This window comes from Mustela nigripes, chromosome 15 (genome assembly GCF_022355385.1).
Source record: "Mustela nigripes isolate SB6536 chromosome 15, MUSNIG.SB6536, whole genome shotgun sequence".
Lineage (NCBI taxonomy): Eukaryota > Metazoa > Chordata > Mammalia > Carnivora > Mustelidae > Mustela > Mustela nigripes.
The window spans coordinates 62,760,358-62,832,446 of NC_081571.1; positions in this window are offsets into that span (position 1 = coordinate 62,760,358).

The following is a 72,089-nucleotide window of genomic DNA, read 5'->3' on the forward strand; positions in this document are numbered from 1 at the left end:
ATTTGTGAAACACAGAATATGAGTCCAGTTTTCAGAGTTGGCAGGCTCCAGTGAGATTAGTATGGCACAATAAGCACAAAATCAGGCACTTAGAACTCAAAGCATGCAAATTAAAGATGAGAATTAACATAAACTAATTAACAAATTATTGAGCCAAAAAGTTGTTTTTACATGTCAATAACTAGACATTATAGTTAGATTGTGTGTGTATAGTGAATACCCTATCTTGGAAAAGTGAAATAATTCACTGTCAAAAGTACAAATGGAAAATTATTGCATTTAAATTTTATATAATCAATACATGTAAACCCAAAACACTATTACACATTATGACATGCTGCATGTTGTGACTTTTATGATTTATTTAGCTGATAAATTTTTATTAGAATCAGAAGTAGTTTCACAAATCTTTCATTTTTCTATTTCTTGGCTGGTTGAAGAGTACATTTATTTATTTTGGTGTACTTGAGAGCATGCATGATTACTTTGCCCTTAATAAATATTTCACTACAGTAACTAAATTGGCACCTTTTTTGTTCTGCTCTTAAAATTTTCTAGACTATTGACCCTTCTAGGTTGATTGTCCTTTTCTGACAACCTATCAATATCAAACAAATACTGTTTCATGCTCTTTGTGGAATGGTCAAGATGTATTGATTAGAAACACAAGTATATCTATAAACTTCACATGACCTTAACTTGTACCAATAATATGCCATATAGTTTATGAAGAAATGTGTTTATGGATTACATAGAGTTATTCATATGATATTGGATGACATTAAACTTTTAAATAAATGCCTCCAAAATTTCACCAATGCTGTATGAAGACATGAAAGCAAGCTCATTTTTCCATAGCTGTATTTTTACTAGAGTGAGCATGTAGGTTTGCCCTTTGGTACTTAGTCCCTTATCTTGTTCTGTTTGCTGATTATTTTAGAAATTAGATATTGCTTAATAACCCAAGATAATTTTGTTCTTATGCCTGGAAACCAGGTGATTTATTTTTCTCTAGCAGTAATACTTTACCAAAATATGAGCAAATACTAGGGTTCATCAAACTGAAATGATTTTATGGATGGTAAAAGGTGACATTTTGGCAGCCAAATAATTTTTCCTATGTGTTGATGTAATATGTAAAACTTCAATTCTTTTCTGTTTGCAAGTAATCATCTTCTTACTGTGTCCTCATATGGCAGAGAGAAAACAAGCTCTGATCTTTCTTCCTCTCTTATTATACACCAGTCCCATCATGAAAGCTCTAACTTCATGACCTTATCTACAACCTAATTACCTCCCAAGGCCTCACTTCTAAATGCCATCACATTGCAGGATAGTGCTTCAACATATGAATTGTGGGAATGCTGTTCCAACCTTCAGTCCAAAAAAAAAAAAAAAAAAAAAAAACAAGTTATTGTGGCATCCCAGAAAAAAGGAATACTTTCAGACAAGTATTAATATATCAGATAAATGTTTTGGAATTAGAAAGAGGTTTATGGGCATACCCAGAATGGCTAGATAATCCACACAGAATAAAATGAACTAATAGAAAAGACATGACACTGTATGGGCTGTTCAAGGAATAAGGATAATTTGGTATGTCATGAGCTATTTATGCATGGGTAAGAGCACTGGCAGGTTTTGTGAAAGGGACCCCTCACTGTGCTAGAACTTTCATAACTCTTATATATTAGTTTATTTTCCGAATTTCCTTAGTTCTCTACTTAGGAAATCCTGGTTTTTCCTTGAAGGAATTTGGGTAAAAAGAAAATCTTTCCACACTCTTTCAAAAATGAAATTCAAATAATTTATTTGTGTTATCAATTTCCATGTACAATTAGGTTATAATATAGATTTTCTCTACTCTGGTAGTAGGCAGTGGAGGAATGCTCCAGTCCTGGTTAAATACATAGGGATAATTTCAACCTCTTTAGGTTTTCAATGCACTTCTTATCTTAGGCAGAATTATAAGATGACCCCTCAAGATCCTTTTTTTCTCGTGTACATACAGTTTTTCTCTACATTATTAAATCAAACAGCAGATTCGGTGCTGATATGAAGGGGTTTGAGGACATCTTTCAAGTCACAAATCAGTTATTGATAAAGTATAATATTATCCTTAACAGGTCTAACCTAATTAGATGATCACTTAAAAGAAACTTAGCTCCTCCTAATGAAAAAGATGTAGGGGTGCCTGGGTGGCTCAGTTGACTGAGCATCTAACTCTTGGTTTCAGCTTAGGTCATGATCTCAAGATCATGAGGTTGAGCCTAGGGTCAGGCTTTGAACTCAGTGCAGAGTGCACTCTGCTTCAGATTCTTTCTCCCTCCCACTCACTCTTCTCTCTCAAATAAATAAATAAAATCTGGAAGGAAGGAAGGGAGGAATATTGGGAGGGAGGGAGGGAAGGAAAGAAAAATGCGAAGCATGAGAAGGAATGAGTAAGAGTAAGAGTCTCCATTTCTGGCTTTTAATGTCACATAACATTAAAGGGGTCACATGACAAGGAAGTCCCATTACTGCTAGAGACTGGATTTTGACAACTTGAATGACCTTAAAGTGATTTTTCTTATTGCCTAAAAAAACATGGACTGGTCTTCACCCTGATTTCAGCCCGCAGATCTTTGAGCATAGAGTCTAGTTATCTTGCGACCAGATTCTTGACCAACAGAAATTATGAAATAATAAATGGGTGTTGTTTAAGCCTCTAAAGTATTATTTCTTTGTCATACAGCAATAGAAACCTAAGCTGTTTGTCTACGTTATTCACAATGCACAGTGTTAGGAATGATTTTTTTTTTGTAGTGCCTGGAAAATAAAATGTCTTATTTTATATACTTAATATATGGAAACTAGTGGTAACAAGTTCACTAGTGACTAAGTTTAAACCACAAATATTAAAGATATACTAGGGATGGCTCATAATGAATGGAATTTTGATGGCATGCATTATGCTATTTGTTTCTGTTTATCCTAAAGACCAACATAATTAATTACTTAACTCTTGGGAGCCTCATTACTATTGGCTATGCTCATCACTATTTATGTATTAAAGAACTGCATTAGTGAGTCGCCTGGGTGGCTCAGTTTTTTAAGCATCTGACTCTAGATCTCAGCTCAGGTCTTGATCTCAGGTCCTGAGTTCAAGACTCGTCTTAGGCTCCATGCTGAGTGTGGTGTCTACTTAAAGAAAAAAAAGAAAAAAAGAATTGCATTAGCACTAATCACAATCAACTGATGGTAACCCCTTTGGCAATTAGCTGACAAAGTAAAATCATGACTACATAATCAATTTGTATTTAATTACCAAAAATATCAGCTATCAAAATATCACTTCAAGATATATAATGAATGAAATTACCTTGACTTCAAAAAAGAACTCTGCTACTATTTTGTTGAAGACATAGATAGTATAACTCAAGGAAATGGTTGTAAAATGGTTGTAATGTTTGTAACTGTAGCTAAATATTTATATGTCTAGATATGCTCCCTTTTTCTTTCTCCATTCATATGTAGTTTTTTTGACAGTCTTACCAATGTGAGATGCTATTGTTTAATGACATGTATTTAGCACTAAAAAGAGATTAGCTTTGTTTCAGAACTTAGAAACTAATCAGGATCCTACATTGAGTTTGGAGAGGGGTGAGGAGAGGAGAAGAATCAGTACCACAGTAAATTTTCAAGTCAACCTTTCTATTAGTCCTGCTTAGACAATGTAAATAAGCTGAACTTATTACTTACTGACCTGGACTATATATTGCCATCTTGTATAAATAGGTAGATTCCTACCTCTTCTCTCTATAAATTCATGCTTGTTTGCATGTCTGTTTCTCTGATTCCCCAGAAAATGATTTCACTTTTGCTCTACTCATATCTTCCTTGATAATACCACCTCTTCTAATATTTGTAAGGTTTTTACAGGTATTCTACTTTCAGATTTACATACAGTTTCAAATGTTAATTGTTTATTGGTCCTGTTATTGTTACGTAATGCTCATTTTCATTTCAAAATGTTATTTATGTACATGTTTATTCCCTGAATTATATACTGGGTGAAAAACAACTTGAGTGCTCCTTACATTTTGCTCCACTCACTGATAATTAATGTCACTGCCTATTTTCCTCTGGTCATGGTCTTCAAATAAATATTTCCTCTGACCTCTAAGTAATAAAAGGAAATATCTTTCTTTCTGTCTTCTTCTTCCCTTTTTTTTTTCCCCTGGTAGAAATAACACATTTCAAGAAAAGGAGAAGTTAGAATGATAAACTTTTTTTTTAAGATACAGTCTTTGAACTTACTACTTTTTCAAAAATTCTAACTCCCATTCCAAGCAATAAGATAAAGGGGCAACTCAACTGTATTTAATGAGTTGAAACAAACACACATTCTCATTTTAGTTAAATGAGATACAAAGTTAATTATCATACTTCTAGTCCTCTCTGATATTCTGGGAGTTATATTTACACAATGCAAACAGAAACAAAGCAAGTTGAAAATTTTGGTCCATCAGTCTTCAAGATGATTTCAAAAATTGTTTCGGAAAAATAAAGGGAATCAAATGCACTCTCCAAAGCCACCTATAGTTTTTATATTCTTGTAGACTGGTAAAATTGGTTTAAATAAAATTAAGTCTTATAAATTAAAATTTGGCCAGTACCAAATACCAATTTTAATTATTTTATTTCAATTACTTCAACAAAAAGTTATAAATTTATTCTAAATCAAAAGAGTTACGAAATGTGGCTTAATGTTTAACTAAAATGCTTAATTGTTTAGAGTTGATATTTGGTCCCTTCATATGTATATTTCATATATATATTTATATTTCAAATTATATATATACACATACACAATATGTTTTTTCATATATATAATATTTGAATATCTTTTGACATTTTTGAAATGTAAAACACTTAAATAACATTTGTTTGTTTTTTTCAGTCTTGTATGTCTAGTACAGTATATAGGACCTAGTGCATTTCAGCAGATATGATCTTTTATTTAAAAAGTATTACTGCATCTCTTAATATGTTTTTTAAAATGTGTATTTGTGATGCAGATTGGCAGTTTGACTCAGAATATTTGTAAAAATAGGGAAATACTAGTGATTTTTTTTTTACCCTCCAAGTCTTTAACATGTTTCTCACAAAATCTAAAATAATCTCAGTAGTACACCTACTGATATGATTCTTTTTTTTTTTTTTTAAAGATTTTATTTATTTATTTGACAGAGAGAAATCACAAGTAGATGGAGAGGCAGGCAGAGAGAGAGAGAGAGGGAAGCAGGCTCTCTGCTCAGCAGAGAGCCCCATGCGGGACTCAATCCCAGGACTCTGAGATCATGACCCAAGCCGAAGGCAGCGGCTTAACCCACTGAGCCACCCAGGAGCCCCCCTACTGATATGATTCTTAAAATAGAAACAGGTTACCTCAGAAATTTTCAGTATATTTCTTCCAACAGATGTATTACATCAAATAATTAAAATAAATGTCAATTAAGTGCAAGGAGCAGACAAGTATTTTCCATATATATGTATAATTAGTATGTTAATCCCCAATCAATCTTTTAGTTTATGTCATGCTCTTTTTACCCCTCCAAAAGGACTAAACATCCCTATTATCCCTATTTCACAAGTTTCATTTTCAGCTGAAAATTCATTATGTTACCATGTCCTTATGACTTCTGATTTTCATTAGAGATCATTATACTATGGGGAAATAACCATATCTCAGAGACAATATAAGCATGGTCTTCTTAGCTTTGATTACTTAGCATTGTGTTTTTAAATTAATGTCTAAACACTGAGATCAATTAACATTTTCAAGGAAAATATTTTCTGCACAACAAATTGCATTTAAATTGTCTTGTGGGAAGTTCATTGTCATAATGTGTAATTTAAGAAAATTCCTATCACTGCTTGGTTATGATAAAATGGAAAGTCTGATAAACATTAACTCCTATAAACAGATAAGAAAGTAGGAAATGAAAGTTCTCTTTAAGGTGTTGAAATGTTTTAGAATCGATTTTCATGTCAGATGATTAATGTAATAACAAAGGCAGAATGCTTAAGGAATAATAAAGAGAAAATAAAATCGAGTGTCTTGCTTCTCTGGAACATATCGTACAGTGGCTAACACAGCTTTTCTTAGGCAGTAATAGTGCTAAGAAAAAATTCAGAACTTTTTTCAGATGGCTTATAACAAGTAGGAACATATATTTAACATATTTGGATCAGAGAATAAAAAATTATTGAGAAAATTAAAAAAAAAGAAAAAACACCCAGAAACTAAAAAACAAAAGAAAACAAAACAAAAAACTAACAAACAAAAAAACCCTCCACATTTTACCTAGCTATATGTGAATTCAATTCTGCAACAACCGTTGGTCCTTAGGCTCCAATGAGCAGATGTTTCAAACATATTTGGGAAACTTAAGTAACTCCGGGAAATGGATACCTCAGCTTTTCACATCCAACCCATCTTCACTTTTGAACCCCAAATTGCAGTTCTGATTATAATTGGGAAAAGTGCTTGTTCCTCCAATGACATGAATAGATACTGAAAACAACACTGAGGATGATGCTGAATGATAGACTGAAAAATAAATCCAAATATCGGCCCCGTGGCTCAGCCTGGTGTTGGCTTCCAGTGCAAACACTTCCAACTTCACCATAAGGAAAAATACCAAAGGTGAAAGTGAGTAAAGCATCCAATAATTAGAAGCAGAGGTAGTATTAAAAACCAAATGCACATGAAACTGCAACATCTTTTCTAGAGCTGACATAGAACACATCATATATCATTGACACCAGACATCAGGCAATGCAGATGTTGTCTGGATCACTGGAAATAATTAAAATGCCTTTTAAGAAATCTACTTATATTTTCATCATATGTTGACTGTTTTTATTCATAAAATATATCTGGATAAGGTGCATCTTTTGTTGGTTACCCCAACAAATACACGATGTTGTTAGCTCGTTATGGCCTGATCTACTACATATTTTAGATATATACTATTCTTTGTTACTGGTATATTGTAACTTCTAAGTTACATACCTAAGTCACAGACCTAGGTATGCGAGTACTGGATTTGACTAAACTGTTAAAGGTAGAACTGGTTAACTGCCAACATATTATTTTTTCTAAATTTTATTTATTTATTTATTTGATTTTTTTTTTAATTTATTTTTTTGACACAGACAGAGAGGTAGTAGAGAGAGAGAGCACAAGCAGGGGGAGTTGCAGACAGGCAGAGGGAGAGAGAGAAGAAGGCTCCCCTCCAAGCAAGGAGCCAGACCTGGGGTTCAATCCCAGGACCCTGGGATCATGACCTGAGCCGAAGGCAGTTGCTTAACAGACTGAGCCACCCAGGTGCCCCTGTGCCAACATATTATTAAATGGGAAATATCGAGCACATATACATTTATAAAGGGTTTGGTCTTAACTCTTTGAATGATAAAGTTTAATATTTCATCAGAAAAATAAAATTTTAGAAAAAAAATCTGTAATTCAGGAGTCAAAGCATATGAAAAATATTTGCTACTAATGTAAAGACAACATCACTGTTTGTAGATAAAAATACTGAAAAAACAGTTACTTTAAGTGCATTAATGTATTTTAGTGACATGAATGCTATAATGAAAAGTTCAGTGGGGACAAAAAGACCTGAGTCAGAATCATAGATCTGTCTGTAACATGCTTGTATAAAACTTTGCAACTTAATTAACTTCTCTATACCCCAGGATTATTATTATTATTTTAAATGGTAATGGGGAATCTCACCTCAAACATTTGTTGTGTGTAAATCATGAATTCATGTAGAAGAAAAGTCCTGGTGGCTGATGAATGTGTAAAAGCATGTGTTTGTTTCCTCTCACAATGATAAAATGCTGCCGTAGAGTCACTTTTTAATTTAAAAAAAAATCATAAATATGGGGCACCTGGGTGGCTCAGTCAATTAAAGCATCTGACTTTAGCTCAGGTCATGATTCCCTCTAAGTCTGCCTGTCCCTCTCCCTCTCCTTGTGTTCTTTCTCCACTTGTGTTCTCTCTCTCTCTCTCTCAAACAAATAAAATCTTACAAAAAATCATATATAGGAAAGGTAAAATTAAATTAAACTGAAGAGATTTAAAATAATCCCATATATGAGTATATAATACAAAATAGATTACTAAAATGCAAGCAAGCACACACAAATAGTTGCTTTATTTTTAAATTCATTTTATATAACTTTTCTCTATTTCATTCTGTATATTGTCATTAGAAATGATTAATGGAATTATGTATTTTTATGTCAGTTTTAAACTATAACACATAAAGTGAATAAAATATTACTTATTACAAAAAAATTAAAGAGACCATAACTTCAAATTTTGAATTCAGGTTTTTAAAAATATTTTTATTAAACATATAATATATTATTAGCCTCAGGGGTACAGGTCTGTGAATTGCCAGGTTTACACACTTCACAGCACTCACCATAGCACATACCCTCCCAATGTCCATAACCCCAACACTCTCTCCTTTCCCCCCTCCCCTCAGCCCCCCTCAGTTTGTTTTGTGACATTAAGAGTCTCTTTTGGTTTGTTTCCCTCCCAATCCCATCTGTTTCATTTATTCTTTTTCTACCTCCTAACCAACCCCCACTGCATCTCCACTTCCTCATATCAAGGAGATCATATGATAGTTGTCTTTCTCCAATTGACTTATTTTGCTAAACATAATACCCTCTAGTTCCATCCATGTCATCGCAAATGGCAAGAGTTCATTTCTTTTGATGGCTGCATAGTATTCCATTGTATATATATATACCACTTCTTCTTTATCCATTCATCTGTTGATGGTCATATAGGTTCTTTCCATAGTTTGGCTATTGCAGACATTGCTGCAATAAACATTGAATTCAGGTTTTTATTTGTAAGGTTTCCCTCTTGAAAGTTGCAATTCAAGTCTGTTGGAATATTGTATTTGTGGAATTTACATTTGACGGGTATAGTTTTATAGATTTGTATCAAATATGGAATGGATTAGAGAACAGTTGGCTCTATCAATAGTGAAACTGTCTTTCTCATAAGTGGTAATATACTGGCTCTATTAGGTACATGGATATGTAAAGAACTAAATTTTCCATGACATTTTAAATGAAAATAAAGTGGGAGCACTCTCCTACCAGAAACCAATAAAAACATGAGGTTGATTTAGACCTCTTGCAGACAAATTCATATCCAGATTAAGTGTTCATTTTATTAAGTACAAAATGTGGCTTCTTGCATAATGGAAAATGGTCCATTATAATCAACATGCCTTCAGGTAGCTGGCCAGTCACCCCAGGAAGTGGTGTCTTACTGGGGGCTCACTGTTAGTTGGTCTTTGCTGCTGACAGATTGATGATGCACTCAGCAGTTAGCCTTGGTGAGTGAAAATCCATGTTGCTGAACCCACGCAAAACTTCCATTCTTGCCACCAGTGCCAGTTTGTTCATCAGCCCAGTGGGTAATAACAGAGGTGCCTGGGAAAAGAGGACAACTTGTATCCATGAAATGGATCATCCTAATCCCTTGATTATTAAAATTATTAAAATTCTTCCTGCTGAGTTCACCTTTTGGTAAGTATTTACAAAAGACACAAACATCTTCATTTTTTTTTTCAAGTCAAAGCCATTCCACAGAACTCTTGCTCAAATTTCTTTGCACATATTCTCCAGTCATTATCCTTCCAAGTCCCTAACTAACCAGTCAAGCTAAATCATAACGTAAATCAATACAGTAATTGTGCATCTGGCTATTTCTCATTTGAAACAAAATGAATAACCAGTAGTCCTGCCTAAAGTTCTGCCCACTGGGAGGACTTCTCTATACATCATCTGCAGCAGGATCTCAGAGGTTGCTATCCACCTTCAGGTGGTGCCGGCAATCCAGTAGAACTGATCTGTAGACCAGGTTGAAGTCTTCGCTTCCTCTGTCAACTGGTTGTAGGGTGCTCTCCATGAAGTGTAGTGTAGGCTGGGAGAGCCAGTGTAGGCTGGGAGAGGGCAGGATTTTTAACAAAAATGAAAAAGATGTTATGGAAGAATTTCATACTAAGGGTATTGCTTGGCAATACACAAGAAGATCAAAAGGCTTTCATAGTGGGCTGAGCAGAGAAGTTTTTTATGGGAAGGAATTAGTTCAAGAATGCTAAGAGCTCAGTGGGATATCAGTAAAAATACTAATAAAGATAGATTATTGTAAAGAGTCGTCTTTGAATTTTGATTGAGGAATCAGATATTTAGGCAGGCATGCATGTGGATAAAAGTAAATTAACCAGTCAGGCTTTCCAATATTTCTCAGATTCTCTGACAGCAGTGTTTAAAAGAAAATGTGTTTTGTAAGAGCTAAAGGAGTTTATATGATGGAGAACTGAGTGGGGATTGGAAGCTAGAAGAAATTCTGAATTAGGTATAGAACTACAGAGATTAGTTTGGACTCTTGTCACAAATAGTCAAGAGGTCCAGAAATAAATGCCATAGCATCAGCATTTGGAGATCTTGGAAAATGAGAAGAATTTTTCAAAGCTATAAATTCAGAGGTGATCCTTGGAGAAGAATTGAAATGATCTCCAGTATCCTCAGTTGGCTTTTATTTGTTTTTTCAGAGGAACTGAACAGAATGCTAACTGCAGTTAAGGTACCAAAAGGAGAAGAGACAAGGGTCTACAAACAAAATAATGGGATAGAGATTTAATTAAATCTTTGCAAATTCTTCCTTGCCGGATGTGGTACTCTGCCGATGGTTCATGGTAGACATTGAGCTGCCAAGCCTTGCGATACTCATCACTCCAATCACGAGTTCATGGGTCTTGTATTGCCAACAAAAATTGTATACTTTCATATGCTATTTAATCTAAATTCTGTTGGCTATAATAGTATTATAATTCTATATTAACTGATTTATATGACATCATGCAATGGATTATTCATAAATTTTAAACAATGAAGTAATTGACAAGTAATTTTACTTACTAAAATTTGAAGGGTAAACTTGTGTCACTGAGACTTAAATTCAACTGTTAAGCTCGCCAATATTCAATTCAATTTTGTGATTTAAGTTACAATTTTCTAGAAAGGATGATTAGTTCATCAAGTATAGATGGAATGGTCCATACTCATTAAAGAACACAAATATTTCCAAGTGACTTATTTGAATTTTAAATTTAACGCTATGTCCCAATATAAGAAGCTAGGTGCTGACATTATTATTATTATTTTTTTTACCTCTTCATTGTTTTATATTATTGCATTCTAAAATACACAGCTCGTAAAGGAATATAGTTTTGCAAAAGATTCAAACAATATGCACATTGGCAGATGAAGTAAACTGTGACCATCCCCTTGGTTCCAAAGCTACGGCCTTCATTCTCATTTCTTTCTAGAGGGATACTGCTGTTAACAGTTTGATGTGTATTCCTTCAGAATTTTGGGAGGTGCTGACATTTTTAAGCTTCAGTTATCTTTATAACTCTTTTCCTAACCTATGAACCATAAACAAAAAGTAATTAACGATATGGTGACTGAAGTTCAAAATTATTTTTTACATGATTTAAAGTTGTAGCCTCAAGCTGAATGTTTATATTTTTATTTAATATGTATCATGTGCCGGGGCACCTGGGTGGCTCAGTGGGTTAAGCCTCTGCCTTCGGCTCAGGTCATGATCCCAGGGTCCTGGGATCAAACCCCACATCGGGCTCTCTGCGCTGCAGGGAGCCTGCTTCCTCCTCTCTCTCTGCCTGCCTCTCTGCCTACTTGTGATCTCTGTCAGATAAATAAAGAAAAAATCTTTAAAAAAAAAATATGTATCATGTGCCCAAAATAAAAATAATAGCTGTATGTTTACTTATATTGTTGAAAAGCAAAGTAGCTATGTGACATTAAGCAAGTTGATTAAAGCCTTTGGGCCTCTGTTTCCAAATATTTAAAATAGGGATAATAAGATACTTCTTTTATAGGGTTATCCTCAGTATTAGAGCAATTAATATTTGTGAAATGCTAAGAAGTGTGTCTAACAAATGTTAAGTACCAAATGCATTAAAACAGATAAACAAATAGGAGCACCTGAATGGTGCGGTCATTTGAACAGCTGACTCTTGATTTTGGCTCAGGTCATCACAGGGTTGTGAATTGCTGAGCAAACAGTCTGCTGGGATTCTCTTTTCCTCTCCCTCTGCCCTTGCTCCCCACCTCAAATGAATACATCTTAAAAAAAAAAGACAGACAAACAAATAAATCACTTGAAGATGCTTTTTGGTTTCAGGTATTTACTTAGCAAACCAATAACACTCAATTTACCAAAATCAAAATAAACCATACTTGGTATTTTCTATGATACTATGGTGTCAATATACTACTATGATATATTTATTATAGTACACAAAATATGAAAATACTTTGCAATGATTTATAAACCAGTTTCTTAACATCCATCTTTTCTAAATGTAACTTATATAACATAATATTAACGGGGAAAAAAAGACATGGTAAAATAAAGTAATTAAGAATGTTTTGTTTAATTAGAAATGTTAACCCCAATTAATTTCCCTTCATGGGGGGAAATTAGAGTTGATAAAAAAACTGTTACTACTCTTTATTAATTTGGGAAGGAGGAAAGGAAACTTTTTGTTTATTATATACTTATTTACATTTTTATCCTTAATAGATAAGACCATATTATTATACATGTTTTAAATGCTATAAAATTTGATCACTGTTCTACACAAAAGATATCTTTTAATACAATAATATAATCCCTCAAATTAATGCAGTAATCTAATACATCCATTAACTATCCCCGACAGAATGTTAGTCTCATTTCTTTTCTACTTAATCAACCAAATTTTGCTCACAGTAAGTATATTTATATATACATAAATGTTTTATGCAGAAGACCTATCTGGCCACATTTCTAGGGATCTATTTGAATGAAGGATCAAAGTGTCTTCAGGGAATAGATGAAGAGAAGGAAAAAACCATGGTTCACAAAGTTTGCTAAGCACAATGGGCCAGTTATAAGAAGGGAGGTTACTTTTAAAAGCTTTTGATGTGCTATAACTTTAAACTTACATCAAAATTGCAAGAATAATACAATACATTTTCATTCACTTTTTACAATCTTATAATTTTTAGTAGTTTGTCTCATTTGTTTTGTAATTCTATTTCTAAATTTACATGCATGTTCATATTTAGTTCTCAGAACCATTTAAGAGCAAGTTGGAAGTATTGTGCCCCTTTATCCCTAAATAATTCAGTTTGCATTTTCAAGAAAAGAGGGAAATCTTTTACATAACTAATTTTTTTAATTGGAAAACTCGACATTCAAATAATACCATGAGACAGTTTAGAGTTCGTATTTAAATATCAATTTTCCAAACAAACTTTATGAATTATAGGTCATGTTTTACTTTCAGGATCCCGTACAGAATCACACAGAATTTAGCTATTTCTGTAGCTTCCTTTAATATAGAACAGTACCATAGCCATTGTTTCTCTTTCTTAACCTTGACATTGTTGAAAAATAAAAATACAAGCAACTTATTTTGCACAGTGTCACTAAACTGACTTTGTCTGATGTTTCCTAATGATTACATTCACATCATGCTCTTCTTTAGACATACCATACCAATGATACTGTGATTTTAGTTTTGGTCACTTGGTTAAGGTGATGCCCACAGGGTTTCTCTTCTTTAAAGTTAACTAATAAGTACATTAACCAACAAGCATGCTGGAGCTGTCTAATTTGAGATTATATCAATACATTGTTCTTCATCAAACTTTAGCTTGAATTTGAGGATTTACATATATATATATATACATATATATGTATATATACACATATATTTAATATGCATGTTATATATCATATGTGTATAATATACTACATATCATAGATTAAAATGTAATGTATATTAGAGAATCCTCAAATAAGATAAATTAAATGTACTAATATATAACATAAGCATTATATATAATACATACCATATAAGCATACTAGAAAATCCTTAAATTAAATATATAAGTGTATATATGTAAAATATTATATTCTGTCAGGAAGATCCTTCTTTTCTTTTTGTTTAATGAGTTATACAATACACTGTGACATTATTTACTTTAATGCTCAATTTGTGAGGAACATTAATTCATAATAAAGTTCTTAATATTAATAGAACTTAGTATTTACCCCCAAATTATTTTCTTCCCCATTTTCCATGGACTATACTTGACTCTAGGTATAAGACTTTGCAAATGATAGCTAAAAGGATTTAATGATACTGGTTTCCCCCCATCAGAAAGTAGAGCATTCCTATGAAACCTTTCATAAGCCTAAATGGCATAAAGTGAAGAGTATCCCTCTTTCAGAAAATTCCCGTCATGGCACTTCACTTTTATGAAATTTGTACCTGTTTTTGCTAGCTGAAAGAAATCCTAAAGATTTTGCTTTTCCAAAAAATCCCCTTACCGTACTAATGAAGGTCTTTCCTAAAAGCAAGCTAGCATAATGTGAAGATTCAGAAAGCAGGGATACCTGTGTTTGAAAGAATAAAGGCAATATATCTTGACCATTTCGCTGAAAGAATATTTCCAAAGGCTGGAGAAAAGAGCTCTGGCTTCCAAAGAGAAAGAGATGTTGAAGAGGAGATGAGGTCATCGCACACCAAAGGACACCGGGCTGATATCTTGGATAGCAATAAGGGTACCATTAGACAAGATACTAGCTCCTTTGACATCAAGCTTTGATTGCCATGAAACAAATATGGAGAAACTTTTATTGTACATACGTCTAGAAATCACCTGAACTCCATTAACAGTGGCACCTCTAGCAATCATTGCCATTACTGCCATTTGTGGGCCTTTGCGGTCACTGCCATTTGACTATGAACTGTGAACATAGTGAACTAAATAAAACAAGAGAGAAGAAAATCAGAGGCAGACAGTAGTGGTATTAACAGTAACTCCAAGGTCTAAAATTCTACATTTATGCAAATAGGATACCAACAAACAAATGAAAAAGGAAACATCAAAATATTTGCAAAAATCAGCAATTTGGTTGTGAAACATATTGTGTAACCATTTTGTGAAAACATACGTTTTTTAATCAAAGAAGCCATTGCCTCAAGCTCCACTTTCTGCAAACTACCTCAGAAAACATGAAAGACTTTACAAATATTTTTAACTAGCTTGGATTTAATCAGCATGAAAAATTTTAGTTCAGATAAGATGTTGAAAATAGGGCATAAGCTACACTGAAGATTTTTTTTTATTCATTGAATTCTTTTTTTCTCCCCTTTTCCTAAGATATTCTTTTGACATAATGAAAAAATGCATGACTAATAAGTGGTCTTTTTAAAGTGCCTTTTGCCTTTAATCAGTATTGTACTAATTATGTTTCTGAGTATATAATTGTCTGCTTTCTTTTAAAAGAAAAAAAATCAGCTTTCATGAGACAAAGATTTTGTCCCCAAATGTGAAAAAAAACCCACAATTTCTTTAAATTCCTCAAATTATAATCATATAGGTTTCTTTGCAAACCATAATTACACAGTGTCCCTATAATTTCTCTCAGTACAGATTTAGCTCAAGTCATGTGTATGATCATTGCAGAGCAGTAATACAATAGTTTCTCCTCACGTGATTCTATTGTGGCTAAGATTCCGTGGCCCACAGTTGCAAAGAAGTCATGGGAAGCCAAGAAGCTGGAAAAACCAAGGACATGGGAGTTATTATTATTTTTTTAATTAACAGTTCTGCAAGCCACACTTACATTTAATACTTGCATCTCTTATAAAAATACCCTCTTAGTGTGCATACTTTTCTGAGTTCTTTTATATACAAATCTTTTATTTTAATACCAAGTTTTTAAAGCAGCTATGGAAAATAAAGACTTTTGGGTATAAAAATACTTGCAGCATTTCTTATTTTCCCTCATTGAATATATTTATATAATGTTTTAAAGAAGTACAGACTCTAAGAAAAGCACACTAACTTTCCTGAAAGAACATGAGCTGCTTTATTAAAATAAGTTAAAACTTAATTATATAAGCCTCCTGCAAAATTCATATTAAAATCTATTTTGTCATCTTTTAGTTCTGTGTCATACCAGCAGGTGGCAGAATTAGGCACAAAATTTCTGAATCTTTGAGAAAGGCAGAAAAAAACACTCCTTTTCAGTGTCTGGGGATGGTAGTTATTTTAATTTCTATTCATTCAGGTGACTCAACTCATCCAGCTCTATGCTTTAGCAGATGCAGCCCCTTGCTTGAACTAGTTGAGGCTATGATCACAGTCACAACTTGATCACAAATCATCACTGTGCTGCAATAATGTTCAGCCTTTACCATAAAGCAGGTCCAAAGCATCTGGGCACATAAATCTAGATCTTTTTAATACTAGGTTACACCAGGCACACTTTCGGGAAAATGATTCTCTTCATAGGATGAGGAATAGACTGAAGTTAGACACTTTCGCCTTTTACAGTCAAAGGTTTTTTTGTTGTTGTTGTTGGCTTTTTTTTTTTTTTAAGTGAGTTGAGCTTTTTGCCTTATTTTTGAACAAATTAGAGCATAAATGAATAGATTACATGACTTTTGGAAAATGATTAAAAGGCTTAGAGTGTTGTTTTTTTCCACTGAAATTCTCTTCCATGTCTCTGCTTTTCTTTTTTCTGTCAACAAATGCACACATGTGTTGGTAGTAGAAACGTTACTGAATGGGTTTTCCTATATTCAATGGGCTACATAATATCTATATTTTCTTTTACATTTATATTCTCTGAGTTCTCTTATTAGGTCACCTTTCTTAAACGGATCCCCATCGCTCTATACCTTCCATGCAATCCTTCTGAAAAGTACATTATCAAATCAGAATACAACATGTTATACTAAACTAATATATAAATTGCTCTGATAAAAGTATATTTAATAATTGATTGCTAATTAAAGGAATTAAGATAAATTACATTTTAGTATTACCAAGTTCTAAAATCTTTGCAAAAATTTGCCTAAGGATTCAAATGAGATGGGGAATTTAAAATGCCTGGCACATAATCAATATGTATGCATTACATTTTAATATCTTTCTCCCATATTAAGTGTATATTCAAAATTCTTGTTTGATTGGAGTTAAAAAATGGTCTTAAAATACCATGGAAAGTAGTTAGCCATATACTTTCTATGTTATAAAATAAAAGGGCAATATCTTGAAAGGATTAACTAGAGGGCTGTTCAGGTGTTCACAATATTTGCAATTGCAATATAAGACAAATGCATATGGTAAGTAAAGAAAAACAGTGTGAAGATTTACCCAGTGGTCATTGTGAGGAGGTTGGGGTAAAAAATGCACAAAGTAATGAGAGACCAGTACACAAGAGAACAGCAAAGCACTAGGATAAGGATATTATAATATAAACTTTAATAGATTTCTTATGAGTCATAGCACAGAAGGTAGAGATATTTTCCTCAATTTAATTAAACAAAAAGTCTGCATCATAAAGTAATATATCAATTATCACCCAATCTACAGAAGGAAGGATGGGTATTGAAACCTTGGTGGATACAAGTAAAAGCTGCTATCGTTTCCTTTCCTTTGCCAGTGTCACCATTCTTGATAATATGTAGCTCTGTATTCATGCATTTACTTTGTATTCTGGTTTTTATCCCTGCAATTTCAGCCAAACACTATTTAAATTTCAGTTTGAACTTATTTCATGTGAATTTTTTCATAATAATGACATTAGCATTATTAAAACTTCCTGTTACTCCCATATTATAATATAGTACAGTTATGATTAGCAAAATAATAATATTATTAGCATGCAAGAGCCATAGTTCTCATTTTAGTTTTAGTTTTATGAACGTTATATAGTTCAATTCTTGCAGCAGCCCTATGGGGTAGCACTGTTGTTATCCCCATTTTACAGTCAAGGCTTGTGAGCGCAGAGAAATGCAGAACCTTGACCAAGGTCACACAGCCAGAACAAAAATATGAGTACAGACTGAGTCTTCTGTTCTGTCAAAGGAAATCTCAGTAGTTCTGATGCTATGTTTGTAGGAATTATTGGCAGGGCATCTTTTGTTGGACCTGATACTCTGAGACTGCTTCCAAAAGAGTCAGGCAGTCATCACAGTAGAATTTGCAGTCAGTGAGGGCAGGAGTAAAGGTGAGATTAGCAGGAAGGAACAGAAAGGAGGTCATGGTTGCCTCATGTGGAAGAAGAGTTATACGACAAAAGCATGAAGCAGATGACTGCCATGACAGTGAACTCCATTTTTAAAAAAAAAATATTTCATTTATTTATTTGTCAGGGAGAGGGAGAGAGAGAGAGAGAGAAGGTACACAAGCCGGCAGAGAGGCTGGCAGAGGCAGAGAGAGAAGCAGGCTCCCTGCCATGGAAGGAGCCCATGTGTAGCCCGATCCCAGGACCCTGGGATCATGACCCAAGCCGAAGGCAGTGGCTTAACCCACTGGGCCACCCAGGCGTCCTGTGAACTCCATTTTTAACACTGTTCTGCCCCCTGGAAAATGGCTGGGGCATTTGATCAGGAAAAGAGAAAAGAATCATTGTCAGTCTTAATCATGTGGTCATCTGACAAGGCAAGCTGTGAAATGTGACTTCTGAACCAGTGTGTAATTGGTTTTATAAATAATAAGAAAAAAACGTTCCGTGGTATAAATTCTATCAGAATAACCATGCTATATTTAGTCCATGTCACATTCTGTTCTAAAGTCACTTTACATATATTATTTCTACTTTGGAGAAGTAGTGTGATTATTGATTTTCTGCATCAGAAGTGTGATGTCTGAAGACAAAAAAAAATTTTTTTAAATTTCCTTTCATCATTTTCCCCTAAATTTTCTTTTTTTAAAATTTCTAATGTCAGACTTAAATAATCCCTCAAAGGAACATAGAAATCAAAGAAAGTCTTGCTGGCATTTGAGAGTATCTAAATGCCACAGGATATAAGAATAATGCCTAAAGTTGGTATTTACGAAACAGTGTATGATTGTTTTTACATTTTTGCTTGAGCTGGCTTGTAGAACTTTTGGGAATTCCGAGTCCCTTTAGGCTCCTAGAGACACTTGATTTTAGTAATTTCAAGCCTAGCAGATTTGACCTTAAATATTTCCAGTTTACTTACATCTAAAATTTTTCTTCAATAAATTAAACCTATCAACATAAAGATTTTCAAGATAAGCATAGGTCAATATAAATACATTTCTTATAATGATTCTTTTTTATCAAGAAGCAGTGTGAACATATAAAAACAATTCGCAAATGAGAGGCACATTCAGATGAAATTCTTATATCCATTAAAGTTCTTGCTCCAAGATTATCAGGGATGCTCCAATCAAGTATTTTCACCAGATTTTTAAACGCATTTCATATATCATAGTAAACTTTCCAGGAGAAAATTAACAATTCATTAGATGGACTAAATCTCTAATCATATATATTGTATGTATATAATTATATAATAGATGTGCTAAATCTGTGTTTTAACCATTCCTTTTCTGTCTGGGCTCTAGTAGAATTATAGAAAATCTGGAAGGAATGAAGGCAAAGACCATAAAAATAAAGTATATAGATATTATTATAATCTTTATAAATACACCTTTAAAGGACAAATACTGATGTGTTCTGATGCTACAGATGTAATTTAAAGAGGATAGGAAAATATACTACCTAGAACAAAATTAAAAGATCAAAAGGATTTTGTTTTCTTTAATGTGACTAAAACTATGTATGAATAGAAAGAACATTTATCACAATATATTGACATCAGATTTCTGTTGCAGGGAACGGATTTATCAAAAGAATTTCTTTCTCTTACCTAAACACAACAATGCCTTGGTTTTGAACAATCCAGGATGGACCATGTAGCTTGATGATGTCATCAACATATCTGTACCTTGTGTCTTTTTATTCTTCCTACATTCATATGGAGGTTATGTCCTCATATTCACAAAATGATCTGGGATCTCTACTTTGTTACCACACTCCAAACAGAAAGAATAAAGAAGGATGAAGAGAGAGAAAATGCTTGCTGACTCTACCTTTCAGTCAGGAGAACAATTAGATTTTCTTGTAACCCAACCAGTAGACTCCACTCATATCTTATTTGTCACAAGTATGTTGCATTTCCATTCATTATTTCATGGAAAACTAGGAAACTGTTGATCTGGGCCCTTTACTTCTCCAAAGAAATTTAGGATTCTAGTAATAAAGAATAAGGAAATGATGGATGTTATGAAGGCATATAACTGGATTTGACTCATAAATAGCTCTCATCTGTAAGATTAAAAATATAAACAGAATGTGAAAACAGCAAACAAATTCATAAATACCTGCATGTAATGAAAAACACAATAGATTTTGTATGTCTTGTTATGTAAGTCAATTTCTCTTTCTTTTTAGTTGTCTCTTATCTTGATTTCATACTTGATTATAATAAGTATTTTCTTCCTACTTTTAAAAATTGTTAGTCCTGACTTAAGTTGTATTTTTGTTTTAGATTCAAAGTAGGTAACAACTATTCCATATAAAATAGTTTTTTCCCCCCTTGGAGTATATCAATTATTTAATATTCTGTACATTCAAAAACATTGTATGTTACATTGGGTCACAATGAAAATATAGCGTCAAACATGTAGCCATTTTAGTTACTTAATTTCCCTGAAACTTAGTTTCCTATAGACAAATTAAATTAAATACTAGATCATATGTTTTCATTTACCTATTTTACTTTTTTGTGGTAAGAATACTTAACTGGACATTATCATCTCAACACATTTTTAAGTGTACAGTGCATTATTTTCTACTTATAGGTACAGAGTGTGCAAGAGATCTCTATAGTTTATTCATCTTAATTTTGAAACTTTATGCCTTTTGATTAGTAATACTCGATTTCTTCCTCCCTCCAGTCTGTAGCAACCATCATTCCATTCTTGGAGCCTATAAATTTGACTAATTTCAATAAATCATATAAATGGAGTCATACAATATTTGCCTTTTTGTGACTTGCTTATTTTCTTGATGTCTTCAAGATTCATCCATGTCATATACTGCAGAATGTCTTTCTTTTTAAAAATTGAGGATTATTCCATTGTTGGTATATATGATTTTTTCTGTGTCCATTCATCTATTGATGAGCATTTAGATTTCTTCCACATCTTGACTATTGTAAATACTGATGCCATGACTATTGTGAACAGAGCTAGTATCTATTTGAGATCCTGATTTCAATTCTTTTGGACACTAGACAGCAATGATTCATGAATTTGACACCAAAAACAAGAATAGCACAAACAAAAATAAACAAGTGAGACCACATCAAACTGAAAAGATTTTGTACAACAGAGGAAATAAATCAACAGGGTGAAAAGACACTAATGGAATGGGAGAACATATTTGTAAACTGTATATCTTGATGAAGTATTAATCTCCAAAATATGTAAGGAACACATGCAACTCACTAGCTAAAAAAAAATAATGACCCAATTTAAAAAATGGCTAAGGACTTGAGAAGTTATTTCTCTGAAAAAGACATACAAATGGCTGAGGATGTGGAGTAATTGGAACCTTTGAAGACTTTGGTGGGAATGAAAATCTGTGCAGCCTCTATGGAAAACAGTATGAAGGTTCATCCCCACCCCCCCCAGAAAAAAAAGAAAAATTAAAAGAGAACTACCTAATGATCCAGCAATCCCACTTCTGGGTATTTATCTAAAAGAATTGAATGTTGATTTATATTGAATGTGCTCAATGTCTCTGAAATCTTATTATTAATTATTTTTGAATAACCAAACTCTTCTATCGTGCTGTCATTCCTCTATATACTTCTCTTGGGAATATTGTGACACCAACCAAGAAAGCACATTAAGAGATTTATCTTCATGTCTTTGAAGAAAAACACAGAGACTTATTGAAGCTAAAATTCTGTACCAATCTTGAATATTATTATATCTCACATTCATCAGAAAATATAAAAATACTATTTTACCTCTTGTTGTAGTCAGACATATAATAAATATTTGAAATGTTGAATATTAAGAAGAAAAAGATAGGGATATGGAGAAAGAGAAGGAAATAGGGGAAAAAAAAGAGTAGGAGAAAATGAGGAAAAAAAAAGTAAATAGTTTTAGGAATTTTTTAAAAAATTTGTGTCCTTGGATGATATTACAAATATTTAATTTCCAAACTCATTATTTATATGAGCACAAAGATCATCTTTTGTTTTAATCCTGAATGGGAGTTCTTAGTCTTGCAAACAAGACACTTCTTTCACTGTGCATTTTGACATGCACCTCTAAGCTTTTGAACACCCAACACTTTTGAAAGAGTATAAGCATTCGTATTTCAGCAAGATTTTTAAAAATTTATGTGAATTTAATGCCTTATGAATTATGCCATACATTTGTATGTTTTGTATAATTTGCTTTTTTGAGGGTCTCCTTTATTTATTTCACATCACTGTTACTGTAACAACTGATTACTGTACTATTTAGTTTTATGGGATTTTTGAGAAAGCTATCTCCAAATTACAGCATGTCTAGAACTTGTTGGATAATAATTTAACTTTCACCGTGAAGAAACAACATATTAGTTCTATCTTGGCAGATTTATATTGGCTTCTTGTTTCAACTAGAATTATCTCCAAGCTATTAATTCTGGAGGAATTTTATTTTTCTTTGGGTGATTAACTGGACTAGAATCCTCATATCTGTCAGGCTGTCCGGAGAAAAATATTATCTCTGCAACCTTACCTTTCTGATGAATGTTTTTGTGAATTATATTTTCAGCTAGAAAATGTGTGTCTCAAAGGCTTTTTGTTGTTGTTGTTGTTGCTGTTATTTTTTTAATTTACTTTGGAACTCTCATCTTCATTAAACACAAAGTAAGAATTATTGGTCATTCAGATTTTAAAAGAAATTTCTACTACTTTGAGTATCACTAGATTTTCATATGCATTATCAAAATGATATTTTATGCTGAATGATTATTTTAGCTTGAGGGGTTTACTTAAACACAATATCATAACCTCAAATTAAATTTTAGTATGAGATATTTTATATGACGTACATATGCAGTCTTAATATACAGAAAAACACTTATTTGAAATCCAGGTTACATGTAAGTGAGGGTAACACCAATTGTCAAGCTCCTGAAACATTTTGTATGTCCAGAAATGTCTACAGGAACCGCACTTAACCAGAGAATTGTGCCTTATTGCCTAGACAGAGTAATGGAGACTTAGGTTTATAGGGATGTTAGCCATATTTTTCTACTTTGTTTGCCTATTTTAGAGTACTCATGACTTTTGTTTCTCTTCCCTTTGAGCTCATTTAAATAAATATTTAGAGATCATGATAGAACAGATATGGCTCTATTATAGAATAATGGTTTAGCCCAAATTACAATTAGTTCTGGGTAAATCCTGTACAATGCAAACCTCATGTGAGCCTTTCTTCCCATTCTACTCTTTTTGGGAAAAAAAAAAAAAAAGATTTCTATATTGAATAATGATAAAGAAGTGTGAGGAATTTGTCTACCTTCCCTTCAGAGATTGCCAAAAGAATATAGACAAGTGAAAGCAAGAAAAGTTGAATTACAAAAGTTATCAAAGGAGGCTTGCTGTACTAGCTTACAAAAATAAATAAATATATTAGGTTAGGTTAGGTCAGGTTTACTGAATTTATTTTTTTTTAAAAGATTTACTTATTTTAGAGAAAGTGAGCGTGTGTGCATAAGACCATGAGAGTGGCAGAGGAAGAGACTCTCAAGCCTACTCTGCTGAGCACAGAGGCTGACCCAGCTCCATCTCAGGACCAGATGATCAGGACCAGAGATCATGACCCAAGCCTGAACCGAAACTTGAACTTTAACCCACTGAGTCACCCAGGCAGCCCAGGTTTACTGAATTTCTCTATTTTGTCTATTCATGGTGCAAAAGAAATGACAATGTTCATCCATGATTATGATACTTGTAAAGGTTGTAACATATCCTTGAACACCAGCACTGCAAAATGGTTGTACTATTTTGTCAGGAAATTTGTTCAAGATTCTAGTCTGTTCTAATTATTTTGGATACAGGAATACACATTTGATCAAGTTTGTTTTTGTTGTTGTTTTGTTTTGTTTTTATTTCTCTGAGCAAACTGCTTCTTTTTCTTGTATCTGGGAGATGTAATATAGATGCTTATTCAAAATGGAGACAGGACTAAGTGTCAGTTTTATATTCTCATATATCATTCTGTTAATTTCTCTCTATTGTTTTGTTCTTTTTACTGCTGTCCCAATTTTGACACGGATAGGTGCTCACTCAGTCTGTAGCTGTTCATCTTCTGGATATTTTGGACAAAGTGCCCTTGATAGAATGCTGATCCGTCTAAATGGATGTCAGCAGAGAAATTAATATTGGGCTGGGTTTATACCCCTTTGTTATTCCTTCCTATTTTTCACATGACACACAAAGGAAGACGAGTCACTTCAGACTTTACTGAAGTTTGAGGAAACATGAAATTATTACTTAGATAGTAAAAAAAGGAATTATATGTTAAATATCATTTATTTTATATTCTAAATAAATTTAATTGTCTAAGTCAAACTATCATTCTCACAAATGCCTCCGCTGCAGACTTTGCACTTTGTCTTCAGGCTTGCCTGAGAGCTCTCTGAAATCTTTTAACCTCAAAAGGTCCCACCTAACATAGAAACCAACCTCTTTTCAACTTAGTTTAAACACTGTAATTTCTTCGTCTCACAGTACATTTCCCTTAATTATTTGTTGCAAAATTTCTCTCAAGACACTCCAAAAAAGATTTTCAAAATGATAACACAGACATGGATATGTATATCCAGGTCACTTTATTCTTCCAATAGGCCAGAAAGTAAATAATAGGAAAGACAGATATACACGAATACACAAAACAACCCCAGTCCCAACTACACACAGATAGACAGACATACACACACATATACACAACAGTCTCAAAGAAAAATATTCTTTAATATAATAAATATAATAGATTTCTCCACATGGAGAACTTAACATCTGATTATAAGACCCCTTATCAAAATAGAATTAGTTCCTAAAATGAACGTTTGTCATGAACAGCTATCTACCCTCTCTTGTAAATCATCCCATATTTTTATAGATTTGAATTTTTATACCTGACTTTCAAATATAGTATCTAATAAATAGTATTTTCCTAAGTCTTTCCTGACCTAAGTTCTACCAGTCAGACCCACTTGCGCTTTGGCTTACATGGGAGTAATTTATGGGTAAAGATTCTGTCAGGGCATTTGTGTACTGAAGTGAGATGCTTTGAGGAGTCTGATATAAAAACCATTAATAGAGATTATAGTAACATTTTATAGGAGTGTTAGCTATATTTTTTCTATTTTGCTTGACTATTTCTGAGTATTCATGACTTTTTTGGGGGGGTATACATGACTTTGCTTTCATCAAAGGCGGTTTGTAGCATTGGCTTGCAAAACTTGAAAGAAAGAAAGAAAGGAAGAAAGAAAGAAAGAAAGGTAGAAAAGAAAAGAAAAGAAAGAGTTGTTAGGTTTACTGAATTTCTTTTTTAAGGCTCTTCCTTTTGAGCCCATTTGGATAAATATTTAGAGATCATGATAGAACCAATATGGCTCTATTATAGAATAACCAAATTATAATTAGTTCTGGGTAAATCCCGTACATTATAAACCTCATGCTGCCCTTTTCTTCCACCCTACTCTTTAAAAAAAAAAATCAATTTCTATATTGAATAATGATAAAGAAATGAAAGGAAGCTGTCTAATTTCCTTTCAGAGATTACTAAAGGAAAATAGGTAAAAGAAAAAACAAATATTTTGTCTCATTATCATATTTCCTGGGAGTTGTAGAGGTTTTATGAAAGTTGCATTATAAGATCACCAGTAGCAAGACAATGTTATCTTTCAAATCAGTTCATGGTGTTAATTTGACGGTCACTTATTGAAGTTTTCAACGGGCCTTGTCTAGCTCAAATGCTTCTGTGAGCAAATACACATTAATCAATTTATTTCTCAATCAGAATGTCTTTAATAGACTGCAAGTCATTCTCCTGACACAAGAATTTATTCATAAAATTATTTTAAGAAACAGAGCAAGGGCACCCAGGTGGCTCCATTGGTTAAGACTCTGACTTCAGCTCAGGTCACAATCTGTGGGTCCTGGGAGCAACCCCTGGGTCGGGATCCTTGCTTCTCCCTTCACCTCTCCTCCCACTTATGCTCTCTCTCCTTTTTCTCTCCCTAATAAATAAAATCTTAAAAAAAAAAAAAAAAGAAAGAGATCATAATGAAAATGGAAACATGGATTGGTAAACTCATCTGGTTAAGTTTAAAAAATAGTTCTTATAAATAGATGTAACCATGGTGGTCCATAGTATATAGTAGCAAAAACATCTACTGAAATAATTTCCCATAGTTATTAAGAGTAAAGACCATTTTGAAACTGAGAACTTAGTTATCCAAATATGTAGCCATTGTCATGAAACACTATAAAGACAAAAAAATAGAAGGTGGAGTGAACTGATTCTTCTGATTATACTGAGAACTTTTTTAAAAAAATGCAAATCACATGCCAGAAATTTAAAATTCTCAGCTCAAGGAAGCTCAGTATTTAAATAAGAGCTCCAGATGAAATCACTCTTGTCTCATTATCATGGAGCTAAAATAGTTAAAGTAAATTTATAATTAGACTTTGTAGGTTATAAAATTATTATATTAATTGAATTTAATACCTTATCAGCTCCCTTACATGAAAGAGAATTTATTAGAAAAAATGAAATGTGAGAATTAATGGTAGAGACTTTTGGGGGAGATTAGGAATTATGGAGATCACCCCAATTCCTAACCTGTGTTGAGACTCCTTTACTAGCTGAAGGATCCCTTCTTGCTTTGATAGAGGCAGATGTCTCTACCTCATTTGTGGACTTTCACTATTGCCCGAGGCAATTGCCTTTGAGGGAAAGATAGCTGCCCTCATTTCTTATCTCTACCAACCTTCTGATTCAGACCTAAGCATTCAGAGGGTCCTCATTTTGATGTAAACCCTAAAGTTAAGGTACAGTACTATGCACTGTATTACTATCTGTTGAAATCAGTAGAGCCTCCAGTGGTTTAATCACAATTTCCCATTGTCACTTGACTCCAACGGATAAGGCGCCTTAGCCAACAGCCCTCTTTATTGAAAAGACAAGACAATCAAAACTTTAAAAAATGTTATTTTTTAATAATATAGAAGGATTATCCTAAATACTTTGACAACTAAAATGATAAAATTATTTACTCACTCCCTAGCTATGGCCCATGAGAGGGACCACAAAATCTTCATTACATCAAAGCACTAAAAAGGATATTTCTGAGAAAAATGTCAGTTTTTTTTTTAAGATTTTATTTATTTATTTGTCAGAGAGAGAGGGAGAGAGAGCGAGTACAGGCGGACAGAATGACAGGCAGAGGCAGAGGGAGAAGCAGGCTCCCTGCCAAGCAAGGAGCCCGATGCGGGACTCGATCCCAGGACGCTGGGATCATGACCTGAGCCGAAGGCAGCTGCTTAACCAACTGAGCCACCCAGGCGTCCCAGAAAAATGTCAGTTTTATTGAAAAACAAACTTTTGGCTGCCCTTCATAGACCAGAGATGATTCTGCCATGGAAATGGATTTTCTAATTTCAGTGGGAAAGATGAGACACAGGTAGCACAATCCAAGTAGCTGGAATTAACCTTCAAAGGTAAAGTAAGAACACTAGCTTAATTGACAGATCGGGAATTAGAATTGTTTTAACTGCAGATATTTTGATGGCAGTTAATTGCTCATGGCATCCCATGACTGAAAAATCAAGGAAATTTGTGAAGGCCTCATGAGACCCGTGAAATCAAATGAATTTGGTTTTGTTAAACAAACATTGCTTAAGCCAATATGATATATGAAAATCATGATGACTTATACAATTTCTAGTTCTGAATCAGTAACAGATCCTTGAAGTAAATGAAGACCACATGCAAGTAAGGAAGAACCTTGCAATAAAATCACAAGGATATATGGTAACTGTCCCTTCTTGTTTTTCTAAGCCATCTAACTCCACACTGAGTAAGGGTAAATGTGCAGAAAATTCAGATGTAATTGAACACTGACCTGGGTTAATGTCAATATCTAGAATGAGAACAGTACTTCAGTTGCTGTTGCTCATAGTTGGAGCTTTGAAGATCACAAAATAAATGCATTTTGGACTTAATTTGTATCCTGGTTGATTTTGTGTTTCTTTGATTTCTTTCCTTGTAACTGACCGATTGAGTGGTGTACTAGAAATGCTTATCATATCTCAGAAATGTAATACTAACACCTGACCAATGGAGTGTAGATTCTTACTGAAATGACCAAATAGAAATCTCTTGACATCCTCATTCCTATCAAAACAAATCAAATTTTTAAAAAGCATGTATTTTAAGAGACTTTACAAAAATAAAAAAAACAGACCCTGTTTATCTTTTTTTTCCACAAAATACATTTTCCCAAGTCTTCTTCAGTTTATTTAAAGATAATGGACAGGAGTTAAGATGGTGAGCAGTAAAGGCACACTATTTTGCCTCATCCCTTGAACACAGCTAGGTTAATATCAAATAATTCTTAAAATCCGAGATATAAATGCTAACAGAACAAACTGCAGAAGTAGAGGGAGAAAAGTAGCCACATCACAGAAGGTAGGAGGTGCAGAGACATTATTCTGGGAAGAAAAGAATCTCAAGTGATAAGGATTGGAGGGAGCCGTGATATCAGAGAAAGGAGAGAGAGAAACAGAAAGCAGTGCACAAGGGATAGCACAAGAGGAACACTTGCCTAAAACTATTGACTAGAAAAAGGAGAAGACCTGATTATTGCAGGTTTTTACAAGCAGTGGAGCTCAAAGTCTGAAGTTTTAGAAGTCTTTGGGGTCATGCTTGGCGGGCTTATTGGTGTTCATGTGGGGAAGGAGGCCAGAGACTTGGCAGCAGACAGTGTGGTTTGAGGATCCCCTGGGTCATACTGGTAGAGAGAGTTCCCCCTCTTGGAGTGCAATTGGGAGAGGTGGCATGGTATCGAAGGGGACAAAAGAGCTGGCAGGCACCAACATGCTGCCTCATTCATTAGCACAAGGACAGAGACCCCAGCTAACATCGTCAGCTAACCTTGATGCCAGCTTTTTGCTGAGCTTTAACATAACATACCCATAAAAAAAAAAATGGTGACCAGACTAAATGGTAAGACAGGAAATCACCCCCCCCCAAAAAAAAAAACCAGGAAAAAGTCATGGCTAGGAATCTAGTCATAATAGATGTAAGTAATATGCATGAAACAGAATTTAAAACAAGAATCATAAGGATGCAAGCTGGACTTGAGAAAACACAGAGGACACTAGAGAATCCTTTACTGCAGAGATGAAAGAACTAAAAACTAATCAGGCCAAAATAAAAATTGCTATACCTGAGATGCAAAACTGGATGCAGTGACAATAACGATAGATGAAGCAGAGGAACAAATCAGTGATATAAAAGATAAAATTAGAGAAAATAATGAAGCTGAAAAGAAGAGGGAATTAAAAGTATTGGATCATAAATGTAGACTTAAGGGATGCAGTTACTTCATAAAGTATAATAACATTCATATCATAGAAGTTTCAGAAGAAGAAGAGGGGGAAAAGGTGCAGAATGTCTATTTGAGCAAATTATTGATAAAAACTCCCTTATCTGGTGAAGGAAACAGTCATCCAAATCCAGGAAGCACAGTGAAATCCCATCAAATTCAACAAAAGCCAATAAACACTAAGATGTATATTGTAGTAAGATTTGCAAAATATAGAAGTAAGGAAAAAGTTCTGCAAAATAGGGAAACAAAATCTCTAACCTACAAGGGAAGACAAATCAGACAGCAAAAGAATCTTTCCACAGAAACCTGACAAGCTGGAAGACAGTGACATGATATATTCAACTTGCTAAAGGGGAAAAGTATACAGCCAAAATACTTTATCAGTGAGGCTTTCATTCAGAATAAAAGGGAAGATAAAGAGTTTCCCAGAAAAACAAAAACTAAAGGAGTTTGTGACCACTAAACCAGCCCTGCAAAAAATAGTATAGGGGCGCCTGGGTGGTTCAGCGGGTTAAATCCTCTGCCTTTGGCTCAGGTCATGATCCCAGGATCCTGGGATCAAGCCCCACATCAGGCTCTCTGCTTGGTGGGGAGCCTGCTTCCCCCTCTCTCTCTGCCTGTCTCTCTGCCTACTTGTGATCTCTGTCTGTCAAATAAATAAATAAAATCTTAAAAAAAATAGTATAGAAGACACTTTGAGTGGGAAAGAAAAACCAAAAGCAATAAAGATTAGAAAGAAACAGAGAAAATTCTCCAGAAACAGCAAGTTTACAGGTAATACAATGGCAGTAAATGCGTTTTTTTTTTTTTTAAGATTTTATTTATTTATTTGACAAGCAGAGATCACAAGTAGGCAGAAAGGTAGACAGGGTGGGGGGATGGGGGAAGCAGGATCCCTGCTGAGCAGAAAGCCCAATGTGGGACTCAATCCCAGGACCCTGAGATCATGACCTGAGCCAAAGGCAGAGGCTTAAACCCACTGAGCCACCAAGCACCCCCAATGGCAGTAAATTCTTATCCACCAATAATTACTCTGAATGTAAATGGACTAAATGTTCCATTTAAAAGATACAGGGAGAATGGATTAAAAAATAAATAAGACCCATCTATATGTCACTTACAAGAGACTCATTTTAAACCTAAAGACACCTCTAGATTGAAAATGAGGGTATGGAGAACCATCTATCATGTTAATGGATGTCAAAAGAAATCCAGAGTAGCCATACTTCTGTCAAACAAACTAAGTTTTAAACCAAAGACTAAAAAGAGATGAAGAAGGGCATTATATCATAATAAAGGGGTCTATCCACAAGAAGATTAACAATTATAAATATGTATGCCCCAAATTTGGGAGCACCTAAATATATAAATCTATTAATAACAAACATAAACTCATTGATAATAATGCAATAATAGTAAGGAACTCTATCACCCCACTCATTGCAGTAGATATATTATCCGAGGATAAAATCAATAAGAAAACAATGGCTTTGAGTGACACACTGGACCAGATGGATTTAATAGATATATTCTAAAGCAGCAGAATACACTTTCTTTTCGAGTGCACATGGAACATTCTCCAGAACAGATAACAAACTGGATCAAAAATGAGACTTCAATCAGTACAAAAAGACTGAAATCATACCATGCATGTTTTTAGGCCACAATGCTATAAAACTTGAAGTCAACTACAAGAAAAAAACTTGGGAAGACTACACATACATGGAGGTTAAATAACATTCCACTAAAGAATGAATGGGTTAACTAGGAAATTAAAGAAGAAACTAAAAAGAATACATGGAAGCAAATGAAAATAAAAACACAATGGTCCAAAATCTCTGGGATGCTTCAAAGGTGATTATAAGAGGGAAGTCTATAGCAATAGAGGCATACTTCAAGAAACAATAAAAGTCTCAAATATACAGTCTAAACTTACAACTAAATAAGCTAGAAAAAGAAGAGTAAATTTAGACTAAAGCCAGCAGTATAAGGGAAATAATAAAGAATAGATAAAAAAATAAATAATATAAAAACAAAAAAAAAAGTAGATCAATGAAACTGAGAGCTGGTTCTTTGAAAGAATTAATAAAATTGATAAACCCCTAGTCAGACTTATCAGAAAGAAAAGAGAAAGGACCCAAATACATAAAATCATGAATGAAAGAGCTCATGACCAACACCAAAGAAATATACACAATTATAAAAGAATAGTATGAAAAATTATATGCCAACAAACAGGATGATCTAGAAGAAATGGATAAATTCCTAGAAATATAAACTCCAAAATTGAAACAGGAAGAACGGTAATTCCAGCAGACCCATAACCAGGAAAGAAATTGAATCAGTTATCAAAAATCTCCCCAACAAACCAGAGTCCAGGGTAGAATGGCTTCTCAGGGGAATTTTATCAGACATTTAAAGAAGAATTAATACCAATACTTCTCAATATATGTAGAAAAAGCATTTGGCAGGATACAGTACCCATTATTGATAAAAAGCCTCAACAAAGTAAGGATAGAAGGAACATGCTTCAGTATCATAAAGAACATATATGAAAGACCCACAACTAATATCATCCTCAATGGAGAAAGACTGAGAGCTTTTCCTCTATGCACAGGAAGAAGACAGGAATGTCCACCCTCACCATTGTTATTTACCTAGTACTGGGATTTCTAGCCTCAGAAATAAGACAATAAAAAGAAATAAAAGGCATCCAAATAAGTGGGGAAGAAGTCAAACTTTCACTATTTGTAGACAACATGATAGTCTATGTAGAAAACTTAAAAGAACCTGAAAGACTCCACAAAACAATTGCTAGAACTGATACACGAATTCAGCAAAGTCACGTGATATAAAATCCATGTACAGAAACTTATTGCATTTCTATACACTAATAATGAAGCAGTAGAAAGAGAAATCAAGAAATTGATCCCTTTCACAATTGTACCAAAATCCATAAGATACCAGTAATAAACCTAACCAAAGAGGTAAAAGATCTCTATGTTGAAAACTATAAAACACTTATGGAAGAAATTAAAGAGGACCCGAGGAAATGGAAAAATATTTCATGTTCATGGGTTAAAAGTATTATTTTAAAGTATTATTAAAATCTCTATGCTACCCAAAATGACCGACACAGTCAATGCAATCCCTATCAGAATACCACCAACATTTTTCACAGAGCTAGAAAAAACAATCCTAAAATTTGTACAGAACCAGAAAAGACCCAGAATGGACAAAGCAATTTTGAAAAAGAAAAAAAATGGGAGGCATCACAATTCTGGATTTCAAGTTATATTACAAAGCTATAGTCATCAAAACAGTATGGTACTGGGTGCTGTTCTTGAGTGGTTTTGTTGGATAAATATCCAAGTATTAATTTCAGCTCATGATATCAGGGTTGTGAGATAGAACCCTATGGTAGACTCTGTGCTCAGCAGGGGGTCTCCTTGAGACTTGCTCTCTCCCTTTCCCAAATAAATAAATAAATCTAAACAAAACAAAACAAAACAAACAAACAGACAAAAAACCAACAGTATGGTACTGGCACAAAAACAGACACAGATTACTGGAGCAAAGTAGAAAACCCAGAATTTGACCCACAACTATATGGTCAACTGATCTTCGACAAAGCAGGAAAGAATAGCCATCGGAAAAAAGACAGTCTCTTCAACAGAGAGTGTTAGAAAAGTGGACATCACAGTAGAAGAATGAAACTGGACCACTTTCTTAAAGCAAGCACACAAATAAGTTCAAAATGGATGGATGAAAGACCTAACTGTGAGATAGGAAACCATCAAAATCCTAGGGCAGAAATGAGGCAGCAACCTCTTTGACCTTGGCCACAGCAACTACTTATTATACACATGTCTGGAAGCAAGGGAAACAAAAGCAAAAATGAACTATTGAGACTTCATCAAGATAAAAAAATTTCTGCACAGTGAAGGAAATAATCAACAAAACTAAAAGACAGCCTATGGAATGGGAGAAAATATTTGCAAATGATATATATGATAAATAGTACTCAAAATCCATAATTTATCAAACTCAACACCCAAAAAAGATATAATCCAGTTAAGAAATGGACAGGAGGCATGAATAGACATTTTTTCCAAAGAAGATGTTCAGATGGCCAACAGACACGAAAAACGATGTTCAAATCACTCATTATCAGGGAAATACAAATCAAAACCACAATGAGATTCCTGACAAAATGGCTAAAAGTAACATCTCAGGAAACAATGGATGTTGAAGAGGATGCAGAGAAAGAGAAGCTCTTAAATTGTTGGTGGGAATGCAAACTAATGCAGCCACTCTGGAAAATAGTATGGAGGTTCCTCACAAAATTAGAAGAGAACCACTCTATGACCCAGCAATTATAATACTACTTACTTACCCAAAGAACACAAAACCAGCCAAATGTCCATCAACTGATGAATGGATAGAGAAGGTGTGATTTTATATATATACATACACACACACATATATATATTTATATATATGTACACACACACATGTATATACATACACGGGAATATTAGTCATCAAAAAGAATGAAATCTTGCCATTTACAATGATATGGATAGATCTAGAGATTATTATGCTAAGTGAAATTGGTCAGTAAGAGAAAGACAAATACCATATCATTTCACTTGTGTAGAATTTAAGAAACAAAAGAAATAGTGGAAGGGGAAAAAGAGAGAAAGGGAAGGAAAGCATAACAGAATCTTAACAGAATAAATTGAAGGTTGACAGAGGAGAGGTGGGTAGGGGATGGGCTAAATGAGTGATGGGTATTCAGGAGGGAGCTTGTTGTGTTGAGCTTTAGGTGTTATATGTTAGTGATGAATCACCAAAGTGATGAATCACTAAATTCTACTTCTGAAACAAATATTACACTATATGTCAACTAACTAGAATTTAAATGAAAATTTGTGAAAAAAGACAATGGACATAATTAGTTGAATACTACATGGATTTGCATTATTATTTAGGAAGATTAGATTTGGTTATGAAGCAGTAGATAGCATGATTCATTGTATTTTAAGGTTTACATGTGAAGGAAAATCATCCAGGGTTAATTAATGTGAAACTTAAATTATTAACTCTAGTCAATGAAAATATAATTGTTTTTATTTTTTGATTTATTACTAGTGAGGTTGCACTATTCTAATTATTCTTTTCTAGCTATTGGTTTATATACTTTTCCTACAAATATATTATGGGGTGCTATTTTTCTTATTAGCTTATTTTAAACTGAGAAATATCCCATTATAATTTCTTTCCAGATACTCATTTGTTTTTGTTTTTTACTCTGTTAGTTTTTTCTTTTCTTTTTTATGATTTTTAAAAATCCATTTTAGAGAGAGAAAGAGAGCATGAGCTGGAGGGGAAGAGGAGCTGAAGGGGTAGAGGGTGAAGGAGAGAGAACCTCAAGCAGATTCCGTGCTGGGCCTGGAGCCAATACAAGGCTTGATCTCATGTTCCTGAGGTCATTAATCAACTGTACCACCCAGGACCCCAAATGTTAGTCTCTCTATAAAAATTGAATTAGCTGTTATGTTGTGAAATCTGTCACATTTTCTTAACATAATTTTTATTTTGTTTGGAAAGGCTTTTCTCAACATAAGGTTTTCAATAAAATCACCAAAGTCATCTTGGTATTATTTTTCTTATATTAAATCTTCAATCTTAATTCTTACCAGGAAAGTTAATACAGTGTGGTGATTTTACTTCACCATATAAAAATTTTCCCCATTCTTCTTTAGCAATAAGAACTCACTCAGCAGAGGCAGATTTAAGGCTACTATTAAACTTCCTATTTAAATCAAAATAATGGTTATGATGAAAGAAAAATACAAATTTTTTTTAAAGTGAGCATATAATTTTTAAGACTGAGAGATTGCTTTTAATTGGCTGATGTACCATTTAGATGAGTGCAAAACAGGCTCTTGCTGAGAGAGCTGTAACTTTTATGAAACTAAGAAATTACTCCTATAGGTCTGATTAAAGCAGATATTTGTGATTGAGAAGACCATGTTCTTATGTGCATATTTACAGTACATATATATTGGGTTTATGAAATTATTTTTCTGTGACCTCAAGATTTGGAGAGCGCATAACTCTAAAATATTACTAAGTGGAAAATAGTAATGCATATTTCTTTGATGATCTTATTTGAGAAAATTGTAAATTAAAATTTTAGGTAGTCTAGGAGCACCTGGGTGGCTCAGTGGGTTAAGCCTCTGCCTTCGGCTCAGGTCATGATTCCAGGGTCCTGGGATTGAGCCCACACCTGGCTCTCTGCTCTGCAGGGAGACTGCTTCCCTTCCTCTCTCTCTGCCTGCCTCTCTGCCTACTTCTGATCTCTGTCTGTCAAATAAATAAATAAAATCTTAAAAATTTTTTTTTTTTTTTTAGGTAGTCTACGAGAATGAATGAATGACATAGACCTCAGATAATGCCCCGAGAGTATTCCTTCATGAAACTAATCTTTTTAACATGAGGACAAAGGAATAATTTAGATTTTTTTTTACCAAGTGTAATTTTTCAATTTAGTTCATAGCTTTATGCATTGAGAAATAGCAAGTAAAAGCTGTTTGACCACCAATCTTAAGGTTGAAAAGATCTAGTCAATACATATTTAGAAATGCATAGCTTAACAAACTTCATAGAGAAGTGTAGCTAGAATTCTGCATAGTGAACCAAGATTCTAAAAAGGAGCATGTCTATAACAGTTTTGATTTTGAATCAATGTGTGTCTGAGATATTCTATGAAAGCAATAATTTTAGTCTGAAACTTTACCTAGTGAGAAAAATACCTTACCACAGCCTTAAAATCATTGTTGCCAGTTTTCAAATCTACCATAAAGGAGCCTTTAGAAAAATCTTATCTCCTATTTTCCAATGTTGCATGAAAACATACTAAGTCACATATCAAATCTGCTGCATCCGTGTGCTAATTAGAAATCACCTTGTGGGGCACCTGGGTGGTTCAATGGGTTAAGCCGCTGCCTTCGGCTCAGGTCATGATCTCAGGGTCCCAGGATCGAGTCCCGCATCAGGCTCTCTGCTCAGCAGGGAGTCTGCTTCCTCCTCTCTCTCTGCCTGCCTCTCTGCCTACTTGTGATCTCTCTGTGTCAAATGAATAAATAAAATCTTAAAAAAAAAAATCACCTTGTGCTGCGTCTGGAAATCCATGTTATTTTCATTAGCTGAGTCCAACTCTACTTTCACTTCCTCAATGAAATCTCAGATTACTTAAAGTCTTGTTTCCCACCTCAACTGAGCTTTTTTTTTTTTTAAATAAGTGACATTGATTACTCACATGACCACACACTTCTTAGCAGAACAAGCTACATAACTTGCAGGACCAGCTGCTACATGAAAATGCAGGGATTTTGTTTAAAAATTATTAATAATTTAAAGATGCTAAGAGGGCAATATTGAATCATGTGTGGGGCCCTATGGTGCTGCTGGACAGGTCACCCTTTGATTCCCCCTTTGATTCCCCCCTTCCTTTTTCCCTTCCTTCTCCTTATGTCCTCCATGCTATTCCTCATGTCCCACATACAAGTGAAACCATATATAATTGTCTTTCTCTGCTTAACTTGAATACCCTCTCTTTTTATGGTAAAGTGGCTAATCTCCAGGAAAAAAAAAAAAAGTAGGAGTTTTTTACTAAGACCTGATTATTAAAGCAGACTATACCCTCAATATAAATCTTAGGTTTTACAGGAGCAGGTGTAGAGAACATATCTGAATTTATTTGATTGATAGGTTTACTTTTGTAAAGATTGCTAAACAATGTGAGAAGTTCAGTGAGAAATAGTGTGAATATTTCCTTCATAATAAGTTCCAGATAGTAATTAGAACTGACTCTATAAAAGTCTAGCTTCTATTATGAATGTAGTATTTCATCAATTATTTTGATGTCATAAAAACACAATGAAAATCTACAAGTTCACACAGCTAAGCTCTAAAGAATTACTTGCATTTTGAAATAAGACAGAGGAGCTTAAAATCTAAAGAATAACTTCTTGATTTCTAATTAAGAAACTGAAATCTGCTCATGTTTGTACAACCTCAGTATATTATTGCTTAAACTTTGCCAGTGAAATTAAAAGCTATAATTTAAATATCATGTTTATTAGTTTCCTAGAGCTGTCATAACATAGTGCCACAAACTATATGGCTTAAAGCAAAATCAATGTATTCTCTTATAGTGCTGGGGGTGAGAAGTTTGACATCAAGGTGTCAAGAGGTGTGGCTCCTTTGAGAGACTGAATTCCATGACTCCTTACTTCTGGGAGTTAGCAGCAAAACTTGCTGTTCTTTGGCTTGTATAAATATATGACTCCAATCTTTGTCTTTGTCATTACATAATATTCTCTCCTTCTGCATCTGCATGGTCTCTTCTCTTTTTATAAGGACACCAGTTATATTGGATTTGTACCCACCCTAATTCAGTGTGACCTCATCTTGAACTGATTACATCTGCAAAGATCCTATTTGCAAATAAGGTCATATTTACAGGTACTGGGAATTGCAACTTCAGCATATGTTTTTGGTGTACACAATCCATCTCCCAACACTGTATTCTAATCACATAATAAAAAGTAATACCCCAAATAACAGTTAACACACAAGTGTATTTTATACATCAGAAACTGCTCTGAACACATTACATATAATATGAAGAATTTCTTACAATAAATCTAAAGAATGGATATTATTATGATAATCCCTATGTTATAGTCAAATAAAAGACTATGTAAAAATGCTTATTGCCTAAAGTCCCATACTTTAGGGACTTAGATGTAACCTTAATATCTATATCACATACTTCTCAAAATTTATAGATAGCATTATGCTTATGTAAAAATCTAGCAAAACACTTTTCTAAGCAAGAAATATATCTAAAAATCAAATGTGTTATATCTAATATTAAATCTTACATTACTTTTTTCCCAATTTTTTATTTAAATTATAGTCAGTTAACATATAGTGTATATTGGTTTCACAAGTAGAATTTAGTGATTCATTACTTACATATAACACCCAGGGCTCATCATATAAGTGTCCCTTTTAATGCCTATCACCCAATTAACCCATTTTCTACCAACCTCATTCCATCAACTCTCAGTTTGTTCTCTATCATTAAGAATCCCTTATGGGGGGCACCTGGGTGGCTCAGTAGGTTAAACCTCTGCCTTTGGCTGAAGTCATGATCTCAGGGTCCTGGGATGGAGCCCTGCATCAGGCTCTCTGCTCAGCAGGGAGCCTCATCCCCTTCTCTCTCTGCCTGCCTCTGCCTACTTGTGATCTCAGTCTGTCAAATAAATAAATAAAATCTTAAAAAAAGAAAAGAAAAAAGAATACCTTATGGGAGCACCTAGATGGCTCAATTGAGTGTGTAACTCTTGATTTTGGCTCAAGTCATGATCTCAGGGTCATGTGATTGAGCCCCATGTGGGACTCCATGCTGGTCATGGAGCCTGCTTGGGATTCTCTCTCTCTCCCTCTGCCCATCCCTCCCTGCTCTGCCCATCCTTCCTGCTCATGTTTCTCTCTCTCTATCTCTCTCTCAAAAAAAACCCAAAAAACAAAAAAGTCCCTTATGAGTTTTTTTCCCTTTTTTAAAAATTTGCCCTTCCCATATGTTCATAAATTTTATACAGTATTTATATCTGATTTATTATCTGTAATTATTTTTCCTAAATAACATTGTTTTGTTCAGACTAAGTTTAATATTAAAGTGTATTTTCTATGTTGAATATATAATGAGAGAAAGAAAAATTTTGGGTGTGGACAAATAATTTAAAATTACAAGGAGGGATGCCTGAGTGGCTCAGTGGGTTAAGCCTCTGCCTTCAGATCAGGTCATGATCTCAGGGTCCTGGGATCAAGTCCCGCATCAGGCTCTCTGCTCGGAAGCAGGGAGCCTGCTTTCCCCTCTGTCTCTCTGCCTGCCTCTCTGCCTACTTGTCATCCCTCTCTCTCTCTCAAATAAAAAAAAAAAAAATCTTAAAATTACAAGGAAATATAAGTCAAAAATTTTGAGTCTAGGATTGAAACAAATATATATATATAGTTGTGTGTATGTACGTATATATGATTGTAAAATTGGAGAAAATGTTCCCAAACCCAATTAAGAAAATATAAAATGTAAAACCCAAAGTGAACACAAGATACTACATACCAATTTGTGTAATAAAACATTATTGGCCAGAAATTCAATTGATCGCATATATCAAATTGAAGCTTCTTCCAGAATTAAAAAAAAAAAATCTGATTACATTCAACATAAGAGATTACATTCTTAAAATCTACAGACAAAAGAAAATGCCTAAAATTTTATGTTGCACTGATTTGGGATGAAATTGAATTTCCTCAATAATTGACCAAGGTACTGTCAAATCCAAATCAGCAAACAATACATCGTGCACTTCAAAAGAGAGAGGGACCTTTCAACCAATGAATAAAAATGTCTTATTTCAGCCAAAATATGAGAAGACATTTTGATATGAGATTGTTCTCTACTTGCCAGTCTGTCTAATTTCTGGTGATGGCCAATTCTTTTGTCATTATCTAAGGATGAATGTCCCTGGAGAATATTAATGAAAATATTTTGCAAAGCCCCCATTTAAAATTATAACTTATTGTTTCTTCTCAAAGAACCAATGCAAAATGTGAGTATAGTTTCTTAATTTTCAATGGAAAATTTTAGGAGTTTACAGTCTCCGTAAAAGCATTTGTGTCTTCAGTCACACTACAATTTTTTTTTTCTATTTTTCCTGAAGGATATTACATTACAATAAATTTTCCTTCTCAACAGCTTTTGACTGATGAATGAAGATCATGAGTTTTTTTTTTGTTGTTGTTTGTTTGTTTTTTAAGATTTCATTTATTTATTTGAGAGAGAGAGAGTGAGTGAGAGTAAGAGAACAAGTGGAGGGAGTTTGGAGGGGCAGAAGGAAAGGAAAAAGAAGATTCACCACTGAGCATGGAGCCTAACATGAGGCTCAATCCTGGGACTCTGCGATTATGACCTGAGCTGAAGGCAGATGCTTAACAGACTGAGCCACCCAGGTACCCTGATGAGTTGGTTTAATTTCATCTAAAAACAGAGACGATCTTACTGTAATTGAAACAGGAAACAGTCATAAGTGTCCTGCTTAGTTTCCTTGTACTGAAGTAAACTGGCTAATAATTGTAAAATTTTCCTGGAAGAGGGGCACTTTTTTTTTTTTTTTTCAAATTATTCTTGTCAGTAGATGTGAAAGATGAGTGGTTTGAAAAAAAAATATATATATATATGAAAAAGCAGCATAAAATTAGTAATTTTCTGACATAACTAGTATATATTTTCCCTATTTTTAAATCTTCTTAACTTTTCTTGTATTACAAAAATTCTCTCCTCGTTCATTTTAGTTATTTTTATATAGACAAACCAGTCAGGCATACCAGACCCACTGAGATGTCCATGAATCTCAAGTTCTGAAGCTTTGAATACATAGTCCTTTTGAAATATATGCAATTAATAAGAAGCACACCAGGTAATGTGGTCAAAAGATAAAACCTAAAAAACAGAAGACAGTCTTGTGGCTGTACTGAGACCTGTTTGAATTTTATCAAATAATTAGACACCTAGAATGTATTAATTATGTTTTATAAATGAATTGCAATTTGGGTTCAAACAAGGATATTGTATATACATGAGCATCATTTATTAGAACGTAAAAATTTTTTTAAAGCTGCCTAGCTTTGATGACTCATAAACAAAATTATGTGGAAGGGGAAAATAATTGAAATACTTAGAACTAACACCCACTCAGTGAGAGGTGATTAATCCTGTTTCAGAATAAAAAATAATGTAGAATCTCAGAACTGAAGGTCACCTCCAGACACAGTTATGCTTATCTACTTGGAGCAGATTTTTTAAATCCTATATTTAAAGATATCTCTGATTGATATCTCATACCTTTCTTTAGAAACATACCCTCTATTTAGTCAACTGTCCAATTAATAACATCTCCTAAAGGTCTAAGGGCCTTCAATTTTATTAGATATGAGTCACCTGAGAAGCCTGTTAAGAATGTAGATTGCCAAGACTCGCTCCAAGAATTCGTTTCAATTTAATGGATTTGGAAGGTACAATAGTAGATATAATAACCACTTCACAGGTGACTCTTGTATAGGTGGTTTGTAGGCCATGTTTTTGGGGAAAAAAATGCATCAGGTTATCTCAAACCCTTTTAAAACCTTGACTACTAAATTTCTGAATCTGAAATATAACCACATTAAATATCCAACTCTTTTTTATTACCTTAAGTATAGGTGTATTACAAAGACAAAGGAAGGTGTGATACTAGTGGGAGGTATATTAAACAACTTAGATAAAAGACCCAGTGACCCGGCTTTAGGACAAACTTGCTCTTCTTCTTTCTTCTGTTGTAATTTTCCATTTGCTTCCTTCCTATGATCGGTTTCATCCTTGTATCCCATTTCCAATATTTCCAATGTAAATATTAAGCCCTCTACTAACTTGCTGAAAGGATCTAATATGTCTTGAACTTTAGGTCTTCCTCTCTTTTTCTAATGCCCTCCTATAAGGTTGAGCTTGTATTTGCTATTGAGTTATTGGCAGATCCATTTCCATCAATTCTCAGTGGCACAATATTGACCACCTTTAAGCCAGGAACCCAACATATTAGCATATATCAACGCTGGCTAAATATCCCTCCTACAACCTGAAATGATTCCCAAATGTTATCTTTATAAAGCCCCAGAATTCCATGTATGTAGTAATATGTTTACATAGTACTTCTACCAAAAGTTATTTTATATTATTCCTCAAATCAGGGTCATGGAAGTAAGGTCAAATACCTTCCTGAATATCATACAGTTTGTTTTGAGAAACAGGCTTTATTGGGTCACAAGTAATACAAAGTACAGGTCTTCCAATCCATTTTTCATCCCAAAGAGGCATAAATTCCTTGGAAAGGAGTCTGTCTCGATACCATTGTTCTCTCTTCTTATGGGGTAGGCAAGAAAGTGACCTTGTCTATCAGAAGATTAACAGAATTCTTGGGTACTACGTGTTTAGGTATTTTTAGGAGTTGTCACAAAAAATCCAGCTGCCCAGAATTTGGAGAATTTGAGGTGCATGGGAAGTGACAACTGTTCTTACTATAGAGGAGAAAGCCATTAGAAGTGAAATACCATTATAAGTGAAAGAATGTGCCTGACTTTCAAGAAAAGGAGTAGCTCTGTCCTAGTTAGGTCACTCTGCAAGTAAATCAGAATGATCTACTATGGTCATTTTACACCATTCAGTAAGCATTGGTTTGCTCATGTTTCACAGACTATCTTCCATCAACTTTAGGAGAATTGGGACAGGAAATTTTATAAGTCACAGTACTTATGATATAATGGACTTTTTATTGAATTTATTATATAAATTAAATAAATACATAGCCACTATGCTTTGTAAGTGTACATTCAATAATCACAAAACCTTTCCAATGTGCCAATTAAAACTGTCTTGTTCATAACTTTTTTGGAAATAGACAAATGGTTGAATAAACAGAAGACTAAGAGGCAAATATGTGACCTCTAGATTGAGTTGTACATTGGAATGTAGATTTCAGATCACCTGACATTTTAAAAATTTTATTTAAGTTTTTAATAAAGTGACCAAATTGGATTTTATGTTCTCACAATCACTTCAAGCATTATATTGTATGCCCCTTAGTTGACCTGTTAATGTAAACACCTAAATTTTCTATATGTCAGTTACTAACTGGTATTTTTCACCATATCTTTAGTTGCTTTGATATGCCTTCATAACCAATTTCTCCAACTTCCATAAGATTTTTTTTTCCCGGTATATATCTGTATACAATATAAAAGCTCTACCCTATCGGGCATTCTGATTTTCAATTACAATTCCTTCTAAATTGGTTTATTTTGCTAGCAGCTGTTTGTTTATTCTGAAACACTTTGAGTGTTTTTTTCTTATTCAGCTCTATATTGAGATTAATAACAGCTGACTGATGTCCTCTTCCTTAATATTTCACATGATTGAACTAGTTAAATCACCCATTTTCATATTCATCTTGAGGATAAAAACTCTTGACTCATTGAGATGTTATGGACCGTTCTATTTCACTAATTTTTTTTTAATTTTAAAATTTTTTATTTTTTAAAAACATATATTTTTATTCCCAGGGGTACAGGTCTATGAATCGCCAGGGTATTTCACTAATTTATCAATTTAAACTTACCCATTTCCTTAGGGAAAAATGTGAAAAATTAATATTCTAGGGAGGATTTAATAATATAAATTATTTTAGTGACAATGTATACTACAAATAAACTACCCTAAGTATTTAAAATAGTGAGAATTTAATGTAGATAATTGGTTTCATATGTGATGTAAGTGATATTACTAGAGCTCAGAGGACAAATCCAACAGGGAAAAGCTGTAATTACAAAAATTTGCTTGGAGATCCGCTAGTTACAGAAAAGAGGCAGTGATGACAAGACTCTGCTAGATATAAAGAAGAGAAAATAACAAGCTTCTCTTATCTTTTCATGCTCTAAAATCCTACCAGCACTTCACACTGAACAAACCCAGACTGAAATGAGTTGGCCTGGGCTATTGGGAAATGCACTGGGACACATGGCCTCTAGGGTCTCCACACTGGGCTGTTAAGAACAGGTAATAGGGCATAGAAAGTATCTGAGAACAAAATATTCATATCTGTCACACAGAGTATGCATAATGCCACACTCTCATAATTATTAGTAGATAATACAATGACAATAATAATTGAATAAAATAATATTTGTGATTACAAGACTAATTTCAGGATTTTAAGTTATCTTTCTTGTCTTTTTAAGTTTTTTTAAAGATTTTATTTATTTATTTGACAGACAGAAATCACAAGTAGGCAGAGAGACAGGCAGAGAGAGAGGAAAGGAAGCAGGCTCGATCCTAGGACCCCAGGACTACGACCTGAGCTGAAAGCAGAGACTTTAACCCACTGAGCCACCCAGGTGCCCCTTTTTAGTTTGATCTTAAGCAATTGCATATAATATTACTGTTTATGGGTAAAGAGAAAGCTAATGGAAATACTCAAACAATATAGTTATGAGGTATTTGAAGGAGACAGGAAAATCTGAGTTAAATCTTCACATGTAATTGCACAGCATCAGTAGATATTGGATAAATTTGCCAAATCAATAGCTGATGGTGGTGGGTATATATTATCCACTTTCATATATACATTTACACACACTCACACATACATATATGAAATGTAATATAATATGTAATCTAAAAAAATTGTCATTAGTACTGAGTCATGTGGAGGGCTCACCTAACAAATTTTTTTTCTAGTAAAAATGGCATAAAATTTATGGTTAAGAAATACATAGTACTATATAATGAAAATATAATATTGGGAGAAATTCCATAGAGACAAGTATCAAAAGACGACCATATAGAACTTTGAAGTGGAGGGATCTAGTAGCTCCAACCTTTTACTGCTCTCCCTACGTATTCTAAGATCATTATTTCAATATTTGGCAGGAATGCACTTAAAAATAGCTTTGTTTATTTCTGAGAATAACTTTTTATATCTATCTATCTATCTATCTATCTATTTATTTTGAGTATAACTCTTTAGAAATTAGGTTTGGAAATGCATTGGATTTAGAAGTTAAATTAAACTCAGTTGGTGTGTACACTGTTGAGCCTTCTTGTCAGAACAGAACTGGAAGACTCGGGAGTCTATGGGCAGTGAGAGTTCAGAGGGAAAAGCATCAGAGAGGAGAGAGCTGTGCAAAGCTAGAGCTGCCCAGGTCTGCAGGGCTTGGTTCCCCCTAAGTGGAAAGTGGGCAAGGCCAATGAATTAATCAACTGAGTCTACTTTAACAAAATGCCAAGAAGGGGTGGATAAGACAGCAGAAATTTGTTTTCTGACCATTCTAGAGGCTGGAAATCCACTGGTTTAGTTTCTCCTGAGGCCTCTTTCTTTGGTTTGCAGACAGCTGCCATCCTGCAGTGTCCTCACATGGACTCTTCTCTGTACACACAAATCCCTGATGTTCTTTCCTCTTCTTAGAAGGATATCATGAATATTGGGTTAGAGCTTCACCTTTACAAGCTCATCTACCATTAATTTTATATTTAAAGTCTCTGTCTCCAAAAATAGTCACATTGTGGTTTAGGGATTCAGAGGAAGAAGCAGAGATACTCAGAAGCCAAAGAATGGCCATAGCTACAGGAAACAGAAGGAGGAAAGGAATAATTCTCCTGTAGATTCTCCAGGGGCAGTGTGGCCCTGCTGACATCTTGATTTTGGATTCTGGCCTCCAGAGCTGTGGCAAATTAAGTCTGCTCTTTTAAGCCACTTGGATTGTGGTAATTTATTACAGGAGCCTATGAAAACTAATACAGGTGTTAGTGGGAGATTATATACTGAAGAAAAAAAAAAAACGTTAATGAGAGCAATAGAAATCTCCCAAAATGAAACAAATACAAAATGGAAAACAAACAAAATAAAACAAACAAATTAAAAAAAAAAGAGAAAACACCAATGGCTTCACAAAAAATTCCAGGTAAACTATTATGAGGATTTCTCATCCTCATAATATCCTGGAGAAGTAGTTTTGCATATCTGGGGTTTAATAATGATGTCAGAAGTAGTTTCATATACTTTCTCAGCCCAAAATGCAGTCTCCAGAAGGAAAATAATTTTATTTCCAAATTTAAATTACAACTTATTATAAACAGAATGGGAACATAAGTAGTAATCTGATAATAGAACCTAAAAAACACAGAACTAAAAAAATTAAGAAAGAAAAAAATAAGCGTACAGATCAATATACCTATTCAATGCAACAAGTCTTAACAAAATATGAAGATACTGAGTGGTGTAATATATTGTTAAGAATATAAGTATTTATCATATTTCAGTGTGCAGAAAAATTGCATCCTGTATTGACCCTTTTTTTTTTGTCACAGCCAGTATTTAAAAAGTAAAGATCCAGAATTTGTAAATTTAATAATTTTAGTACTTCACTGGGGACATTTAACATGTATTGAGTTTTATTTGTGATGATGGTGTGATCACTGCCTTCACAGCATCAGTGTAAATGTCAGCACCATGAAAAAAGCTAATAATGTTTTAGTATTATTATGAAAATAATTTTGACCTCACACATTTCTTAAAGATTTAGTATTTCCTTTAGGCAGAAACACTTCTCTGAAGCACAGTAATTTGATCAGACTTGTTTTAGTTACTTTTTAATCCCCCACATTCTGATGAAAATATTTGCATTTTGAAATAGCAGTTTTAATGTTCCTCTCTTTAAGCAATTTTTTTAAAATTTTATTTATTTATCAGAGAGAGAGGGGGAGAGAGCAAGCACAGGCAGACAGAATGGCAGGCAGAGGCAGAGGGAGAAGCAGGCTCCCTGCTGAGCAAGGAGCCCGATGTGGGACTCGATCCCAGGACGCTGGGATCATGACCTGAGCCGAAGGCAGCTGCTTAACCAACTGAGCCACCCAGGCGTCCCTAAGCAATTTTTTTAACATCTAAATATATTTACCTGCCTAGGCAACATTATATATAAGTGATCCTAGTAAGTTAATGCTTCTTATGATGAAAAATTGTGCTTTTTTTATGATTGTTAATAATTAAAATGAGTTTTTTGTTTGTTTTATTGTCTTTGGTTATATGCATTGAGAAAGGAATACTTCTACTTTTATAAAAGATACCATCGTACAATTTGTGGAAAAGAACCTTGCAGAAAAACAATAGTGATTAGGCCATGATATATAACAGCTACTTTTGGTAGAAGTGTTCTGAGAACTTGTCAGCCCAGCATGATTATTTCAGTTCCCCGATGGACTGAAGAGTATCACAGCTCAATTCAGAGCCAGCTGTGTCAAGCCCTTCAGACTTGCTTCTCATTTAACAACTAAAGTTATCTAAATTGGTCTATTCCCACTTGCCACAATTGATGGTCAGAAAGCGTGTTTTGGCTCTTCCTTTTCCCTTTTAATAGCTGCATTCATCAAACATTTATTGCATCTACTGTTTACTAGGCACTTTGCTAGGCGCTAGGGATGAAGAAATCAAATAAGGCTTTGTCCCTGACTGTGAAGAGCTTGTAACCTAATTTACAAGTTGGAATATGAGTTCTGAGCCCCATAACCCTATGGTTCCTCTCAGGATAAAAAGGGATTAACTATGTTCTATCATATAATTCATCATAAGACTGCTTTTGGGAAACATGAAGTTAATCTTGGGAGTCTAGTGGTCAATAATTAGTAACCATTCTTTGCATATTTTCTATGTACCAGACATTATGCTAAGTACTTTACATTTTTTTTAATATTTTATTTTATATTTATAAATAACCTCTGAAAGACATTTGAACCTCTTGGTTTTCATCAGTGGAAACTGAGACTTAAAGAAGAAAATTTTCCCAAAGTTGCCCAACAAATGCACAGCAGGTGATGTCTAGCTTCTGTTCTGCCCAGTGCAGGCTCGCCCTGTCCTATTCTCCTGTCTGGTTGCACAGTTGCTCGGAGACAACCCCCTTATGCTAATGAGAGTTAAGCCATCTCTAAAATATTAGTGAAGATTATTTTAATCCTTTACTCAATATGCACCAGGAATGGGGAAGAAGAATAGTCACCAGAAGCAAGTTTGTTATTGTGATAGAAGGGAGGCAAGTGTCGGAGCTAAGAGCCTTATCAGAACCATTTGGAATACAGCTGACATCATAAGCATGTTGTTTGCAATCATTTCATATAATTCCCCAATATATATGTATTTGGAAATAATCTGAAATTGAAGATTACATTAAAGCTTGGAAAATCACTATTTCATTCTGGCTTCAACCTGTTCTTCAAGCAGATTGGTGGATAGATATAAATAGCATGAAATCGTGCTTGTTTTCTCATTGCTTCTGTCTTTTGGGTTTTTGTTTGCTTATATGTTTTTTTATCGTTTTTTGATCAGAGGCCATTGAGAAAACTGATTCGCAGGAATGAAATTCATTCCAAAATCTTACAAATTGTGGTCTATGGGGACTTTAAGACTAATTCAATAGTCACTCTTTTTAATCAGTTTCAGCTGGTTTATTTTCCTCCTTATTCATAAACCAGGTCTTGATTTTTTTTCTCCTGACTTATTTTTAAAGTTCTCTCTCTCTGTCTCCCCATTTCCTTCTTCCCTTTCTTTCTCTTTTTGCAAAATATGTGTTCTGCAAACTACTTAATGGCCAACTCAAGATAAACCTGACCTCTGATATCTTCTATGATCTATCAGGACTCAGAGTTCTTTCCTAATTTACATCTATTACCACTTCCTCAAAACCTTTTCTTTGTCTTTGAAGCCTGAAGTTATTTCATATGTGCGTATTTGATCTACCCTAATACATGAATTCTTTTTGATATTTGCTATCTTAGGATGCTTTATTCAGTCAATGAAAATTCAATAGATTCCTAGGAAGTACTCTTTACAAAAATGACTTAAAAAAAACCCAAAATACCTATCCACGTTAATAACTATTCAACATTGTCCCAAATGTTCCATTATTATTATGTTCTAATTCAATTTAGTGAAATTGAAGCTTAATTACTTCACTTTATAATTTACAAACTAAAACAGGTTTGCATATATTATTTCAATTGATCTTAGCTAAATTTCTGGACACTAACACAGGTAGATGTATTTTTTTTTTCAGTTACGTAGTTTATAGGACCAAAAAAAAAAAAAAAAAAAGGTCAATTGACTTCTCCAGAGTCATATAGTGCTTATGTTATAAATCTGACACAAGAAATCAGATCTTCCAACCTCGAACCCAGATAAGTGTCTTTGCAATTTTCTTTAATGCTCTCCACTTCTTCAGGGATATTACCATATTTTTGTTTACCTGTTACTCAGTTTATAAAACATGAAAAACATTTAAACATAGCTTTGTCCTAAAAAACTTTTGTAAACTAATATCATGAAACTATATTTTACAAATATTATAGGTTTGAATTAGTAAAAATCACATCAATAAAATAAAATACTAAAACTTTCATTATAGATGTAGACTACTTCATTACAAGCCAACCACTACCAAAACTGGACAATAATTCCATTAAAATGTCAAACGCTTGTCAATCTTTTCATCATTCCATTAGTACTGGGCCTGGTAGATGTAACCTGGCAGCTCAGCTTTTATAGTGAGGCACTGTGTTTTCCTAATGGTGAGAGTGAGATGTGAGAAAACTGTTATCTTGCAAAACTGCCCTTGGATAAGTATGATAAAAAAGAACTGACACCATTTGATCTTATTGCAACACAAATCATTTATAAAACAAACTGTGCTACACTGACAAGCACATTTGCAGATTCTCACTTTCGTTTTTTTCATTTGTGTTTATGGGCACAACACATGAGGTATTCTACATTCACAAATGATATCCTAAAGGGAAATTATCTGAACCCCTTTCTCAAGGAATCTCAAAGTGCTGAAAAACTATAGCTTTAGCCTTTATGAGACTTAGTTACCCTTAAAATGGTGAATCCTTGCTTTGTTAAAGATAAGACATGATATTAGAAAGATATCAGCCCTCGGGGGCAGGAGAAGTTTTCTGTCAGTCAATCACTGAAATATACATACGTTCTAAATCTAGTTCGGAAGATCTAAACTAAAAAGGGATTAAAAAAAAAAAAAAGCTCTCACTCTCTCAAGGAGCATGGACTAACAGATGAATTAATAAGAAATGTAGATATAGAATTATATACATACTAGAAGGATACAGATTAGGTATTATAAAAGTTCAGATAAGGGAGAAAGCACAACATTAGGGATTGTGGGAAATCTTTGGAAACAACAAGATAGTTATTTGGTGGGCTTAAGTCATATATAAAAAAAGTAGTAAAAAGAAAAAGAAGTAAAAGAGTAAAAAGAGTAAAAAGGAGAATTCTATATAAAGATAACTAAATAAGCAGAAGAACAGATATATGAAATTGTGGGACATATTTGGTGGAAAGTATGGAAGTCGATTTGACTAGTAGAAAGTATGCATAATGAGGAGTCTTCGACTTCAATAGGGCCAGTTAGGACAACAAATGGAACAAAGTTCTTTCACAGAGTGAAAGAATTGGATCTTACCTTAGACCTGTACCCCTGGGGATAAAAATATATGTTTATAAAAAATAAAAAATTAAAAAAAAAATAAAGAGCCATTGAAGGTTTTGAACAGAACAGAATTGATCTTAGGGATGTCTTGTCTGTAACTGACATAAACATTTGTTTAAATGAGTTAGAGAATGACAGTAAGAGAATGAACTTTGAGCCACTACAAATTCATTATTACAGATTAGAGATAAAATACAGAAGAAGAAGGGTGCCGAGGATTGGTCTCTAGAATGTTCTGGAAGGAACCTTGATAATGCTAGGCAAAAGATTGAAAAATCACAATTCTTATATTTTTGTTTCCTTCACCAAAAATCTGGTGGAATTTAATATGAGACAACAGGAAACAAAAAAGCCCACAAAACAAAAGAAAATCACTAATTATTAATAAAAATGGTTGTCACTCCATATTTTTATAGGCCAGAAACTTTGGTAGGTATTATATGTATATTATGAAAAAACTATTATTCTTATTTTATAGTAAGGAAATAAGGATTCAAAGAGAATAAGTATGTTGCTCACATATCAGAAAGTGCATATCAAAGATCCAAGATTCAATTTTCAGTTTTTCAATCCCAGAAAAACCAAACAATGTTCATTCTGACCCTAACAGGTTATTTACCCATGAGTACTCTTTCCATCCATCTTTTTTTTTTTTTTAAAGATTTTATTTATTTATTTGAGAGACAGAGATCACAAGTAGGCAGAGAGGCAGGCAGGCAGAGAGAGAGGAGAAAGCAGGCTCCCTGGTGAGCAGAGAGCCCGATGTGGGGCTCGATCTCAGGACCCTGGGATTATGACCTGAGCCGAAGGCAGAGGCTTTAGCCTACTGAGCCACCCAGGCGCCACCTCCATCCATCTTTTAAACAGACTGTCCAATCAATGACTACTAATCTGCAACACCAGTTTTGACAACCTTTGTACTATGATTAATACTAAGTATTTTTATACCTCCTATTTGAACAGTGAACAGCTCTCAGAATAAAACTGTACTTGACCTTTCTCAATCTTCTCTATAAAATCTGAAATCCCTCTGTGTCCCCCATGACATTCACTTTAGAGCTGTTCTTATGTTGTAACATTTTAATAAAAGCTTAAGCTAGTGGCTTTGGTTGGTTTTTCTCTTTCCACTGTCTGATTCCAGAATAGAGTTTCCTAGAGAAAAAATACTGAAAAAAGAGAAAGTAAACACAGTGAAAGGAAGAAAGGGATCTGGGATAGAAGAGGTATTATGGAGAATCATGCTTGGAAGCTGGCATATAGAGATGTTCTCCAAGAAATCTGAAGTTCATGATCCAGCATTTCAAATAAAGTGAGCAACTTTAGGCTTATATTGGGAGAGGATTAATACATAAGACTATGCATTCTATTGGAGTGTGAGACAGAAAACAAGAGGTTTCAAAGGTAAGAGCAGGATATAGTTGGGCATATGGGAGCATCATGATGAGAGGTGATCATTCTATTTAGAACAAGAAACTAGAGAGCCAAGTTCCTATGAATGCTTGATATCTGAACTAGTGGTCCTAATGTTTTGTTTGAAAGTCCGATTTTTAAAGTCTCTTTATTTTCTCTACATTTGTGTGAGTTAAAGTAACCACTTACATTTGAGCCATAATATTTAATTTTTTGCTTTTTGTGATATATTTGCAAATCCACTCTATTAACTTTGACCATTACTGCAATTGAATTTCCACAATTTGAAACAAACTTTAAAATGAATGAGGAGACAAATCTGAAGATTCCAGAATAGTATAAATGTGTTAAAATTTTTCTGTGAGTATATTAACAAGACTTATTTTATCATTAATATTTGGATTTCATTCAATTTATTGAATGGGTAAGTTGGTCATCTTCTATAGACATGTATCCTTTGATTCACTTGGCTAATATAGGCTCCATCATAAAGACAATTTTCTTTTATAATGGAAAGTCTGATGTTTTCCATTGTGAAAATGGTGGAAACAACATCAGCCCATTCAGAGTGATGGACTGGTAACTTAAATGTATAGTTTGGATTACTCAAATAGTTTCATTATTGAACAACGCAAGTTATAAGTTTACTTTAAATATAATAATAATAGTTATTATATTATAATTGCTTCTTATTCAGGCTTTGTTTGTTTAGTCCTTCTTTTCAATTTGTGCAATGAAAACTTTATCCTTTGGACAAAAATAATAGGAAATTCTACTTAAGTGTTTTGTTTCTTTTTTTTTCCCCCCTGAAAACTCTAACCAAAACTTATCAGTAGATAACTGAACCAGATATCAAATCAGTAGAAAACTTTAACAAAATTGAGAAAAAAAAAATCCCAGCTTTCTTGACTAGATTAAATAAGGTAATGTCCATTATGTCCCATTAAATTAAAGCTATACACTCAAGATAATGTATTCTCCAAATAGGGAAGATTTTTCATTAAAATTTTGTTTTTCTATAAGTCCCTGAAAATTATTTTGATAATAATTGATTGATTGAAATTCCTGTTCCTCCCCCTAGGAATAATAAAAGATCATTTACAATTTATAAAGGGACTGGCCTAGTTATCAGCAATATATTTTATGTATTGTAAATAATATTAAATAATAACATAATCTTTAATTTTTTAAATAAATATCTCAATAAAGTAGAGAAAAATTCTGATGTTTCAAATTCAGTAATGGCTTCAAATTGTAATCCACTTATTTACTCATTCTCATACTCATTAACACATATTTATTGTGAATATCTAGTTACATTTTATTAAAGCAAAAAAGTAAATGTCTTCATGTAATTTCAAGTAATAAAGGAATAAAATATTTAACTTATCGTTAAAGCAAAGCATAGTATCCCGTTGTCATGACTTTTGCTAACTCACAAGGAAAACAAAAGCAAAAACAAAGATTGCCAGTCTGGAATAGCAAATAAGGTTCAACTATGGCTTATGCAGTTTTAAAATTAGATACAAAATATTGAAATTAAGATGGTGAAAAATAAATACCAAGCAAATCTTAACCCAAAGTTAAACCTTATACACCTATCAGACAAAATATATTATACAGCTATAGCTATTCACAGTGATAAATAGCATAGCTATACAATGAGAAAATATAGTTTGTCATCACAAAGAAATAATAATTACACAATGATATGGTGCTAAAACTTTAGCTGCAGATATGTAAAGAAAAAAAATGACAGAACTGAATGGATAACTTTCTGTACCTTTTTGTGTTTTTTTTGGGGTATTTTCCCCAAGTTTTCATTTAATTCTGGTTATTTAACATATAGTATAATATTGGATTTAGGAGTAGAATTCAGTGATTCATTACTTACATATAATACCCAGTGCTCATCACAACAAGTACTAAATAGACAATATTTTGAATCACCTATGCTTGGTCATATTTGGAAGCATCTCTATGGATTAAGGAGATAAACAAATGAAAAGGATAGAGATTTGAAAACCTCTTGGCAGTCTTGACCTAATGGATACATTGAAAACCATATCCAACAAATGGAGATATTTTTTACTGGTTACTAGCTAAATAAAAAGATATTTTACTAGATAGTGTGAACGAAAGAAATGTATGTCACCAACCACCTGTATTATTCCTCATTTTCCTTATATAGTTGCACAATAAGATTTTCTCATGTAGAAAACATATCCATACTTTTCAAGTAGATGTTACTGATGGTTGATGATCCCAAAGGAACCAAAATAGTATTTGCAAATGTCGTCAATACAAGTATAAATTATATTTCATACTGGAAGAACATTACAACCTAACAAATTTGATATTTAATAATAAAAATAGTACCAACATTTATTGACCTCTTTCTCTATGGACACAGTCATAATTGCCCATGTTTCTGGTGAATGTTTTAACTTTATATAGCAACTATATATACAAGAAAAAATAATTTCTTAAGTTGTGCTAATGGTTGTTTTGAAAACTGAAAATATACTAAGGTGAAATAGAGATTGATTGATGTATGCACTTATGGGTGTGGCCATGGAAAGACTGATGAGATAAGCCTGAAGGAACTGAAAGAACATGTATCTAGAAAAAGTTGATAGCATGATTGTTATGTCTGAGTGACAAAGAATATGCCAGGATAAGTGAAGGAAAATGAGTCCGTAGGAGTGATAGCCCAGTATGAGAAGGGGCTCAAAGTATAGGGGAAAGACTGTGTTTTCCTCTGCTTAGATGGGAAACAATACCAGGGGGTGGTTTGAGCAAAATGTAGGTAATGAACAATGTTCTATGGATGTTACCCTAACCTGCTGTGAGGATAATTAAATCAAAAGCAGCAAATGTGGATGAAGAAATACTAATAAGCATTTTTTTTTTCATTTTGTATAAGTAATGATGTTGACTTAAAGCAGCGTTAGGAGAATATGATGTCAAACTGCCAAATCTTCATCTATTGGATAATAGATCTCTAGAATTTGTTCATGGGTTAGATCTGGATGCCTGAATATAAATATGAGAAAGAAGCAAAAAGTCCTTCAGTGTGAGTACATAAAAACAAGGATTTATGAGTTTATGAAAATGGAAAACTAAGGGATAAGCAGAGTAAAAACCAATACAAGACACTCCTGACCAAGGTGAGTTAACAGGGAAGAAATTCATGCTATTACTTGAAACCACTGAAATGTAAAAACTGAAAAAAAAATAAAACAACAATTTTTAAATTTTGGAAATTATGGGCTGAAGGACAGTGATTCTGGAAAGACAGGAAACACACAAGATGAGCCCCATGACTGGTAAGCTTATTGCTTGAGAGTTTCCAGAGCATGGCTCAGGGAGATATAACCCAATGAATTCTCTGAGTTGAAGAGACCTAGTTGATGAGTGTAGGGGCAGGAAGGCAGACTGTAGAAGAGTCTACTCTTCTACATCTTCTCTAGAAGAGAAGATTGTAGAAGAATGAAAGTGAAGAAGAAGAAGGGTGAGGAAGAGAGGGCATGGTGAAGATTTGGACAGGCTCTCACACAATTACTCAGCAGAATACTGTTAAGTACATGCATATGAAAAAATACTCAAGGATGAGGGGATAAAAAGACAATGGAATTAAAGGGGAATGGAATCTAGAGTTAACATTCGTATCTTATAAAATGGCTGGATCATAAAATAGGTGAGTATATATTTTTTCTAAGAAAAATCAAACCATTTTCCAAAGTGCACATATTATTTTACATTCCCAAGAGCAGTGAATGAGTTCAAGTTTCTCTGCATCCTCACCAACACTTGGCATGATCAGTCTGTAAACTATCAATTATTTTATTAATTAAAATGGTATCTCATTCTGGTTGGAATTTGTTTTTTACTAGTTGTTTTTCTTTTAAATTTTTTAAAAAATTATTTATTTGTCAGATAGAGATCACAAGCAGGCAGAGAGGCAGGCAGAGAGAGAGAGCGGGGGGGGGGGGAAGCAGGCTCTCCGCTGAGCAGAGAGCCCGACGTGGGGCTCTATCCCAAGACCCTGGGATCATGACCTGAGCCAAAGGCAGAGGCTTTAAGCCACTGAGCCACCAGGTGCCCCAAGTTTTCTAAAATATTTAAAATTTAAACTTAATTAGCCAACTTATAGTACATCATTAGTTTCAGATGTACTGGTCAGTAATTTATCAGTTGCCTATAACACCCAGTGCTCAGCACATCACATGCCCTCCTTAATAGCCATCAGGCAATTACCCCCACCCCCCCCCCCCCCCCCCCCCCACCCCCCCCCGTTTGTTTATATTAAGATTCATTTCAGGACGGTATTTGTCACAACAGAAACACACACATACACACGCACACTTTGGTGAATGTTCCTACAGAAATAAAAGGCAAAAACCAATTCTTTTTTTCTGTGAAAATTAATTTTCCTATTTTTTTCCTTCTTTTGTGAGGATGAGATTTTTGAAAATTATTGCCTGCTTCACTTAGTCAATTTCAGGGTCTCTAGCATAATGATTATTTAATTACATTAAGTTTCTCACAATATTAAATTGTTCATGGAGCTCAATATTTTTGGTCCCTGCTGGATTAGAAAGCAAGGTGTGTGCTACTAGCATCTCTCACCTCAGGGTAAATCTGTCTCATTCGGATTGCAGACAGGAAAGTTAAGAAAGAAAATCTATTGCCTCAGATCAAAGCTTTAGAGCCTGAAGGCAGTGTATCACTTTTTCCTAAACTGGTACACGATACATCAGAAAATCATCTGCTTACCTCCTTCAACTGTAGACATTTGTCTATTCAAGCCTGGGCTTGCATCTTAATTTATTTAATTATTTCATTTCACAACAGTAATAAATATATGAATATGTGTGTGTGAAAATACCTTTCTTTGAGAGAGCTTAAATTTCTATGTGCATGCAAACACATTTGTGGAGCACACAAGTACACAGTTCACTACTATACAACTGATTAATTCATTTTTGAAAAACACTTGCAAATATCTAGTTCAGATTATAGAAATGTTGTTAGTAACGTATTTTCCCTTTTTAATAAAAATTACCTTAGATTTCACTAACTTTCAAAATCAATTTGTAAATAATTTGAATATAAAAAATGGTTTGCAATATATACATACAAACACACACAAATATGAACACACAATAATGTCGAATGTGTGCACAGTTTTTTTATTCCAAATTCATAAGTTTCTTTGAACTTTTTAATCATATATTATGATTAAGAACAAATTAATGTCTAGATCTCAAAGAATATACTGATAGTGTTCTTTTTAAATACTTTTCCCAACATTTTTCAGAATTTCAAGCTACAGATGCTTCAACATTTTAACAAAGTATTGGACAGCTCAGTGAAAAGTTATATTTTGCTTTTATTATCTGTATACAGCTTGTACATTTGTATTTGTTTAGCTCTTTCACAAGAGCAAACCGAACATAAATAGTCAGATGCAACTGACTTCCATTGGGATGTCTGTATCAAGCTTCTGTCTTAGAGTCCTATTTCTCCACCCACTAATGGGTTAACAGTCTATGTATTCTTTTTCTTCAAGGTTAGAATTGAACAGAATGAAATAGCTTGTGGTAAGGTACAAGAAATCATTTGCTTATAAAGCTTAGATATTAGAGGAGAAAATTTTTTTTTAATTTTTTATTTTTTATAAACATATATTTTTATCCCCAGGGGTACAAGTCTGTGAATCGCCAGGTTTACACACTTCACAGCACTAGAAAATTTTTATTTGTTAAATTGTCTTGTTAAAAATTTATTTACTTGTTTATTTTTAAATTTTAATTCCAGTGTAGTTAACATATTGCTCTATTTGTTTCAAGTGTACAAGATAGTGATTCATCAATTCTGTACATTACTCAGTGATTATTAAGGTAACTGTACTCTTTAATCCCCAATGTCAATTTCACCCATTCCCCCCAACCTACCTCCTCTCTGGTAACCATCAGAGGAGGAATTTTTTTTTTTTTAAGATTTTATTTTTTTATTTGACAGACAGAGATCACAAGTAGGCAAAGAGGCAGGCAGAGAGAGAGAAGGAAGCAGGGTCCCCGCTGAGCAGAGAGCCCGATGAGGGGCTTGATCCCAGGACACTGGGATCATGACTTGAGCCGAAGGTAGAGGCTTTAACCCACTGAGCCACCCAGGCACCCCCAGAGGAGGAAATTTTTAAAACTGAATACAGATTCTGGACACTAGTCCTTTATCTGATATGTCGTTTGCAAATATCTTCTCCCATTCTGTCAGTTGTCTTTTGATTTTGTTAACGGTTTCCTTTGCTGTGCAAAAGCTTTTGATCTTGATGAAATCCCAGTAGTTCATTTTTGCCCTTGCTTCCCTTGCCTTTGGCGTTGTTCCTAGGAAGATGTTGCTGCGGCTGAGGTCGAAGAGGTTGCTGCCTGTGTTCTCCTCAAGGATTTTGATGGATTCCTTTCTCACATTGAGGTCCTTCATCCATTTTGAGTCTATTTTTGTGTGTGGTGTAAGGAAATGGTCCAATTTCATTTTTCTGCATGTGGCTGTCCAATTTTCCCAGCACCATTTATTGAAGAGGCTGTCTTTTTTCCATTGGACATTCTTTCCTGCTTTGTCGAAGATTAGTTGACCATAGCGTTGAGGGTCTATTTCTGGGCTCTCTCTTCTGTTCCATTGATCTATGTGTCTGTTTTTGTGCCAGTACCATGCTGTCTTGATGATGACAGCTTTGTAATACAGCTTGAAGTCCGGAATTGTGATGCCACCAACGTTGGCTTTCTTTTTCAATATCCCTTTGGCTATTCGAGGTCTTTTCTGGTTCCATATAAATTTTAGCATTATTTGTTCCATTTCTTTGAAAAAGATGGATGGTACTTTGATAGGAATTGCATTAAATGTGTAGATTGCTTTAGGTAGCATAGACATTTTCACAATATTTATTCTTCCAATCCAGGAGCATGGAACATTTTTCCATTTCTTTGTGTCTTCCTCAATTTCTTTCATGAGTACTTTATAGTTTTCTGAGTATAGGTTCTGTGTCTCTTTGGTTAGGTTGATTCCTAGTGTCCAGAATCTATAAAGAACTTAGCAAACTCAACACCCAAAGAACAAATAATTCAATCAAGAAATGGGCCGAGGACATGAACAGACATTTCTGCAAAGAAGACATCCAGATGGCCAACAGACACATGAAAAAGTGCTCCATATCACTCGGCATCAGGGAAATACAAATCAAAACCACAATGAGATATCACCTCACACCAGTCAGAATGGCTAAAATCAACAAGTCAGGAAATGACAGATGCTGGCGAGGACGCGGAGAAAGGGGAACCCTCCTACACTGTTGGTGGGAATGCAAGCTGGTGCAGCCACTCTGGAAAACAGCATGGAGGTCCTCAAAATGTTGAAAATAGAACTGCCCTATGACCCAGCAATTGCACTATTGGGTATTTACCCTAAAGATACAAACGTAGTGATCCAAAGGGGCACATGCACCCGAATGTTTATAGCAGCCATGTCCACAATAGCCAAACTATGGAAAGAACCTAGATGTCCATCAACAGATGAATGGATGAAGAAGAGGTGGTATATATACACAATGGAATACTATGCAGCCATCAAAAGAAATGAAATCTTGCCATTTGCGACAACATGGATGGAACTAGAGCGTATCATGCTTAGCGAAATAAGTCAAGCGGAGAAAGACAACTATCATATGGTCTCCCTGATATGAGGAAGTGGTGATGCAACATGGGGGCTTAAGTGGGTACGAGAAGAATCAATGAAACAAGATGGGATTGGGAGGGAAACAAACCATAAGTGACTCTTAATCTCACAAAACAAACTGAGGGTTAATGGGGGTGGTGGGTTGGGAGAAGGAGTTGGGATTATGGACATTGGGGAGGGTATGTGCTTTGGTGAGTGCTGTGAAGTGTGTAAACCTGGTGATTCACAGACTTGTACCCCTGGGGATAAAAATATATGTTTATAAAAAAAATAAAAAATTAAAAAGAAAAAACAAAAAACTGAATACAGACGACTGAACAGCAGAGTAAGCAAATTTCTTTGCGTTCTTCAGAACAGCTACAGTTATTTCCAGAAGCAGATACTTTTACTCTTCCATGAAATAGGTGAGATTAACTAGAATCTTCTTATAAATTCTAGTTTTTCATAAGTGAAATAAAAGTGTAACTCCACAATTTAATGCAGAGACTTTTAAAAAAGATTTTATTTATTTATTTGACAGATAGAGATCACAAGTAGGCAGAGAGGCAGGCAGAGAGTGTGGAGGGGAAGCAGACTTCGACTGAGCAGAGAGCTAGATGCCAGAGATCCCATGACCCTGAGATCATGACCTGAGCTGAAGGCAGAGGCTTAACTCACTGAGCCATCCAGGCTGCCCTAACACGGAGATTTTAATTAAAATCATAAATAAAAGGGGAAAATCATCACAGAATAAATATAACTATAAATTATGACTGTAAATATTAATAAGAAATGAGGAAGTGGTGATGCAACATGGAGGCTTAAGTGGGTAGGAGAAGAATCAATGAAACAAGATGGGATTGGTAGGGAGACAAACCATAAGTGACTCTTAATCTTACAAAACAAACTGAGGGTTGCTGGGGGGAGGGGGGTTGGGAGAAGGGGGTTGGGGTTATGGACATTGGGGAGGGTATGTGCTTTGGTGAGTGCTGTGAAGTGTGTAAACCTGGCGATTCACAGACCTGTACCCCTGGGGATAAAAATACATGTTTATAAAAAAAAAATAAAAAATAAAAATTTAAAAAATTAAAAAAAAAGAAATTAATTCTTAAAATAACATTGTGAAACTGCATATGTGTTTTCTTAATTTTTTTTCAAAAAGTATGATCATACTACATAGACTAGTATACTGTCACCCAAATTTTTTACATAACTTCATAGTTTATGTGTAACAATCTAGACTATCTTTTCATGTCCATAAACATAAATCTATATAAATAATATAATGTCATTATTGCATTGCATATAAGTACCAATGATTAAAAAAAAAAACAATTTCTTAACTGTTGGACATTTGACTTCCTTCCAATATTATTTTATTATCTTTATAAAATATATTACTACAAAAAACATTGAAAATTAATCTAATACTGAATTTTGTCCAAAATGCAAATGTTTAATTCATTATTGAAAAAAAAGATGTAATAAGGTAAAATATAAACATATAATGTCATTTTAAAATTAGGATACCAATTTACATTTCTTTTTTTTTTTTTTTTTTTAATTTTTTATTTTTTATAAACATATATTTTTATCCCCAGGGGTACAGGTCTGTGAATCACCAGGTTTACACACTTCACAGCACTCACCAAATCACATACCCTCCCCAATGTCCATAATCCCACCCCCTTCTCCCAAACCCCCTCCCCCCGGCAACCCTCAGTTTGTTTTGTGAGATTAAGAGTCACTTATGGTTTGTCTCCCTCCCAATCCCATCTTGTTTCATTTATTCTTCTACCCACTTAAGCCTCCATGTTGCATCACCACTTCCTCATATCAGGGAGATCATATGATAGTTGTCTTTCTCTGCTTGACTTATTTCGCTAAGCATGATATGCTCTAGTTCCATCCATGTTGTTGCAAATGGCAAGATTTCATTTCTTTTGATGGCTGCATAGTATTCCATTGTGTATATATACCACATCTTCTTGATCCATTCATCTGTTGATGGACATCTAGGTTCTTTCCATAGTTTGGCTATTGTGGACATTGCTGCTATAAACATTCGGGTGCATGTGTCCCTTTGGATCACTACATTTGTATCTTTAGGGTAAATACCCAATAGTGCAATTGCTGGGTCATAGGGCAGTTCTATTTTCAACATTTTGAGGAACCTCCATGCTGTTTTCCAGAGTGGCTGCACCAGCTTGCATTCCCACCAACAGTAATTTACATTTCTAACAATAAGACATAGAATCATTTAATACATCATTTTTAGTAGTAATTATTTTCATTCTTTTAAAAGTTTCACTAACAGAATTTGTTGAAACTTGCATTGGAATGCTTTTTTTTTCTTTAATTACTCATTAGTTTGAAAATATTTAAATATCTATTGGCTGTTGTCTCAAATATGATCTCTTCATAACTTTTAACTATCTTCTTTAAATTCTTTTTCTATATATTTCTTAAAGTGTGTGTATATTATGGATACTAACCCTCAGAGTATAATTTGTAATTTAGTATTGTAGTTCAACAAACATACGAAATTTGTTAATTTTCATGTAGTCAGACCTATCAGTCTTTTTTTTTTTAATTTTTGTTTAAATTCCAGTTAACATACAGTATAATATTATTTTCAGGTGCACAATTTAGTGATTCAACACTTCCATACAATACCTGGTGCTCATCACAGCAAGTACACTCCTTAATCCCCATTACTTATTTAACCCATCCCCCTCACAGTCCTCCCCTTTGTTAACCATCAGTTTGTTTCCTATAGTTAAGAGTCTGTTTCTAGGTTTGCATCTCTCTTTTATTCTCCAATGATCATTTGCTTTGTTTCTTAAATCCCACATATGAGTGAAATTAGATGGTATTTGTCTTTCTCTGACTGGGTTATTTTGCTTAGCTTTACTCTCTAGCTCCATCCACATTGTTGCAAATGGCAAGATTTCATTCTTTTTTATAGCTGAATAATATTCCATTGCGTGGCCCACACTATATCTTTATCCATTCATCAGTGGAAGAACATTTGGACTCTTTCGATAATTTGACTATTGTTGATGCTGCTGCTATAAACATTGGAGTGTGTGTATCCCTTTGGGTAAATAAATACCTAGTAGTGCAATTGTTGAATTGCAGGGTAGTTCCATTTGGCCAATTAATCTTTGACGAAGCAGGAAAGAATATCCAATGGGAGAACAACAGTCTTTTACCAAAAAAAAAAAAAAAATGGTGTTGGGAAAATTGGATAGCAGCATGCAAAAGAATGAAACCAGAGCACTTTCCTACACCGTAAACAAAAATAAATTTAAAAAATGGATTAAATACCTAAAGGTGAGATAGGATATCACTAAAATCCTAGAGGATAACACAGGCAGTAACTTCTTTGACATTGACAGACCTATCACACTTATTCATTTTTATTGTTTTTTTTTAAGCTCCTGTCTTTAATGTGAACTTACATCAATCAAGTTCTACCTGAACACTAGGTGTTGTTTCCCCACTTCAGCTAAGACAATGGAATCTGGGTTAAATAAGTAATGGGGATTAAGGAGTATACTTGCTGTGATGAGCACCACTACCACACTACCACTCTTTTTTTTTTTTTTTTTCTTTTAAGGATTTTATTTATTTATTTGACAGACAGAGATCACATAGGCAGAAAGGCAGGCAGAGAGAGAGGAGGAAGCAGGCTCCCTGCTGAGCAGAGAGCCCGATGCGGGGCTCAATCCCAGGACCCTGGGATCATGACCTGAGCCAAAGGCAGAGGCTTAACCCACTGAGCCACCCAGGCGCCCCTGTACACTACCACTCTTAAGTAAGAAACTATACCCTTTAAAACAATGAAAACACTATCTCAATATCATATGCTTAATTGTTTTATAAGTGTATATATATATATACATGTCAATTATATTCTGATAATTTATTTTGCATTTAAATTTTTAAATCTAGTTGATTAATTAAATTTAATTAAATTTAAATTTTAAATTAAATTAAATGTAATTTGAAATTAACTTTGTTAATATGTCAGGTAGAAGAGTTATTTTATTTCCTTTTCCCCAAGTACTTTTATCAATGTTCCAAACACCATTACTAAATTTGTATTTTTATTTTATGCCCCAATCTCATTGGTTTGCTTGGGATTTAATATGTTAGTAAATACTCCAGTGCATTTGTAGATTAGTTGAAGGATGGTTGGCATTCTTTGAACATTTGATCTTGTGAGGCCAGAGTGCATAGCTATTTTTTGTGTCCTTTGTTATATTTTAATAGTACATAAGTGTGTCTATTACTCATTATTTAATCTGAAGATTATGTGGGTTTTTTCTTGTTGTTTAACGTACACTTGGCAGTTTCTTTCACCTGGGATGTGGAGTACAACTAATAGCAATGAGTCACTTTTGTTTTCCTCCCTTTTAATAATGCCCTTTTACAAGCCCTTTTAATAATGGCGGGTCTAAATCTCACACACAGTGTTAATGACATATTGCTATCTTCAATTTATGCCAGTATAAATATTAATACAGGACAGCTGATTTATTTTCCCTTAAAAGTAATGTTATTTATCAGTATGTATCTCCAGAATAGTTATAGAAATCTATTTCTAGGATATACCTGCTAGACACTGCTAACTGTTCAGTGAGTAACTCTCAAACTAAGCCTCTACCCGGGTTCTACATGACAATCAAGTTCTACCTGAACACTAGGTGTTGTTTCCCCACTTCAGCTAAGACAATGGAATCTGGGGAAAGCCGGAACTGCAAAGTGAAAGGAAAAACATCTCATTCTAATACATCAGTCCTGAAGCAGTTTTGCTTGTGCCTAACTGTTGTAGAGAATTTTTCAAATACACCCTTCTCTCCTTCCCTCTTTTTTAATTCAAATGGTTATTCATATCTCATTAATTCATTATCTTATTAATTCTCCAATTCATATAGGATTCTGATGATTTGTATGACTTAAAAGCAATTTAATGGCAGCCATCCTCCACAAAATGACCCACCAACAGTACTTCTTCCCCCTGACTCTAGCCCTGTGACTAACAATTTCTAAATGAACCAAAGTAACATGTTGAGTTCAATGCTTCTGTCTTAAAGTTTTGTTTTGCTTTTTTCCTTTCTCACAGGAAAGTTTCCAGTCTCTTGTTATGACATCCTATCAGCGTTCAATATATATCCAGACTCAAAGCAGTAGACAAGAGGTTGTTTGATCCCCTGATATACTCTTTGCCAGGCTTCCAACAAATTTTCCTGAAGTGATTCTACATGTTTGAATCTCACCTATGCTTGAGATATACCTGTTTTCTTTTTTTTTTTTTTTATTGTTATAGTATTATATTTTAAATATATTTCTCAATTGGGTAGAGTATGTGAATTGAAAAACTGTTGTTTTCTGTATATCTGGTTTAAGGAGAATGATTTGCTGAATTATTAATTCTAACATGTGTTTTTCTATATTTTTGTAAATTATACTTCCTTGTATAAATTTGTTCATATTCAGTTGAGTTAATTTGGAAGTCATTTTGATGGTGGTGAAAGATGAATCTACTTCCAGGTTTTCCATTTTAGAATTCATTTCATTTTTGTCTCTTTTACTGATTGTCTTCGTATATTAAACTCTCTCTCCTGAAATACAACAAAGGAATAGTTAGGAAATTCAATTTTTGCTACTAAGAAATTCTTCTTGTCTCCCCTCTATCCTTCTGTCTAATTAGGCATTGAAGTTCAAATACTTCTGTGAACACAGCTATGAGACTCTACATGTTCAAATGTTGTACAGTGTCAAGAAAAAATTAAATAAAAATGGTTAACTCTTTATTACATTCAGATAATGCCATTGGACTCTAAAGATAAAAGGTTGTCAATTTTGTCTTATTTTGTAATAACATATAAGGGAAAATAAATCAACTGGCTTCAGTTTTCTCAAAATCAACATTCAATATCAAAATCCAACCAAGCAATTCCTACTAGATAGAGAAGGAAAGTGTGATCCATGGATTTTATAACCAATACAAAATTCTTTACATACCAAGCCAATATAAATATGGTTTTAAACATGAAAGAACTAATTTTGTGCCCTTGAGTCTGTTGAGAAATTACTGGAGGATGAGCTTCAAACAATGAAGAAATGACTTGGGAAATTATGGTTAAAGAACTATCAGTGATAATTGAATATATTTATATGAAGAGTAAATATTAAAACAAACATGAGTATTAGAGCAACAGAAATACTGCAAGTGTTATGTCTTCCAACCATGTAGAGATGATCAAATTAAAACAAATTAGCTGAGGAAGAACAAAGAAAATGAGAAATAGTCCACAGATTGTTTCATCTATAATACTGAGAGTCAAATGATATCATTTAGCTGGAATACCAACTACTGAAAGAATAAAAAAGAAAAAAAAAAGAAGAAATATAAATATACCTGTATGAACATTTTTCTGTCCTGGTTAGACACACAAGATTGTAACTGTAGTATCTCTAATTTTGAAAATGTACTTGAGATTTGTATATCAAAAATTCATGTACCGACATACTACGGTGTACTTCATTTTGTATTTATCCACTATAACCTTGATAAGGTATTTCTATTTATAATAGATATATAATAATACATAGCATATATTATGCACATCACATACCATTATAACCATTAAAACCTGTGATTAGTTTATAGTTTGAGAAACTATTATGTATGCCTCTAAAACATTCTTGTACATGTCTTCTTCTGCACCTACATATAAATTTATACATACACATAGGAATGGAGTTACGGGGTGAAAGGATAGCTCTATATTCTCATACAAAACAATATTCTAAAATAGTTGGATTTGGTAAAACAGTTTGACAATTATTTGAAAACTGTACTAAATTTCACTCAGTTATTTTCATAATAGATATGTTATACAATTGAAATAGCAAACAGTGGTTGATTACCTACTGCATGCTGAATGTAGCAAATTACAGAACTGAATAAAATATGGTGCCTTCAAGGAGGTCACAGATTTGTTGCAATTAATGGAATTACAGTAATGTATTCAGGCCGCATGTGTCATTAACATGATTTCTGTATTACTAATATAGCTATTCACTGTAAGATCTCAAACAGCAGACAGTTATGTGTACTAAAACTAGGAATATTGACACAAATAAAAAAAATACATTTGTTCTAGGTACCCACTTTGTACAAACCATATTACGTCATATTTCTTGTTAGATTTAAATTTTGGCATCTTTACTTATGAGCCTCGAGAAAATCAGCAACAAAAATAAAGAAATAATAGCTAAGCTATCGATATATAAATATAGCTGGGTAGAAGACAGATAACCACATACAGAGAAGATGAAAGTACTCCATCTGAAAATAATACTCCATCTGAAATTCAAACCTTTATGTTCTATAGCACTATTTTGTTAGGGTCATGATATTTAATATTGAAACTATTTAACTAAGCCTTGAAAATAATTTAGGAAATTAATTAGACTCACAAAAATTTTATTAGCTTTGATATTTTTCATAAGCTTTAGTTGGAATCACAACTAGTCCTAAGCCCTGTCAGATACAGGCACATACTCAGGCAAAAATATATTACATGGAGACATATAATCTCATACATTCCCACCACTATGTGAGAGAACTACATTTCATCCACATCTGTCATCTATCTGCACCAGGGAGTTTGCATATTTCAGCTGATTAGCAGAAAGAGAATTCATTGGGGGTGACTCAGATGGTAAAGCAACTGACTTTTGATTTTGGTTCAGAATGTGATCTCATTGGTGAGATCAAGCCTGGCATGGGACCTCATACTCAGTTCAGAGTATGCTTGGGATTCTCTTTCTCCTCCCTCTCCTCTCCCTTTGTGCACTCTCTCTTTCTAAATAAATAAATAAATTCCTTAAAAAAAATAAAAAAGGAAAGTGAATTCATTGGAATCACCTCTGATTCAATGTTTTAGCTTTACACCTCCCTCCTGACTTTTGTACAATTATAATAAATTCCTGATTGATCTGTTCTCTACAGTGTTCCTTTCCTCAACTTCATTTCTTCATATCTTCTGGTATAATCATTACAAAATACAGGTATGATTAAGTTTTAAGTTCTTAAAACACTTGAGCAACTCCCACTTCATATAAGCATTGTTCATACTCCAATGCTTCACACAGTTTGAAACACCAATTATGGATAGAAAAATAGTTGCTAGAGGAATGAATGCATTATTATCTGGAAAGATAAACATGGAAAATACTTGCAAATTATATTTTTCATTTTGAATTTCAGTCTCTCTCATATAACATAAAGAATTCAAATTCTCTTTTGGCTGTTCACCTTACAGAAAACCTTTTCAATTACTGCTCAATTCCCAGGTAAAACTTTACTGCATGCCAAAAATTTGATAGTATCAAAATTTCAACCTTTGTCATCTTTTAGACAACACTAAGTTAGACTATGATTAGCATTTGTGTATATATTTAACAATGTACTTATAAGTACTATGTTATAAGAGAATTAAAATTGAGTTACAGTTGTGATTTTTCCTAAAGTCACATTTTTAAAAATTTGCAATGACTTTGAATAAGAATACTGTATGCCAATGGTGTTTACTAGAATTTAGATAAGATCATTCATATTTAGCATATCTTGGGTAGGATGTTGAATCCATATTTTATGCTTATTAACTTATGTATTGCAGAGATACTGAGTAGTTACTCTGTATCAGGCATTATCCATGTCAGAATTCATACTATTATTGAGCACTTTATTACCATACTAAGTGACATCTTTACGTCTCCAATCAGAATCAGAAGAAAAATGCAAATATAAATATTCCCAGATGTCATGAGCTACAAAGACTGGGAACTTCACAAAAACATTGGAAAAGTAATTTCCATGTCTATAAATTTCTATCATTTTATTCTATTCTTTGAATTATAAAGAGTTCAGATAAGCAAAAATTTTTCATCATCAACCAACAGTTTTTCTCTAGGAGGTATTATTTGTTATGGTTATTTAAAAAAAATTATTGTTCCAGTTTGATTGCTTTGAATATGGCAGGAGGATCAGATATCTGAAAACACATTAGGAGGGAAGTAAAGAAGAATCTAATCATAGCACAAACTCAGGGAGAGGATTATTGATTTGATTAAACATTTAGATAGTTTTAACAAAATAATTTGCAACTCCCAAAGCTAAAAGAGGTCATTAGTTTTATGGATGCATAACAATTGGAATTCATGTGCCAAATTTTCACAGCTGTTACTGTATGGTTCGCTCTTGATCTATCTGTGTAACATATTATCCCAGTTGTTTGGAATTGAGTTAGAAAAATATCCTTTTGCAAAAGCTGGTTTTACATTGAAGTTGGACATATTCTACTTATATTTTTTTCTATGTACTTTCATCTTAACAGCTGAAGGATTTACTAAATGTCACTGAGACTAAAGTGAAAAAAGCGCATGTTGATTATATTTTTATTTTATTATGACTGAATTATTTAAATTTCCCATATGCTTATAATATTGGTGAATATTACCAGCTTTGAGAAATAAGAATATTGTACACTATTCAATTGCTTTAATACAAAGTTTATTTTAAATGTTGCTGAGCATTAAGATCAATTTTAGCTGTAATTTAAGTCATTTAAAAATACTTCATATTAAAGATAGTTGATATCTTTATCTTCTTGTCTTTCACCATTTTTGTGAAATTTTTTACGTGATCATTAGATAGCTAAGAAAGAAGACATATACTAACCTCAAGTTCTTATATTTTCATTTTATTCATAGAAAAATAGTAATTAAGAAATACACAAATTCTTGTAGACAGAATATAAATAGTTGTATTTATGTTATAGCTGAACTGATGTTGTTTTAATTACTTATAGAAACAGTGCTAAAACTTTGAAATTTTGTGATTATACATCTTAATTTTTAAATAAACAAGAGCACATAAACTTTATAATAGTACTCAATTTATGAAGACATAAGCAAACCTGTACATATCAAAAACATTTACTATAGCAGATAATGAAAAACTTTTTTCAAAGTTAAAAAAAACCAAAATGTTGAAGTCCACTACCACTCTTTTGGGAAATGGAATAAAATGTATAATCATATATTAAACATTTGTCAACATCATGAAAACTACAGAGCTTTTTCATTTGGTATCTGTACAATTAGACAAGTTTCTGACTCTCAATGATCCTCATTATCTTAGTTAAAATAATCTATTTTTCCTGAAATAAAATAATTTTTCATTGGGCTAAAATAAGGATTAAAAGAAATAATGTAAGTATGCCACTTATTAAAAATTAACATGTTTGGAACATTTAATCAATATCAGCTATTATCATTAGTATTATTATGGATCACTATTTCGTTGTATGTTCATTACACTTTGACAGATGAAATATTGCATTAAAATGAAATATAATACACATCATTGTTTTAAAGCACTTTAAAATCTATTTGGAAACCAAAATATTAATAAATAAATAAGAATGCACACTAACACATATACCTGAGCACAAGAATAGAAATATTTGGTTAATAGGTAAATGATGACAACCCTGCTAAACACACTAAGTATTCTAAAGATTATTGCAGGTTCTAAAGTTACATGGTATCCAAAACATTGTTAAGGAAAAAAAATATGCAAAGCATGTCATAATTCCCATTGCTAAATGACTATGTATTTGTAAGTCAAAAGCAAGAAATAAGGCTAAGATATTTTTTTGGTGGTGGTAGGACAGGGGAGGGAGAGAGAATCTTAGGCAGGCTCCATGCCCAGCAGGGAGCCCAATGGGTGTGGAGCAGAGAACTCAATCTTACATCCCTGAGATCTTGACCTGAGCCTAAATCAAGAGTCAGATGCTTAATGAACTGAGCGTCCCAGGTGCCCCTAAGAGCATGTGAATAAATTTGAAGGTGGTACATGGCTTGCTTGCTCTCTCTCTCTCTCTCTCACTATTATATATATATGTGTGTGTGTGTATCTATCTATCTATCTAATATATATATCTACCTAGATCAGATAAGTGACTCCTTAATTCTTACTGTAGAAAAAGAAGTAACTCACCTGGGCCATTCAGCAATATTGGATAGCCCAAAAAAGATAAATTTGAGGATCCTTATTTTCTAATAAGTAATGCATCATGGTATACTCATTCTTAATCTCTCTGCAGTCTCACACTAAAACCTGAGGGGTGAGGCATTGCATTATATTGGCTCCTGGCTAGATGTATTGAGAGGAGTTGGAACATGTACTAGTACTGAGAAAAGAATAGTATATATCGCAGACACATGGAATGATATTGTGAATGAATTCTAGATTCTAATTTTCTTTTTTTTAAAAGATTTTATTTATTTATTTGACAGAGAGAGAGATAACAAGTAGGCAGAGAGGCAGATAGAGGCAGAGGGGGAAGCAGGCTTCCTGCTGAGCAGAGAGCCCGATGCAGAACTCGATCCCAAGACCCTGAGATTATAACTTGAGCCGAAGGCAGAGGATTAACCCACTGAGCCACCCAGGCACCCCTAGATTCTAATTTTCAACAGTGTTGTAGAAGCTTTAATCTCTAAGTTTTCATATTATTTTCATAGTAGAAATATATTCACAGATGACATCCAAGTTTTGATTTTGTTAATATTTAAACAGATTTTATATATAACATTGAATCAAGTTAGTTGTTAATAAATTTTTCATATTTACCTTAGCATTCTGTCCCCAAAACATATTTACTCCATATAGTTTCAATATAGTACCTAAAATTCATGAAATACTACCTTGGTTAAACTGCAAATCTTGAGCAACTAGACCTAATTCAGCTATATTTACACCAGTTAGCAACCCACCATAAAACAGATACCCAAAATAAGATGGGTAATTTGAGGTGCCATCTGCAAAAGATTGCATGGGGTGTACTTTTTTAATTTATATATTGGGGCACCTGGGTGGCTCCAATAAATGATTTAAGCAACCATTGAGGACTCAGGTCAGGATCCTGGAGTCCCAGGATCAAGTCCTCAGATGAGTCCCACACTGGGCTACTTGCTCAGCGGG